Genomic DNA, 66021 nt, shown 5'->3' on the forward strand with positions numbered 1-66021 from the left:
CGGGTTCCAAAAGGACAGTTAAAATAACCTAAGCTGCCCTTAAAGTGCTTTTTACATCATAGGTAGAACACAACTACCTACATACATCGACAATGTATAATGTTTCAAATATTTAATTAAAAACCATATGTTTTGGTGGACGTCTAAATTTTCTCCCTAGTTTCAAGTGTCAAATAAAGCCTGATTTATATATATTGAAAACATATCTATTAGATGATTCGAGTCTTGAATTATTAAAAATTTTGTATTTATACTAAAGATGCTATCTGATACTGTCCACAATTTAGAAATAGTGATCACAGGAAAGGTAAGCTACTTTATAGTATAACATGAATTCGAAACAAGTGCTCTCCAGCACTGAAATTCTAGGCTTCATCTCGTGGCAAATTTTAAGATCACTTTTACTAATGGCCAATATAAAACTTCATTTGAACACAAAATTAAAAAAAAATAATTCATGAGTGGTTAAATAAGAAGCAACTAAATCTTCAAAAATATATTTTTCATAGCATTATAAATACTGTGTCTAAATTGGATTATAATCATGAAACTACATGACTCATTATTAATGTAATAATTAGCCCCCCGCTAATACAGCGGTATGTCTCCGGATTTACAATGCTACAATCAGGGTTTCGATTCCCCTGGGTAGGCTGAGCAGATAGCCCTTTGTGGCTTTGCTATAAGAAAAACACACAAACACATGTAATAATTAATTATCTAAACATGAACTTCAACAACTAATACAGTTTCAAATCTAAAAAAATTCTTAATAAAAACGCTAGTGGTGATAAAAATCAGTTATCTTATAACTTTAAAACGTGCTTGCAACATGATGATATTGATGTGCTCACTAAAATCTTTCATGATATTTTTAGGTTTCATTTTACAAATGTGCTCACTAAATTCTTTCATGGTGTTCTTAGGTCCAATACTATTGAGGTGCTCACTAAAATATTTGTTGTGTTTTTAGGTTACATGTTATTGATGTGTTAACAAAAATTTTCTTGACGTTTTTAGGTTACATCTTATTGATGTACTGACTAAAGTCTTTCTTGGTGTTTTAATATTACATCTTATTGATGTGCTCACTAAAATTATTTCTGATGTTTTTAGGTTTCCTCTTAATGATGTGTTCATTAAGTCTTTCTTGGTTTACATATAATTGATCAGCTCACTGAAAGCTTTCATGATATTTTTAAGTTTCTTCTCATTAATGTGCTCACTAAAGTCTTTCTGAATGTGTTCAAGTTACATCTTAATGATGTGCTAACTAAAACCGTTGTTGGTGTTATTAGGTTTCGTATTATTGATGGACTCACTAAAATTTTTATTGGTGTTTTTAGGTTACATGTTATTGATGTGATGAGTAAAATCTTCTTTTGGAATTTTTAGGTTACATCTCATTGAGTTGCTCACTAAAATTTTTCTTAGCGTTTGTAGGTGACATGACCTTATGGGTGTGCTCACTAAAATAATAAATGGAGTTTTTAGGTTACATTTTATTGATGTTCTCCCTAAAGTATTTTTAGTGTTTTTAGGATACATCTTATTAACGTGCTCACTAAAATCTTTCTTGGAATTTTTAGGTTACATCTTACTTAGGTGCTTACCAAAATCTTTCTTGGTGTATTTAGGTTACATCGTAATGATGTGTTCACTAAATTTGTTTTAGTTGTGTGTTCATTATTTTCTTCTTGGTGTTTTTAGTTTTTATGTTATTGATGTGCTCACTAAATTTGTTTTAGTTGTGTGTTCATTATTTTCTTCTTGGTGTTTTTAGTTTTTATGTTATTGATGTGCTCACTAAAATCTTTCTTGGTGTATTTTCGTTACGTCTTATTGATGAGCTTACTAAAATCTTTCATGATATTTTTAGGTTACATGTTATTGATGCTGTCACTAAAATCTTTCTTGGCGTTTTTAGATTACATGACCTTATTGATGTGGTCATTAAAATATTAATTGGAGTTTTATGTTACATCTTACTAATGTACTCGCTAAAGTCTTTCTTGGTGTTTTTAGATTACATCTAATTGGTGAGCTCACTAAAATCTTTCAGGGAGTTTTTGGGTTACATCTTATTGATATGCTCATTATTTCCTTCTTGGGTTTTTAGATTACATATAATTGATGAACTCACTAAAATCTTTGTGTTCTTACTTAGGTGCTTTCTGAAATCTTTTTTTTCGTGTTTTTAAGTTACATAAGTTAGTTTACATCATATTGATGTGCTCTCTAAATACGTTCTTGGTGTTTTTAGTTTACATTTAACTGATGTGCTCACTAAAATATTTCATGATATTTTTAGGTTTCATCTTATAAATGTGCTAACTAAAGTCTTTCTTGGTGTTCTTAGATCTAATACTATTGAGGTGCTCAATAAAATCTTTCTTGGTGTTTTAATATTACATCTTATTTATGTGCTCACTAAAATGTTTCTGGTGTTTTTAGGTTTCATCTTATTAATTTGTTCATTAATTCATTAAGTCTTTCTTGGTGTTTTTTAGGTAACATCTTACAGATAAGCTTACTAAATTCTATCTTGATGTTTCTAGATTAAATCTTATTAACGTGTACACCAACGTCTTTCTTAGTGTGTTTAGGTTACATCTTAATGATGTTCTAAGCAAAATCGTTCTTGGTGTTATTAGGTTTCGTATTATTCATGTTCTCACTAAAATCTTTCTTGATGTTATTAGGTTACATCTAACTGATGTTCTCACTAAAATTTTTCTTGGCATTTGAAGGTTTGACATTATCTATGTGATCACTAAAATTGGAGTTTTTAGGCTACATCTTATTGATATTCTCTATAAAATGTTTCTTGGTGTTTTTATGTTACATGGTCTTATAGACGTCCTCACTAAAATCTTTGTTGGTGTTTTCGGGTTACATATTATTGAGGTTCTCATTATTTCCTTCTTGGTGTTTTTAGTCAACATGTAATTGATGTGCTCACTAAAATCTTTCTTGGGGTGTTTAGGCTACATCATATTGATGTGTTCACTAAATTCGTTCTTGGTGTTTGTATTTTACATCTAATTGATGACCTTACTAAGAGCTCTTTTTGGTGTTTTTGTTTACATCTTACTGATGTGCTCATTAAAATCTTTCATGGTATTTTTAGGTTTCATCTTATTAATCGCTCACTAAAGTTTTTCTTGGTGTTATTAGGTCTCATATTATTGACATACTCACTAAAATCTTTATGATGTTTTTAGTTCACATGTTATTGATGTACTAACTAAAATTTTCTATATGTTTTTAGGTTACATTTTATTGATGTGCTCACTAAAGTCTTTCTTGGTGTTTTTACTTTATATCCAATTTGCTAATTGATGAACTCAATCTTTCAGGGTGTTTTTAGATTATATCTAATTGATGTGCTCACTAAAATCTTTCTTGGTGTATTTTGGTTACGTCTTATTGATGTTCTAACTAAATACATTCTTGGTGTTTTTAGTGTACATCCAATTGATGTGGTCACTGAAATCTTTTTTGGTGTTTTTACGTTAAGTAATCTTATCGATGTTCTCAATATGATATTTATTGTTTTGAAGTTACATGATATTATTGACGTACTCACTAATATCTTTGTTTGTGTTTTTGGGTTAAATCGTATTGGGTTTGCTCACTAAAACTTTTCTTGGTGTTTTTAGGTTAGATGATTTCATTGATGAGCTCAATAAAATCTTTCTTGGTGTTTTAAGGTTACATCTTATTGATGTTCTCCCTAAAATATTTCTTGGTATTTTTAGGTTTTATGATCATATTAATCTGTTTACTAAAATCTTTTTTTGTGTTTTATGTTACATGATCTTAATGACGTGCTCACTAAAATTTGTGTTGGTGTTTTCGAGTTACATCTTATTTCGGTTCTCATTATTTCCTTCTCGGTGTTTTTAGTTTACATGTAATTGATGTGCTTATTAAAATCTTTCTTGGTGTTCTTTGGTTACGTCATATTGATGTTCTCACTAAATACGCTGTTGGTATTTTTGTGTACATCTAATTGATGTTTTTGATGTTCTCAATATGATCTTTTTTGTTTTGAAGTTACATGATATTATTGACGTACTCACTACTATTTTTGTTGGTGTTTTTGGGTTAAGTACTATTGATATGTTCACTAAATTTTTTCTTGAAGAGTTTTAGGTAACATCTCAATGATGTTCTCACTAAAAACGTGGGGTTTGTAGGCTACATTATTTATTTTATGTGTTCACTATAATACAGTGGAGCGCCGTTAAGCCGCGGTATTTGGGGGGTCAACCTGCTTAACCGCGGCTTAAGTGGTCCGCGGCTTAAACCTTTGTGACTGAAAAGCCGAAGTCGCCAACAGCTCCGCCGAGGAGCCTTATCCGGCCATTGCGTGATCATTATATCGGATTATGGAATTAAAAATAATACTTTAGTTATTGATCACTTTTTCACGGATTTACCGCGGATTAACTTTAATGTATGGAGAGGTGTGATTCGGTAACAATGGCGGCCTCCATAAAGCTGACATAGAGAGCGGATAAGGTAGATTAACGGTCGATTTCTATTATAATATATTTTATTTATTTCCCAAATTAAACCAAATCCTTTTTAAATATCCTCTTGAAGTTATAAAGCCAGGATTAAATTCGTAAGCCGCGTTTTTACACGTTCTTAAATTAGCGGTGAGCCACGATAATCCTCGCTCACATCGCTCACAAGACTTGCTACAGCGGCTTAAGCGATTTCGCGGTTCACTGGTCCGCGGCTTAATGGCGCTCCACTGTATTATTTGGAGTTTTTAGGTTACATCTTATTGATGTTCTCCTTAGAATTTTTCTTGGTGTTCTTAGGTTACATCTTATTAAAGTGCTCACTAACATGTTTGTTGATATTTTTAGGTTACATGACCTTATTGATCGGTTTTCTAAAATCGTTCTTTGTGTTTTATGTAACATGATCTTAACATGTTAAGGATTGACGTGATCACTAAAATCTTTGTTGGTGTTTCTGGGTGACATACTATTGATGTGCTCATTATTTTCTTCTTGCTGATTTTAGTTTTTATATAATTGATGTGCTCACTAAAATCTTTCTTGGTATTTTTACGTTACGTGATGCTATTGATGTTCTAAATATAATTTTCCTTGTTTTGGAGCAACATGATATTATTGACGTACTCACTAATGTCTTTGTTGGTGTTTTTGGGTTAAATCTTATTGATATGCTCACTAAAACTTTTCTTCGTGCTTTTAGGTTAGATGATTTTATTAATGAACTCACTAAAATCTTTCTTGGTGTTTTAAGGTTACATCATATTGATGTTCTCCCTAATATCTTTCTTGGTATTTTTACGTTTTATGATCATATTGATCTGTTTACTAAAATCTTTCTTTGTGTTTTATGTTACATGATCTTAATGACGTGCTTTCTAAAATTTTTGTTGGTGTTTTCGGGTTACATCTTATTTAGTTTCTCATTATTTCCTTCTTGGTGTATTTAGTTTACATATAATTGATATGTGCTCACTGATATCATTCTTTGTGTATTTTGGTTATGTCATATTGATGTACTCACTTAATACGTTTTTGTTTTTTTTTTGTGTACATCTAATTGATGTACTTAATGAAATCTTTCTTGTTGTTTTTACGTTAAGTAATGTTATCGATGTTATCAATATGATCTTTCTTGTTTTGACGTTACATGATATTATTGACGTACTCACTAATATCTTTGTTTGTGTTTTTGGGTTAAATCTTATTGATATGCTCACCAAATTTTTCAAAATGGTAAATATACTCTTCAAAAAATGAAACAAACGCAAAAGGCAAAATTTGAGACATATTGTTAACAAGTTTATTTCGGGTAGTTCTGTATGGCATGTGTGAAACTTTGTACATTCACTGCTGAACATTCAAAGTCTGCAAAGTTCACGCTCACTAGTTGACGTTTAACGTCACTCAACGTCAATAACGAGTATGCCCCCCGTGAACATCAATAACTGCTTGGCATCTCCTGCCCATGGAAGCGATGAGATGACGAATCACATCCTGCGGAATGGCTGTCCACTCAGCCTGCAAAGCTGCTGCAAGCTAAGATAGAGTCTGCGGTGTGAAACTTTGTACATTCACTGCTGAACATCCAAAGTCTGCAAAGTCCACGCTCACTAGTTGACGTTTAACGTCACTCAACGTCAATAACGAATATGCCCCCCGTGAACATCAATAACTGCTTGGCATCTCCTGCCCATGGAAGCGATGAGATGACGAATCACATTCTGTGGAATGGCTGTCCACTCAGCCTGCAAAGCTGCTGCAAGCTGAGGTAGAGTCTGCGGTTGAGGTTGTCGCCGTCGCAGACGTTGGTCCAACTCGTCCAAAAGATGTTCGATGGGGATTAAATCTGGTTATTTGGAGGGCCAGAGAAGAACGTTGATGTTGTGGTGTCTCAAGAAGACAGTGGTGAGTCGGGCTGTGTGAGAACGGGCGTTGTCATGTTGAAAAACGTCGTTGACGTTCACCATGATGGGTTGCACATGGGGCCTAAGAATCTCGTCGACGGTTGCGTACGGTCTGATCGGAAATCCTACGCAGCCCTGGTATGGTTGAGGCAGTAGACGTCGCAGTGGTGGTCCTATCCCGAAGGTGACGTAACCGGATGTAGCGATCTTGTGCGGGCGTGATCACATGAGGTCTGCCAGATCGTGGACGGTCACAAGTTGATCCATGTTGTTGGTGACGATTCCATAGCCTTGTGATGGTGCTTGGGTGGACATTCATAGCTCTGGCAACATCTGATCGAGATTCGCCTGGTTCCAAGCGACCAATGGCGTTGTTGCGTTGTGCTTCAGTCGGTCTTGGCGTAACTGTATTGCGTGTCGGTGGCTTAACACTGAGCTATGGAAACCGAGAACCCGTCACTTTTATAGGGATTTTGCTCATGTTGCACTTGCAGAACATGCAGATCTCTCAAAAAAGTTATTGGACACGAATGCGTTTTGGCAAAAAATCCGATGTTTTTCTCCGTTTTCAATGTGCTCAACTTTTATTGTCATTTTGGTCTGACAATCAGTGCCTTAACACGTGTAACATCACATACTCTGAGTTTGTAACGTTATTACATATTTTCTCTTTAAAATAACAAAAATATCTCTTTTGCGTTTCGTTTTTTGAAGAGTATATTATTTGGAGTTTTTAAGTTACATCTTATTGATGTTCTCCCTAAATTTTTTATTGGTGTTTTTAGGTTACATCTTATTAAAGTGCTCACTAACATCTTTGTTGATATTTTTAGGTTACATGATCTTATTGATCGGTTTACTAAAATCTTTATTTGTGTTTTATGTAACATGATCTTAACATGTTAAGGATTAACGTGATCACTAAAATCTTTGTTGGTGTTTCTGGGTTACATATAATTGATGTTGTCATTATTTTCTTCTTGGAGTTTTTAGTTTTATGTAATTGATGTGTTACATAAAATCTTTCTTGGTGTTTTTACGTTAAGTGATGCTATTGAAGTTCTCAATATGATCGTTCTTGTTTTGAAGTTACATGATATTATTGACGTACCCACTAATATCTTTGTTGGTGTTTGGGGGTTAAATGTTATTGATATGCTCACTAAAATTTTTCTTGGTGTTATTAGGTTAGATGATTTTATTGATGTGTTCACGAAAATATTTCTTGGTGTTTTTTGGTTACATTTTATTGATGTGTTCACGAAAATATTTCTTGGTGTTTTTTGGTTACATTTTATTGATGTTCTCCCTAAAATCTTTCTTGGTATTTTTAGGTTTTATGATCATATTAATCTGTTTAATAAAATGTTTTTTTGTGTTTTATGTTACATGATCCTATTGACATGCTTTACTAAAATGTTAGTTGGTGTATTTTGGTTTTGTGATATTGAAGTTCTAACTAAATACGTTCTTGGTGTTTTTAGTGTACATCTAATGGATGGGCTCTCTAAAATGATTCTTGGTGTTTTTACGTTACGTGATGTTATTGAAGTTCTCAATATGATCGTTCTTGTTTTGAAGTTACATGATATTATTGACGTACTCACTAATATCTTTGTTGGAGTTTTAGGGTTAAATGCTATTGATATGCTCACTAAATTTTTCTTTGTTTTTTTAGGTTACATCTCATTGATGTTCTCACTAAAACCTTGGCGTTTGTAGTTTATATTACCTTATTTATGTGCTCACTAAAACATTAATTGGAGTTTTGAGGTTACATATTATTAATGTTCTCCCTGAAATCTTTCTTGGTGTTTTTAGGTTACCTCTTATTAAAGTGCTCACTAAAACCTTTTTTGATGTTTTTATGTTACTTCCTTTATTGATTGGTTTACTGAAATCATTTTTTGTGTTTTATGTCATATGATCATATTGACGTGCTCACTAAAATCTTTCCTGGTGGTTTTTGGATACATTTTATTTTTGTGATCACTAAAGTCTTTCTTGTTGTCTTTAGGTTACATGATCTTGTTGATCTGTTCCCTAAAATCTTTCTTTGTGTTTATGTTACATGATCTTATTGATCTGTTCCCTAAAATCTTTCTTTGTGTTTTATGTTACATGATTTTTTTGACTTGCTCACTAAAATCTTTGTGTTTATATGTTTTCTCTTATTGATATGCTCGTTATTTCCTTCTTGGTTTTTAGTTTACATGTAATTGAAGAGCTCACTAAAATCATTGTTGGTATTTTTAGGTTACTTTATCTTACTTAGATGCTTACTAAAATATTTCTTTGTGTTTTTAAGATACATGATCTTATTGATATGCTCAATAAGATTTTTCTTAGTGTTTTTAAGAATCATGGTCTTATAGATGTGCTCACTAAAATATTTATTAGTGTTATTAGGTTTCGTTTTATTGATGTACTCACTAAAATTTTACTGTGCATTTTTAGGTTTTATCTTACTTAAATGCTTACTAAAATCTTGATATTTTTAAGTTAATGACCTTATTGATGTGCTCACTAAAATGTACATTGTTGTTTTTAGTGTACATCTACTTGATGAGGTCACTAAGAGCTTTCTTGGTGTTTTTAGTTTACATCTTACTGATGTGCTCACTAAAATCTTTCATGGTATTTTTAGGTTTCATCCTATTAATGTGCTCACTAAAGTCTTTCTTGGTGTTCTTAGGTCTAGTATTATTGATGTTTTTACTAAAATCTTTCTTGGCGTTTTCAAATAGTATGACCTTATTGATGAGGTCACTAAAATATTAATTGGAGTTTTTAATTTACATCTAATTGATAAGCTCACTAAAATTTTTCTTGGTGCTTTTGGTTAAATCATTTTATTGATGTGCTCAATAAAATCTTTCATGGTGTTTTTAAGTTACATGTAATTGATTGTATACTAAAGTGTTTCTTGGTGCTTTTTGGTTAAATCTTATTGGTGGGCACATTGTGTCTTTCTTGGTGTTTTCAGGTTACATCATATTGATGTGGTCACTAAATTCGTTCTGGTTGTTTTTAGATTACATCTTACTAATGTGCTCATTATTTACTTCTCAGTGTTAATAGTTTACATGTAAATGATTTGCTCACTAAAATCTTTGTTGGGGTTTTTAGGTTACTACTTATTGATGTGCTCTCTAAAATATTAATTGGAGTTTTTAGGTTACATCGTAATCAAGTTCTTCCTAAAATCTTTCTTGTTATTTTTAGATTACATGTTATTGATGTGCTCACTAAAATCTTTCTTTATGTGTTTAGCGTATATCTTTTTTATATGGTCACTTAAAATATTTCTTGATAATTTTAGGTCACGTCTTACTGTTGTGCTCACTAAAGTCTTTCTTGATGTTTTAGGTTACATCTTAGTGAAGTCCTCATTAATGTCTTTCTTGATGTTCTTAGATTACGTATTATTGCTGTGCTTACTAAAATCTTTCTTGGTGTTTTTAGGGTAGATGATGTTATTCATGTGATCATTAAAATATTTTTTGTTTTGTTTTTAATTTGCATCATATTGATGTGCTGACTAAAATCTTTCTTGTTGATTTTAGATTATATGTTACTGATGTTCTAACTAAAATATTTCTTGGTGTTTTTTGGTTAAATGATCTCATTGATGTGCTCACTGCAATCTTTCCTTGTGTTTCTGGGTTATATCTTATTGATATGGTCACTTAAATCTTTCTGGTGTCTTTAGGTGAAAGGGCAAATATGTTTGGTGAGACGGGGATTCGAACTCGCGACCCTCGAATTACGAGTCGAGTGCCATAACCAGCTGGCCAGTAACTGATTGCATTACTTTTATTTCAAGAATACACTCACAAAAAACAACATATCTAGTATAGTAATGTCCAATGTAAGAAGACGACTAGTGCTCTAGGAAGCGTGATTGATGAACATGTGAAGAAATGAATCAGTTAACAAACTATGGCTAGCTTAAAACCACCAATTTCAACCTTATTGCTTAAAGCATGGTTGTAAACTAGTTGCTATTTCATTTGTTCAACGTTTCCAAGTATTGTTTACACATTCTCTTCAGCAATGGCGCTTAAAAAACAATCACATTTACAAAATTATATGCAAATCGAAAAAAATATATATAATGGTTAAAACATACATGTGAATAAGTTATAGAAGTTATTTCATATGAATAATTTTAAATAAACCATAAACTAACGAAGGGTACAAAGATAATATTGAAATATAAAGTAACGTTGTTGACAAAACATTCAATCGCACATTAGATTTGTTGATTTAATAAAAACACAGTTCAATACAATAAACACGTTTTGAAAATGAATGAAGAATTAGAAATTATTTATTTAAATCTAATACATCACACTTTATATGATAAAGTTAAATAAAATATAATAAAGGTGTATGTATATTGTTCACACGTTGTATATACATATTATTCCTATATTTATACATTGTAAACTTAAGGTACATATACTTTGTTGTATGATTCGGCTCATCTATTGTAAACTTAATGTGTATATACATTGATGCACGTTTATGTTCACATATATCAACACAATGAAGAAGAGAAAAAAAGAATAAAAACACGATGTTTTAAAATCTATCTAGTTATCTGTCTTGTTTATTCAACGAATCAGGTCTTGGAGATTAGCAGTAAAGTAGAGATTTTAGTTCCTATTTTATATTATCGAGTGTTGTAAGTACAAAACAACTAATAGATAACAAAGGTGAATATGGGATTTTTAACGATATTCGACAAAGGTTGATTTTTTATTATGTCTATTTTATAAAGATTAATACATAGTGAAATTTTAAAGGTAGCAGATACACTATTTAAAAGATAATAGTATATGACGTTATGAGTTAAGTAAATGTAATAAAGAATTAATAATACGCGGTGTCATGGTTTAAGTGTGTTTAAAACAAAACAAGCACTACGCTTCTGTGATATGCTTTAATCATAGTTAAATGTAACAAAAGAGCTGTGGTATCGTGCTAACACATCTAGTAAAGACGTAATAACGCATGGTGTAATGATTTATGTCGATTTAAGTAGCAAACAGAAATGATTTTAGTGTATTTATTACAAAGAAAAATATATGTTGAACTTACTTATATATAACAAATAAGTAATAACTTATGCTTTAAAGTGTTTTGTGATGAATAAGAGTGATTGAATTTATTCAATAAATTAGTAAACAAATCTCGTGTGCTCCCAGCGTACGTAACAAAATACACTTGATATAACCTTATAATTTAAGATATTTTTTAAAATTAGACGTATGTTATAGAATTTTAAATCTAGTTAACTTAGAAGTGAAAACTGTTATTTCTGTTCAGTTTAATACAAACACTCAGTCAGTTATGAAAATTAACAAGCTTTAAATGTGTTGTATATACGTGTTCAATACCTGTTTATGTTGTCAACAGGCAGCCATATATCACATTACTGATATGTACTTCACCGAACATCAAACGTATCATTTCATTTTATTGAATCAGAACATAATATTTTGTTAAAAATTCTCAAAGATACATAAAATATTTTGTTATTACAATAACAGTAAATCAAAGTGGTGTATTGTATTATATTGTAAATATTCTCAAGCTATGATAGTATCAAACTCAAAACTCCACTACTGGTATATTGAAAACATTTACAAACTATGATAGTAGGAAACTCAAAAATCTACCATTGGAATATTGAAAACGTTCACAAGCTATGATAGCATTTACGGTTAGGCATCATCTCAATACTCTGACTTCACATCTTCATTAGACTTCTCAATGTGAAAAACCGAATTTTCAACGTTTTCCACTTTCACATGCTTTTTACAGCATCTCTTGGCATAAATTGATGAAAAAGTAAACAAAAACGATATAGTATTCGATATCGAGTATCCTACCCACATGCCCAGGTAGCCGCCAAAGTAACTGAAGATTTCAATATTCTGAAACAGTTTAGAAAATATCTGAAACCGCAAATAGTGATACATAGTTCACGTTAATACATATATATTTGTATATGTGTTTATTTACGATATCAAACCATATAGTAAACACGTTATTTAACGTAAAAACTACGTTGAAACCAGCAACATAAATCTGAAACCCCATCCATAACTTACGAAGAAGACAAAATAAGTAACTAAATAACAAAAAACTTGTTAGAATTGTAGAGCATCGTGGATGTGATTTAATGGGGAAGATAACCACGTGAATAACCTTTGGTCATTTTAGAATAATGAGGGTGGAATATAAATAAATATCAGACTGTAAACACAGTATTCTGTTTATTCTATATATGGGCCAGGAACGTTGAAAGAAACTTATTTAAAATTTCAAATCTATGTAACTACATCACCTAATTTATTGTTAAGATTAAAATTCAGAATGATTAACAGTAATTTTAGGAATAAATATGTATGTTAAAAATTTTAATTATTAATAGTTAATATTAATAATTCGCTGAGTTAGGTATCTCTTTCTTATAAACATGAATGTAAGTACAGCTACATTTGTTTCTCCAATATGAGTATTATTAAAGCTGTATTTACTGTTTCAATACGACAATAAGTACAGGTATATTCAGTCCTTCTATATGACTGTAAATACAGGTATATTTACTGTTTCGATACGAAGGTAAGTACAGGTGTATTTACTGTTTCGATACTATAGTAAGTACAGGTATATTTACTGTTTCGATACGAAGGTAAGTACAGGTGTATTTACTGTTTCGATACTATAGTAAGTATAAGTATATTTACTGTTTCGATATGAAGGTAAGTACAGGTGTATTTACTGTTTCGATACTATAGTAAGTACAGGTATATTTACTGTTTCGATACTATAGTACGTACAGGTATATTTACTGTTTCGATACAAAGGTAAGTACAGGTATATTTACTGTTTCGATGCAACTCTAACTACTAATATATAAACTGTTTCTATAAGGACAGGTATATTTACTGTTTCTATATGACTGTAAATATATGTATATTTGCTGTTTTTATTCGACTCTAATTAGAATTTTGTTTGTTGTTCCTATATGACTGGAACTAAGAAAGATTAGAAGTGATGTCTGTTTAATCAGTATATTGGAGAAAAAAGTTAGTTTATTTACATAATTAATATTACTATTAGTTATTTTAGTTAAAACAATAATAAAAGTGCGTCCAGGAAATGAGAATTGTGTGAAAAAATATCTAATATTCTCCGTAATAAACCTCACAAATATTAGTTTAAATTATTAAAATAGATAATACATAAGGATACGTAATTAATGAAGATAAACATGAGAATAAAATTAAAGACATACATTTCTATTTAGTTTGGGAGAAAAACATAGTGTATTCCATCACTTCCCATAAATTAAGTAAATAATATATATTTTAAAGCACTAACGGTTATGTAATAGAAATCTGAAAACTGCGTAAAATGACAGAAAATCCTTACCTGAAAAGTCGGATAATACTTGAATACCAAACTCTCGGTCTTGCTGTGCTCAATAGAAACAAGTAGGACTTCGTTGCTGGAAATAGATGTTATCATAGTGTCAACTGTTAACATTCAGTTGTCAGTACTATACCTTATACTGAAATAATATCATATGTTACTGATTTCATTATTTGATCATTTTATTTGTTTATGTGAACTACCAATGTAATTGGAAGAAACGTACAGCAATAAAATATAATTTTACAATAGTACTTTTGTTATGAAAAATTTTGTAAACTCTGACCCATTTAAACTTACTGATAATAAGTTGTATATTTACCTGTGTTCAGTTTAAAGAATGGTGACCGAATAAAAAATCTGAGATTAGAATATTACCTGATCTGTGTGTCACAGAGCAGTTTCAGGTTACATTTCAACCGTCAGATGGCAATACTGTTTATATGTTACTATTTAAAGTTATTTTTATGCTGCCTTACTATAAATTTCGTAATGGTTCTCTCTAGTGCCTATAGAGGGCAATAATATCATTATTATATCACCGAAGGATGTACAATAATAACGGTATATTGGCAAACAGTGGTTGATATAATGGTACTGATCAAAAATACAGATTGTTTGTAATTAATAAGATTATTTTTAATTAATTATTGATGTGGTTATGGTTGGAGTATTTCGTCGACAATGAATAGTTGATGAGTCACTTCACCTTAATATAACATCTTCATTATGTGTGTTAACATCATTCACACAGAAATACTCCATTAACGCAACATTGGTGTGGTAACTGGTAACGGTATACTTGGGTTATTTTATTATAGGATCTGTACCTGAGAAGGGTAATAAAGACACCTTAAAAAAGGAGAGCATTTCAAATTTTGAATATAATATTGATTTTGATCTTAGAAACAAAAGTACGTAATGAGATAAATGAATCAATTATTACTTTCTATAAATAAGGGTATGTAACTAGCATCTAAAGCTAGTGACTATCAGAAAGTAAGCAAGGGTAGCACTGCCTTGTACACCACCAGGAAGCGCTATACCCGTCGACTTGGAAGCGCGACAGAAGAGTGAAGAATATGTTGTTTCCAAAGACGATGACGTCATAGTACTACAAGATGTTATTAAAGGGCAAGTTGCTTGGCTACCATGAAATTCAACCATGACGTACGAGACTATGATACATACATGATGTATCAACCTGTCTTAACATGACTATAATTAATACAGTCAGTATAAAACATTAATTTCATACATTTCTTTACAATTTATATGACAATCTTCCTGAAAATGGATACTTAAGACCAATTCACTAGTTAATTAAATTTCCTGATACTTTGTATGACATTTATTTAGATATACAATCATGACAACTCACAGTTTGACTCTTTAATTACAAAGCAAGTGCTTGTTTCAAATATTTTTAGTAACATAATTACATTAAAAACATATCTGAACACAGCATTTATTTTAACAATTATTAGCTTTTCTCACAGTAAATATATTAGACACTGATCTATGTAAAAAGCTACATTTATTAAGGACGATGTTCACAGAAGAAGCAAGTAATTTATATTACATTTTCATGAAATAATTCTATCCCATGTAATCTTTTTATAAATATACATAATGAATTAACAACAGGTGTTGTTTGTTCACAAATTCTGTAGTAAATCATTCAGCTACATAACAGATGCAATCAATAACTATTATAGAATAACAAAATAACTATATTTTTAAAATCTAATTTCTTTGTTTCTTTGACATAGTGATAATTGTTTTCCGTCATACTCATTATAATAATAAATAATGGTTTACTAATTATCTACTGTTTTATATCCTAAGCAAAATAAATACTGTTAAGAATAATAAAATCGTGAAAAAAAACATCAACTCCAGCAGCAAAGACGAACCAGTAAAACACAAAGTATGATAGTTAGATTATATACTATTGTACAACGTGAAGAAGCACCTGAATCATCACATGCCTATCTAGTGGGAATGATTGTTACATAACTATATCAACTAACGAGAACAATTTGAATATCCATATTCGACAGCTCAAGAACTTTTGGAAAGGAAAATATATCCAAACAGGAAAGATGTATCTTTTTCTTTAACAAATTGGGAGAAATTTAAATAGTGTATCTCAAAATTAGTTTAGCTGCACGGAGGAAAGCTAATATATATATATGTGCACACTAAACAAGTATACTCTATTTTATTAATATTAATTAGAAACAGTGTAAAATAAACGACTTTAGTCAAACTTGTAACATGTTAGATCATCATGGATATGAATGGTTATATTTGAGATCTGTATTGACAAGAGTGAATAGATGTATTGTTCAATTTATATTTAACCAAATTATATTAACTAGGTTCTGCCAATAAAACTTTCTGTAAAAAAGGACGACTTTATCTGAGATTTAAGAACATACAAAATCCTGTACAATAACTGCAAAAACAATTAAAACGTTTTTGAGAAATTATTTCAGGTGTTGTTTCTTAGGTTAACGATATTGTCTTTCACTTTTTTATACATCCAACATGTTTACACTGACTTACAGCCCAATATGATAATGCATGCCCATATACCTGTTCGAGCAGATTATTAGTCGTATAGAATAAGTCACCATAAAAGAAACCTTAGGTGTATTGTCCAAAATAATTGAAAATTTCTTGAATTCATAAATTGTACAAAACATATCCTGCACTTCAAATTTGTAACTAAATTGACCATCCTTTGTAATGCTGAACATTGGATATTGACCTTCATACACCACTTAAAACTGACGAGTTGCTTTAAATACATGTCATTAAGTATCATACACAATGAAACATTAGGTTTATCATTTCAGTTTCAACGTTACAACCAAAACAAACTGAAGAACAGGTGTTGTATCCCACTAAACTTTACATAACAATACAGAAAGCTAAATGTACGTTCACGAAATTCACAATATTTGAAGGTACATTAGAAAATTATTTTCTAATTCTAAGATACCACATTCTGTTTTTGATATCTAGATCTCGCATATTTATAAATGTTAGAGATATCTCACACTCCATTACACTTAAAATGCAGATACAGCTAACATAGGATAGAAAAAATACGCATCATTTATAAACACTGTTAACATGTAATCATCAGTTGCTCAACACAATTCTACAGTACATTTAGGCACACCCGGTTAGTGACGTTAAACACATAACCTTGAGCTAGCACAAAAATAAATCTGTTCCTTGTGTCTTATATACTAAAGATTTGTATTCCCTTATCAAAATGGCTTATTTTATTTACGTTTATTAATAGGAGGTCCTCGACAAATAATTTTAGGAGTTGTATTTTCATTACAAGGATCTGTATATTTAAAGTGTTGGTAAACGTGAAGGACCATGTCCATGTTCTGATATTCCAGTACTTAAATTTCTACCCGTCTCCTTTATATCGATATTATTACAGTCCATACATTCTACAATATAAATTACTTTTTTCTTAATAGTAATCGGTTTAATTATATTTGTAAATATTATATTCATCTCTTTTCCTGATAAAAATAGAGAGTTACGTATAGCTAGAAGTGTATAGATCCTTATCCAAGTATAATTAGTTTTTGCATTAGCTAATAACATTTTTATAATCTCTGTTTTGTTTTCTTTTAGGTTTGTAATGAGCTGATGGTCAGTTCAAATTATGAGTTTCTTTTATAAATACCTTCGTTTTAAAAGCATTACTAACTCTCCTAACCATGATACTGAGAAAAGATATCCATACTCACTCTCCTGGGTAAATTTAACATTATGGTGTAAAAAAACACTAGAAACTGTTTAACCATTTGCCCAGAAACTAAACTAGCAACTGTATCGCCAATGTATCTGAAAAACAACAACATAATCATGGATTAACTGTGCTCTCAACTTTATAATCCAGCACGCTTATAAGGATATTAGCTAGAACAGGTGCTAATGAACTGCTCATACTTATTTCCTCTATTTGATCATAAAATTTATCATTAATCTGAAAAAACACTTTGTGTTGTTGTAAAATTTAACATTTCTTTAAGACCCTCTGAAAAAAAGTTGTATTATTGGAGTTTCATATTGTATAAAACGAGGAGACAGCCCGGTATGGCCACATGGTTAAAGCGCTTAACTCTTAATTTAAGGGTCGCGGGTTTGAATTCCCATCACACCAAACATGCTCACCCTTTCAACCATCGGGTCGTTATAATATCATGATCAATCCCACTATTCGATGGTAAAAGAGTAGCCCAAGAGTTGGTGGTGGGTGATGATTACTAGCTGCCTTCCCTCTAGTCTCACATTGTTAAATTAGGGATGACTAGCGCAGATATTCCTCGTGTAGGTTTGTGCGAAATTCAAAACAAACAAAACCAGGAAGAGCACGATCAATATATACATTGATTAGTGCTTATATATATATTAAAACAAAATTAGAACTAACTAAAAAACTACAAGGATTGAATATATCTGATAACTTGGTAAAATGCTGTGTATTTTTGTATTACATTCTTTCTGTAAAGCATAAGTTCTAAATGCCCAGCCATTAATTCTATATTTATAATGGTTTAGTAAAGAAAGGTGAATATTTTGATCATTAGAACTGACTCAATATAAGCTTAACATAATACAATTATCTAATAAAACTGTCTAATGAAAACATACAACAACTAAATAGCATTGCAAGAACCGTTTTCGTGTCTGTGTGAACAATATTGTAATTATTATCGTTGTTAATATGTGTCCAGTTGTATCTTTCCTCAGAGATTTGAGAAAAAAATGGTATGTGTTGTTATTGTACAATAGTGATTAAATGCATCCATTATGTCAGCAAATACTTGACTACAGAGTTTATTAACCAGATAACAAGATTAAATATAGTAAACATTCATTATACATGTTTTGAAGTTAAATTGAACATTGAACATTGGGTCAGAGTGTAATGTCTCAATGGAGTTAATGAACCACAGATGGAAATCAAAAGAACGTTTATATGGTACATAATGTTCTACGGTAGAATAGAAACATCTTTGTCAAATTAGCATAATTAACTGTAGATCAAACTCTGCATATAGCCCTTAATAACATTGCCTGCTTATATAAAATACATTTAAAACAGATAGATAGATATATGCAACTTCATTCTACGGACAGTAAGATTGTCGTTGAAATAACGATTTTGATAAAATTAAGTCCAAACATCAATAACACATGTGGTAGTATGGTAATACTCTAAACCTCTTATAAGACGGCTTGGCATGGCCAGGTGTTTCAGGCACTCTACTCGTAGCCGAGGGTCGCGGGTTCGAATTCCCGTCTCACCAAACATGCTCGCCCTTTTAGCAGTGGGGGCGTTATAATTTTACGGTCAATCCCACTATTCGTTGGCAAAAGAATAGTCCAAGAGTTGGCGGTGGATGGTGATGACTAGCTGCCTTCCCTCTAGTCTTATACTGCTAAATTAGGAACGGTTAGTGCAGATAGCCCTCGTGTAGCTTTGCGCGAAATTCAAAACAAACCAATCTTATGAGATAAAACTTTAAAGCATCATGTGTAAAATGAAACATTTTGTGAAGTTATTTGAACATCAAGTAAAATTAGTGAAACGTTAAATCATTGCATCATATTAAATATAACCGTTCTTTAATGAACATCTTACTGAACCAGGACAATGTCTCACCTCCATGAAAACTGACTCAACCTTTAAAACAAACTAACTTTTGATAATTCATTTCTATTCATAAATACAGATCTTTCTTTGCAAAAAAAAGCTTTTACTTTGATAAAGCATAAGATGCATACTTGATGAAAAATTATAATTATAAAACTATAAAAATTATAAAAACTATTACTATAAAAGTATAAAAATTATAACCTTAAAAGTATAAAAACTATTACTATAAAACTATAAAAATTATAACTATAAGAATGTGGTAATAAAATGAAATCGACCATCAAACTTTCTCTAACTTTTATAAATATTCAAGAAAGATTTTGAACTGTGTTTCTACTGTGGGTAATTTCTGTAAGATTTTCTTTACATGAATTGAATAGTGATAGGTTTTTGTTTTGTTATAGTCTCTCAAATTCAACAGAAAAATCTATTTCACAGTTGCTTTTTTGAAATATAACCATTTCTTTCTAATAAGATACCAGTTATGTGCAACAAATGCCGAATTTTTTACAACATTGTGTTATTTTTCATCCTGAAAACTACAAGTTATAATTACCAAATTGCCTACCTAATTATATTCTCACTTTGAAAGAAACAAACTCTTAAAATGTCTTGAAAAGTAATAAAAATAAGTAAAAATACAGATTATTTGGGTGAGACACTGTCCCAATCCGTGTGAAACTATTACGTATAATACGGTTATTCCATGAAAATTTAATGTAAATTCTTTGATAGATTGTTTAAGCAGTGTATCCATTAATGTAAATTACTTGTTCCGTTTGTATATGTCTTTAATAGATATTGTAGCTCTTTATATAGATCAAAGTGTAAAACCTTTACTGTGCGGAAATTAATTATTTGTTAAAAATAAATGCTGTGCCAATATTTGTTTTTAATATAGTTATGTTAGTGAATTTTTTAATCAACCACTTCATTTATAATTAGAGTTTGAACAGTGAGTTCGTGATGACGAGAAACCCACTTGAAGTAAAAATATTTCAATAGCGAGCTTGTCATAATTGTATATTTAAATAAACGCCACACAAATAGTCCGGAATTTATCAGTTAATTATATTTCCTACTATTTTATGATGACATGATAACTCTCTCTTGACATGAAGATAACCTAGAAAGGTCGAACGTTGTTCTCTGCTTTATTCTAGTAAAAGTGTTAATATCCATTTTCAGGAAGGTTGTCATATAAATTATAAAAAAAATGTATTTTAGTTTTATAATGCCGGTATTAATTATAGTTACGTTGAGACTCGTTGCTGTGTGACAAGGTATCATCATCTCTGACGTTACAGCAATATGAGGTCTTCATTTCTCCTTGTCTTGTCACTTTGATGGTTTTTTAATTTTTATTACGACCTCGATTACAACTTTGTAGTACATAAACAATACTTGATACTGATGAAACATACATAAAATTTATAACTTCAAATTCTGAAAGCCAAGATACAGTCAGTGTTCGAAACAAATCATATTCTCTGCTACTGGGCTAAGATATTTGTTTGACTAAACATTTTTGATATTTTTATATAATTAGTTTAAAAATAAGATCTTTAAATTTGTTCCAAAACTAAAGATGAGATGAATGAGTGATAACGTGTTGTTTTGTTGTTCTGATAATATTATCACAGTTCTATTAATATAACAAGTACAATACATTAGTGAAATAAATAAATAAAAACATGACTTAATATATTAAGCAAATTGATAATTTCTGACAATTTCAAAAACGTGATGATTTTAACATGATTTATACTAAACCTAAGCACGTAAGGCGAGAATACATTAGGCTTGTCATGAAAATGGAGACTGTTAGAGTAATAATCAATTTATAGATATATCAAACAGGATATACATAAGTGGGTACTTAAAACTGAAATCTTTATAATACAATATTTATTGTAGAAAACATCAGAACATACGAAATTAGTGACGAAATGTGTCAGTATATATAAGATTCCTGATAGAATGTGTCACAATATATGAAAGTACTGACAAAATATATCAGAACACTTTCACTTACTGACCACTTTAAAATCTATCATAAAATATACAAAGAAATATTCGTGTTAACTTCTGCAGAGTTGTGAGTTCTGATCAGATTACAATCCCTCTGTGGTCAGTCAGATTATACACATTTAGATGAATATTTTACTGTTTGAGTTATAGATATCTGATCTGATGATACCTTGTTCTCATAAAATACCAACATTTAATATGTAATGAAACTTATCTCCAAATACTTCTACAGAATATGTTTCTCGCGATTGAAAGGTACATCAGCAATCCAACAAGATGACACAAAACTATGGTTTAAAAAATTAGTTTTAACTGACTAGAACAGTTGGTGAAAATCTTACAAAATTTTACCTGATGAAATCTTTGTTAAGTGTCCAGTTTCTGGTTTTGTTTATTGTGGAAATCCACTCGTGTAGTATGGCTGTATACTGGAAAAAAAAAAAACGTTACTACATAAAATTTAGATGCATATAGTATAATATTGGAAGGTTTAACGAAGTATGTAAACAGAAACGATGAAATGATAAAAAGACAACACATGCTTAAACAATGTAAGAATGTGTAATGTTGTGTGAGTAACGAAGATATTTAATACACGGCTTTTATTGTAGACTATTGAAATTAGTAACTAATAAGCCTAATTATACCACAACCAATAAAGTGCAAAAAATTTGTCAAATGAAACAAAAGGCTCAATAATTGTAATTATAGAGTAGAAATTAAGAAAAAGCCTAACAATTGTAATAAAAATAAACTAGACTGCAAGCTGGATGAATCAACCAATAATTGTAATTATAAAAATCACTATGCAGACACATAATTTCACAAGTTTAAAAACTCTAAGAAAAAAATTAACGGTAGAATTTAAGCCGAGATGGTAAATTAAAATTAAACAGTCAAGAAATAATTATTGAATGTACAAAATCGAGTTCTGGTTTTCTAATGTTTGACAAGTTAACTAGTCGTTTCAGTTTTCACTGCTCATTTGTATCTAATTGTGAGATATCAATCAGTTGGTTTAAAAAATTGCAATGTGTGGTGAAAGAATGTTCTCTCGGTTTATTAATTTGTAATATAGTTTGAAAGATTGTTTATTCACATTAACAATTTGAAAGTTTTTGTTCCGATGGTTTATCAGCTTGCAGTCTATTGTAAGTGTTTACTCAGCAGGTTTATCAACTTGTACTGTGAGTGTTTGTTTAGCTGGTTTAGCAACTGAAAGAATATTCATTCAGATTATTAATTTGTAATGTAGATTGAGAGATTGTTTGGTCAGATTAACAATTTGTAACTATTTGATCAGATGGTTTATCAACTTGTGATTATACAAATGTTTGTCAGCTGGTTTATCATTTGTAATATACTGAAAGTGTTTGGTCAGCTAATGTACAAATTTGTAATTTAAGTGTTTGTTCAACTGATTTATTAACTTCCAATGTTCTGTAAGTGTTTGATCAGCTGATTTATCAATTCTTAATGTACTATAAGTGTTTGGTTAGCTGATTTATGAATTTGTAATGCATTGTGAGAGATTATTCATTTGGCTTAATGTGATTTGAGAGATTATTTATTTGGTTTATTAAATTCTAGTGTACTATAAGTGCTTAGTCAGCTGGTTCATCAACTTGTAATGAATTATAAGTGTTTACTTAGTTGGTATGTCATTTGTAATGTAATATAAGTGTATGGTCAACTGCTTTGTCAATTTATTATGTATTGTGAATGTATGGTTAGCTAGTTTATCAACTTGTATTGTAAATCTATGGTGTTTTGGTTTTATCAACTGGTAGTGTGTTGTAAGTGTATTGTCAGCTAGTTTATCAACTTGTAATGTATTCCAAGTGACCAGTCAGCTCGTTTATTAACTTGTAACGCATTGTAAGTGTTTGGTGAGTTGGTTTAGCAACTTGTAGTGTGTTATAACTGCTTGGTCAGCTTGTTTTTAAATTAGTTATTTATTGTACGTGACAAGTTAGCTCATTTATAAACATGTTGTGTGTTGTAAATGCATGGTCAATGGGTTTATCAGTTTGTAACGTATCATGAGTATTTGGTCAGCTGACTTATCAACTTCTAATGTATTGTAAGAGCTTGATCTAAATGTTTGTCAATTTGTAATATCTTATAAGTGACTAGTCAGATAGTTTATAAAGTATTGCAAGTATATTGTTAACAGGTTCATTAAATGTTAATGTATTGTAAATATATGGTCAGCTAATTTATCAATTTGTAATATATTGTAAGTGCATGGTGAGTTAGTTTCATGAACGTGTAATGTGTTATCAGCACTTGGTCAACTCACTTATTAATTTGTACTGTTCTGTAAGTGATTGTTCAGCTAGTTTATCAACTTATAATTCATTCTAAGGGAATATTCATTTGGCTTATTAGTTTGTAATATAGACTGAGATATTATTTAGTTGATTTAATAATTTGTTAAATAAGCAAGTATATGGTCAACTGTTCTATTAACTTGTAAAGTATTGTAAGATTTTTTTGGCTGGCTTATCAACTGGTAATTAACTGTAAGTATTTGGTTAGTTGGTTTATTTATGTATGCCAAGTTTTGAAAGAATATTTATTTAACTTATTAATGTTTTAATGTAATTTGGGATAATATATTGTCTGTTTATTAATTTTGTCAGCTGGCTTTTCTTTTGTATTGCACTGTAAGTGTTTGGTCAACTAATTTATCAATCAATTATGTGATGTAAGTACTTGGTCAGTTGATTTATCATGTTATAATGTTTCGTAAGTGTTTGCTACGCTGATTAATCAATTTGTAACATATTGCAAATGTTTGGTTATCTGATTTTTGAATTTATGATGTACTGTAAAAGTAAAAGTGGAAGATCAGCTGGTTTAACAAGCTGTAATTAGTGTAAGCGATCTGTCAGCTGGTTTATGTGGCTGTAAGGTACTGTAAGTGGTCAGCTAGCTGCTTCTGCTTTATGAATTTGTAATGCAATATAAATATAGAGTGAGAAATTTTTCAGTCATTTTAAAAAATTGTAATATACAGTAGGGGTTTGGTTAGGTGTTTTATAAATTTGTAATTTATTGTTAGATTTCATTTGTAATGAATTGTAATTATTTGATCGTCTGGTTTATCAACTTGTAATGCATTCAGAAATAATATTAATCTTGGCAATTAATTTGTAATGTAAGTTGAGAGATTATTTAGTCTGTTTATGAATTTTATGAATTTGTAATGTAATGTAAATGTTTGATGAACTGGTTTCTCAACCTGTAGTGTAATGTAGGTGATGGGTTAGCTGGTTTGTTAGTTCATAAGGTATTTTAAATGATCATTTAAGTGGTTTATGAATCTGTAATGTAATAAAAGTGCTGTATTAACTGGTTTAACAATTTTTAATGTACTGTAAATCTTTGGCCAGCTATTTTTCAACTTGTAATGTATTATACTGTGAGTGTTTGTGGATCTGGTTCATCCCTTTGTAATTTAGTATAAGTGACCGTTCAGCTGGGTATTCAGCTTGTAATGTATTGTAAGTGCTTTGTTAGTTTGTTTATTAATATGTAATGTAGTGCAAGTTACTAGTAATCTGGTTTATAAACTTATATTGCATTCTGAGAGTATATTCATATCAGTTATTAATTTGTAATGTAGTTTCAGACATTATTTAGTCAGTTTATCAATTTGTAACGTAATGTGGATGTTCTGTCATTTATTTTATCAACCTTTATCAATCCGTATTGTAGTGATATATATTGTTCAGTCTATGTAGAAATGTGTAGCGTCAGAGATTGTTTAGTACACTTATAGTTGTGTAATGTAGAATTTTAAATTGTTCAGCTGACTTATTTTCATATAATGTGATGATAGAGAATTTTTGGTCACCTTATTGACATATAGCGTAGTGTTTGGTCAACTGGTTTATAAATGTGTAATGTAAGTGATCATTCAGCTTGGATATGTATTTGTAATGTATTGTAAGGGGTTGTTCATCTGGTTTATCAACTTTTAATGTATTATAATAGCATGGATAGCAGGTTTGTGAAATTGTAAGGTATTGTAAGTGATCGTTCAGGCAGTTTGTGAATTTCTAATGTAATATATGTGTTGGATTAGCTTATTTATAATTTTTTAATTGCTGTAAGTGAACAGTTAGCTTGATTATTAGTTTATAATATATGTAAGGGACTAGTAATCTGCTTTCAGTGATGACGAGAAACCCACTTGTTGAGAAATTTATATGCAAAAACGGCTCGTTTGGGCTGAGAAAACACTTTACATAGAAGAGCGAACAACGTTTCGACCTTCTTCGGTCATCGTCAGGTTCACAAAGAAAGAGGTAACTGACCGGAAGCTGACCACATGTTTGAAAGGGGTTGTGTAACTGTGTGTCGAAATGTAGAGGGCGGTATTAGATGTTTGAATATATAATTTTATTTATTATATTAATATAGGTATAAAGGCGTTCCTTTATATTGGTTTATTTTGGGTTTAAGTTGTTGTATAAGTAAGGCTTCTTTAATTTTTCGTTTGTTTATGTTTGTTTCTTTATTTAGTATTTGAGTGTTTTCTATGGTTATGTTGTGTTTATTTGACTTGCAGTGTTCGAAAACGTGTGAAGGTGACTTTTTATGTTCTTTGAATCTGGTTTCCATTTTTCTACTTGTTTCTCCAATATAGAAGTCGTGGCAGTTATCACATTGTATTTTATAAATAATGTTGGTGTGGTGTTTGTCAGTGTAGTTTTTACATAGTATAGACCTCAGTTTTGTGCCGGGTTTTTGAATAAATTTGGTATTAATTGGAATGTCATATTTTGTGACTAATTTTTGCCAAATGTTGGTTATTTGTTTGCTGATGTCGGGAATATATGGTATACAGCAGTATATGGTTTCGTGGTTTTTTGATTCGTGAGCTGTATTTACTTTAGTTGGTTGATTTTGCTTTCTGTCTAGGTGTGTGCGTATAATGTTTTCTACGGTTTGTGGAGGAAACTTATTGATGTTGTGAAGATCACCCATACTGGACTATACATTCCTTGGGACTCAGCACATGAAACAAAACAAAAACTCAACATACTAAGAAACCAAATAAACACAGCCATAAAACTATGCTCACCAGATAAAATTAACGATGAATTAGACAAAACAATACTTCACCAACATCAATAAGTTTCCTCCACAAACCGTCAGCTGTTTTATCAATGTGTAATGTATTTAAGAGATTGGTGAACTGGTATATCAACTTGTAGTGTGTTGTAAGTCATTGGTTACTTTTATTATCAATTTTCAATGTATTATAAGTGATAAGCTGGACTATCCATTTCTAATGTATTTTAAGTGTATGATCAGCTGCTTTATGAATTTGTAATGTTTTTTTAGTGATTGGAAAATAGTTTATCAAATTGTAATTTATTATAAGTGTTTGTTCAGCAGGTTTATGAACTTCAAATGTATTCTATATGTTTAGTTTATTGGTTTATCATTTGTGATGTGCCACAAGTGTTTGGTCAACTAACCAATCAACCTCTAATGTGGTATAAGTGATGGGTTATCTGGTTTGTCAATTTATGTGATAAATTTAAGTGATCTGTGGTTTGTTTATTAATTTTTCATTACAAATTACAGTACATTTTCTGTAATTGTTTTGTCAGCTGGTTTATGAATTTGAAGTGTTTTGTAAGCATTTATCAGTTGATTTATGACCTTTTAATGTACTGTATTTTATCAGTTGGTTTATCAACTTGCAATGCATTCTAAGTGATTCACCAGTTGGGTTGTCAATTTGTAATGTAGAGTAAATGTTTGTAAGCATGTTTATCACTTTGTAATGTATAATAAATGTATCGTTAACTAACTTGTTTATAAATTTATATTTTATAAATGATCATTTAGCTGGTTTATTAATCTACAATGTAATATAAGTGTTATATCAGAGATGACAAGAAAACCCACTTGTAGAGAAAATATATATGAAAAAAGGGTCCTCTACATAAAAATTTTCTCAACCCAAAACAGCCGTTTTTATATATATAAGTGTTGTAACAAATGGTTTATCATTTTTAATGTGTCATAAAAATTTTCTCAACCCAAAACAGCCGTTTTTATATATATAAGTGTTGTAAGAAATGGTTTATCATTTTTAATGTGTTATAAGAGACTGATCAGAGGATTTATGAATTTTAATGAATTGTAACTACATGGTGAGCTGATTTATGAATTTGTAATGTATTGTAACTACATGGTGGTGTCATTTATATATTTCAAATTATTGTAAGTCTACTGTTTTTCAACTTTTAAAACGTTATATCATTCAGCTGGAATATTAATTTGTAATGTAATATGAATGATTGGTCAGCTGGTTCATGAATTTGTAATGTAAAATAAGTGTTGCATTAGCTGGTTTATCAATTTGTAATTTATTATAACTGTTTGGTCAGCTGAATTATCAACATACAATGGATTATAAGAATATGGTGAGTTGGTTTATCAAGATGTATTATGCTATAAGTGCTTAGTCAGTCTGGTTTATCATTTTAAATCTATTTTAACTGTCTGGTCAGCTTTTTTATCAACTTATAGAGCATTCAGAAATAATATTCATTTGGCGTATTAGTTTGTAATATAGATTGAGAGATTGCTTAGTCGATTTTTCAATTTGTAATGCACTGTAAGTAACTGGTCAGCTCATTTTAGAACTTGTAACTTATAGAAAATGTTTAATAAGTTTGTTTATCATTTGTAAATTACTATAAGTTCTGGCCCAATTGGTTTATTGACTTCTAATCTAGTATATGTGATGGGTTAGCTGGTTTGTCAATCAATATGGTATTGTAAGTGATTTTGTGGTTAGTGTATGAATTTGTAATGCACATTAAGTGATTCAAAGTTGTTTTATGAATTTGTAAGGCATGTAAATGTTTCATCAGCAGGTTTATAAATTTAAAATGTAATGAAAGCGATTGTTTTGTTGGTTTTCTAACTGTTGCATATTGTAAGTGATTGGTTAGATGGTCTACAAATTTGTATTGTAGTGCTAAAGATTGTTCAGTACATTTGTCCAAGTGTAATGTACTGTCACATATCACTCAGAAAACTTTTCCTCTTGTTATGTAATGATAGAAATTGTGCAACATCTTATCGACATATAACGTAGTTTGTGGATAGCTTGATCATAAACTTTTATTGTAACATGTGTGAATAATCAGCTGATTTACGAGTATGTTATGTATCATAAGTAATCATTCTGCTGGATTATCAATTTGTAAGTGTTTAGTTGGTGGGCTTATTTACTTGTAATGTAATGTTAGTGCTCTTTCAGCTTGTTTTACAATTTTTAATGTGTTGTAAGTGACTAGTCAGTTGGTATATAAATATAATGAAGCTTATTGTTGAGGTGGTTTATTACCTTGTAATGTAGAGTTAGAAAAGTTTCAGCCAACTTACCCTCATGTAATTTAGTGCTAGAAATTGTTCAGCCATCTTATGGACATAGTAAATAGAGTTTGGTGATCTGACTCTGTAATGTGTTGTAAATTATTGGTCAGCTGGGTTATCAATTTGTAATGTATGTGATTGTCCAGCTTGGATGTGTATTTGTAATGTATTATAAATGGCTGTCCATCTAGTTTATTAACTTGTAATCTATTGTAAATGTTTGTCCATCTAGTTTTTCGACTTTTAATGTATTGTAATTGTTTGGCTAGCAGGTTTATCAACCTGAATATAAAAGAAGTATTTTATACATATTTAATACATTATAAGTGTATGGACTGCTGGTATATTAGTTTGTAATGTGTTTTAAGGGCTTGATCAATTTGTTTATCAGTTTGTAATGTACTATAAGTGATCAGTCAGCTGGATTATCACTTTGTAATTTATTGTAAGTTCATGGCTATCAACTTTATGAATTTATAATTCATTAAAATTATTTTATCAGATGGTATAGAAAGCTTAAATACTGTGAAAGTGATTGGTTAGCTGGTTTATGAATATGTAACATATTGTAAGTAATTGGTGAGAAGGTTTATCAGTTTATAATGTAGCATTAAAAATGTTCAGTCCACTTATCTACATGTAATTTAGTTCTAGAAGTTGTACAGTCCACTTATCCACATGTAATGTAGTTTAAGGGTTGTTTAGTTGACTTATTCATACATAATGTAACATAGTGTTAGAGATTGTTCAGTTTACTTCTCCATGTGTATTTTAATGTTACAGATTGTTTTGTCTACTTATTCATGCATAATTTAGTGTTAGAAACTGGTCAGCTGGTTTATCTATTTTCAAGGTATTGTAAGTGTTTATTCAGCAGATTTATCAACTTGTAACATATTGTAAGTTCATGATCTCCTGGTTTATAAATTTTAATGTATTGTAAGTGATTTGTCACTTGAGTTATAACATTGTAGTGTGTTGTATGTGATTGACCAGCTGGGTTTTCAACTTGTAAGGTATTGTAGGTCGCTTTCAACTGGTTTATCAGTTTGTAGTTTAAGATAAGTATTTGGCTAGCTCGTTTATCAATTTGTAATTTACTGTAAGTGACCACTCAGCTAGTTTATAAATCTTAAGTGTGATGAAAGTGTTTGGTTAGCTGGTTATTCAACTTGTAATGTATAATAAGTGATTGATCAAACTCTTTATCAGTTTGTAATGTAGTGTTACACGTCTTTTGTCCACTTATCCGTGTGTATAGTAATGTAGTAATGTCAAAGATTGTTTAGTCCAGTTATCCGTGTGTATAGTAATGTAGTAATGTCAAAGATTGTTTAGTCCACTGGATCGTGTGTAGTATATTAGAATATTATAAACTTACTCATGTCTAATGTGGAGTCAAAAGTTGTTCAGCTATTTTATCAACCATATATATTGCAGTCTTTGGTCAGTTGATTTATCAATTTATAAGGTATTCTAAGTAACTGCTCAGCTGGTTTATCAATCTGTAATGTAATATAAATATTGTATTAGTTACTTTATCAATTTGTAATGTACTGTAATTGATTGATCCAGTGGGTTATTACATTGAAATATAATGAAAGTGATTGGTTAGCTGGTTCATACAGCCTTAATGTATTGTAAGTGACTGGTCAACTGGTTTACTAGTTTGAAATGTAGTGTTAGAGGTTGTTTAGTACCATTATCCATGTTGTAGTGTAGTGTTACAGCTGTTCAATCCATTTATTCACATGTAATGTAGTTTTAGAGATTGTCAAATCCACTTATTCAAATGTAATGTAGTGTTAAAGATTGTTCAGTCCACTTATCCGTTTATAAAACAACAACAATAGAAACCGTTTAATCGATTTGTCAACTCTTGATGACGAGAAACCCACTTGAAATAAAAATGTATTGCAGAATGATTGGTATGGGTATTAACACTTTTACTGATAAGAAGACAACAAACCTGACGATCACCTAGGAAGGTCGAAACATTGATGTCTCCTTATCAGTAAAAGTGTCAATACCAATACTAGCCGTTCTGAGATACATTTCGATTTGTCAACTGTGAGATCGCCATTATAATTTCTGATTACGACAGTTTTAATATCAGTACTACAGATTATAAATTTTTACACTTCAGATTGGTCTGTTATTATATGACAATTCTACTTTATTATATTTTTATTATACACATTCTTTTACAGAATTAAGTAACGAATATCTTATCTTTCTTTGAAACTTACGGTGAGTCTAAAGTAGTGAGTTGAGTCTGTTTCATGAGGTTTATCGTTCATTGTTGTTAGATAATTAATTTTAGTAAGTTGTTTCAAGTGAATATCCTCTACTTAGATGATTATTAAGTTGTACAAATTACTTTATAAAAACAGATTTTAGTCAAATCCTTTTTCTATACACTTTCATTGTGTTATTTTTACATCACCTGATTTTCTTCACTAGGCAGAGGCCAAATTCTACTTTCTTCGTCAATAGAGTAAGTAATTTTCCTGAGTAAATAAATGTTAGTTAATTAGAAATTCTTATAATACACAAAACGACTTGTCAACAAATTCTGAATATTTTTAACTAAAGAAAACTTTGAATAGTTAAAAAATACATATTAAATAATTTGTATACATAGTTATTACGCAGATTGAGAGAGTATATAAATATCTTAAATAACAAATTGAGGGTGCTGCTGTTCACTTACTTCTGTTTGGGACACAAATTAATATCAATATTGTTGTAAGGAAGATGAACAAATTGAACTACCTTCCATTAGGTTTGAAGTGTTGTATCATGTGGCATTATGGGAATGAATTGTTATTTTTTTGTTATATTTAATAGTTTTTAAATAAATAGTTTATTTTAGGAAGGATAAGCCCAACAATGTGCTAACCTTCTACATCTAATAAATAATATATTGCAACCGCTAGGGGTTCTACATCTAATAAATAATATATTGCAACCGCTAGGGGTTCAACTTTTTAAGAACTTCTATAAAAAAGGTCCATTCTTCCCATCGTTTCCATGATTACTTGGTATACTGGCTTTAGTTATCCTAAATGTAATTGAAGAGACCAAGATACCTATTATTGAAGTGTAAAGTTAGGTCTTAATAATTAATTACCTTACCTACATGGCTGACGACAGAAACCTTCACAATAATGACGTAAGTTCATATTCTTTACAGTTTTAGCTCCACACCGATTTTCGGAATCTCCTTGAGAACAATAAAGATTAAAACATTCTTGGTAATGAGAAACCCACATGAAATAAAAATGTATCTCAGAACGGCTGGTATGGTATTAACACTTTTACTGATAAGGAGAGAACACGTTTCAACCTTACTAGGTCATCTTCAGAACCCATACCCATACCAGTTGTTCTGAGATATATAGGGATTAAACAGTTGTTATTGATTAATTAATATAAGATGTCACTTACTGGGGAAACTTAGATATACATAAAGTAAAACGTAATAAATAAAGGTAAAAAATAACAATAAACATTTAAAAAACTATCAATGGAAAGTTGAATCTGACAACAATTATATTTTGTGATATTGTTTTAAAAGTAGAGATTTTTATGTTGTGATATTGTTTTGAAACTAGAGATTTTTATGTTTGATATTTTTTGAAACTAGAGATTTTTATGTTGTGATATTGTTTTGAAACTAGAGATTTTATGTTGTGATATTGTTTTGAAACTAGAGATTTTTATGTTGTGATATTGTTTTGAAACTAGAGATTTTTATGTTGTGACATTGTTTTGAAACTAGATATTTTTATGTTGTGATATTGTTTTGAAACTAGAGATTTTTATGTTGTGATATTGTTTTGAAACTAGAGATTTGTATGTTGTGATATTGTTTTGAAACTAGAGATTTTTATGCTGTGATATTGTTTTGAAACTAAAGATTTTTATGCTGTGATATTGTTTTGAAACTAGAGATTTTTATGCTGTGATATTGTTTTGAAACTAGAGATTTTTGAATAAAAACATAACCCAGATATGACGAATGTTACACTTTAGAAAGTGGATATTACAGTTGAAGTGGCAGATATATATATGTCCATCTTGTTTGATTTATGTTGTTCACTAAAACATTACTCTATAGTGAAAGTATACACCAAACAACAGTACCAAAATCAAAACTGTACAATATCATTACTCCATCGTTTAAACAGCCTGTAATATTCAACTTTAAAAACTCAGACCCACACTCACATAAAGTAAACCTCTGGAACAGTGTTCAGTACAACTTGTCATTTAGTCTGTTATATTACAGGATTTTGCACTCTCACATATGGCGTACTTATGATATTGTCCAATAAAAGATGTTAATTAGCCATGATAAATTGATAAACATTAACTTTCTTTTACATATCAATTACTTTGTGCATTTTTTCACTGTATATATGTATATATAAATATAGTAAATTAATGCACTTACGACAAAAGAAATTTACCAAAGGTTATATAAGTACATACAATGAGCCATTGTAACCGACAATATATCATTCTTTATTGAGATAATTTCGCTTGACAGTTGACTTTGTACAAGTTTGTGTCTGTATGCTAACAATAAATATATTAAAGACAATAATACCTTTTAAAACATCATTTAATAATAATATAATGTAGTTTTAAAACATCATTTAATAATAATATAATGTAGTTTTAAAACATCATTTAATAATAATATAATGTAGTTTTAAAACATCATTTAATAATAATATAATGTAGTTTTAAAACATCATTTCTCACCTTCTCGTACATTTCTTCCCATTTTGAGTTTTGATTCCAGAGTAAATGGAGACACCATATAGTCTATGACACCACACTCAGCTAACGTTGCATTCTCAAGACATTCCATTTTACATAACTATAAACGTCGAGGGTAAAACTAGTAAATACTTGTGATGATAAATAATAACAGAATTATCTAAAACTACACCTGACTTTATGATAAATAATAGCAGAATTAACTAAAACTACACCTGACTTTATTATTTTATCATATATAAGATTTTAATTTACCTTTATTGCTTGGGTAAGTAAGTTATACACTTTGTTAATCGTTCAATACTTTTAAAAACACTATAACTGTTCGGTCACGTGATATATCTGTTACAAAAATACCAGGTTTTGTGAGAGGTTATATGCCGCTGTGTTTGTGACATATTGTTGTCTGACTCTGTAACACGTAAATAACAGATTATACAATGTTTACATAATGCTTTAGTGACACATTATTGTATACCCCTATAATGCCCCCCTGCTAGTACAGCGGTATGTCTCCGGATTTACAACGCTAAAAATCAGGGGTTCGATTCCCCTCGGTGGGCTGAGCAGATAGCCCTTTGTGGTTTTGCTATACGAAAAAACACACACACACATACCCTTATAATGTCTAAATAACAAATTACACAATGTTTTCATAAAGCCTAGATGACACATTGTTCTGTCTCCACAAAGCCTAAATACAAAATTAACGGAGTTTCCATAATTCGTAAGATACACATTATAAGACATTCTATGTCTCCATAATACCTGAATAACAGTTTAATTGATATATTCGTGATGTCTAAATAAACATTGTTATGCTTCTGTATAATGCATAAACAAAAAATATTCAATATCTCGTTAATTCCTGTGTGATATATTATTCTATATATCTGTGTGATATATGTCTTTTTTATGTTTTTATAAAAATTGTTTAATGTTTTCGTGATGGAAGTCTAAATCGAATATAGTTGAAAGTATTCATATCGCCTGTGTGACACAATTTTTTAAAATTTCCATACATTATAAGTGACACATTTTATTTTTGTATAATGCTTAAACAATGGTTAAATGCCACTTTATTCCATATCTTTGTAATGCCTAAATAATACATTATTTAATATCTCCTTAATGTTTATTAAAAAAATATTCAATATCTCCATAATGAGTAAATAACATATTCTTCTCTATCTTTATTACTCCTGAATAAACAGTATTCTATTTTTTCATAATATCTAAGTGAAAAATAAGTCTGTGTCTTTATAATTTCTAAATAACAGATTATTCAATGTTTCCATAATGTCTAAGTGAAACATTATTCAATGTCTCCTTAATGTCTAAAAGACACATTGTTCACTATCATTATTGTAGATGTGAAACTTAACCAAGTTCAATTTTCGAATGCTACTAAACTAAACATTTGTAAACAAAAGTATTCTCACATTTTCTTCCAAAAGTCCTGGTCTTGCTGGTGTTGTACCAATCTTATCATAGTCTGTACAGTTCGTTTGGTACGGTGGTTCTAGCATCAGTGACGTTTTCTGTTGTAATCACGATAACATTGATAAATAAAGTTTTGAGAGAAACAAATCAGTGTATTTCTAATTGTCAATTAATTTACTGGACATTCACAAATATTGTTTGAAAACTTGTACAGATTTACTTGTAAAAATTAACAACAGTTTCAGAAATTAAGATAAAAAATAACCTAACTTTGACACTTTAAAATGACATTTACATTAATGATTTAGAACAAAGTAAATCAATGAGTTATACCGAAGTAAACATATACTGATAGAAACGCCCTGGCTTCATAAACTTTACATTTGGAATGTTGAAAACATTTGGTGCGACGTCAGGTGCGTGGAACGTCATTAGTGCCTCCTGGCTCATACCGAATTCCTCTTTTGGTAAGTATATCAATAAGAGAAGTCCTGAAAACAAAAAAATATATTTCAAAGAATTATTTTCAAATTAAGAAAAGTAACATAAAAGTATTATGTTTTTTTACAATAAAATGTTAGTGTTTGAAACAAAAAGATTATAAACACCTGAAATCATTGTCTTTTATTTCCTTTCGTAAAATAATCCTTATCTATTAGCCTCTTATATCAAGTCAAACTTACTGTTCTCGGTTCTTAGCACATAAATACACAGTGGGCTATCTGGATTTGATCATCGCGGGGAATCGAAAACTTACCTCTAACCTCCTAAAGGAACAGTCTTACTTTAAAAATGATGTCTCAATAAGGAAATTGGTTGAAACGTTGATGTTTAAACGTGTATAAGTTTTGTTTCACTGCTGTTAAGCACAGATTTACACAATAGCCATTTACTAAACTAAAAAAAAATTACCATAAAAATCCCTTACAGTTCTAGTGAGCTACGAGGGAGTGAAGGATAAATAGATAACCATCCATCATAATAATTTGGAATTAGTGAAATCTGAGTGAGACTTAGAAGTTTATTGGTGAACTCGTAACAACACAACACTAATACAAAAATATGGAATATGTACTAAAGTGTCATTTTAGTATTACATATAAAATCACGTATGACATAACATTTTATTTTCAATATAATAAATACTTTAAAATAACTTTAAATTTATAATAAATTTATAAATAATTGTTTCATGAAGAAGGAACTTTTCATGTCCAAAGTACTTTTTCCTTTTGTATATAATGTTTAAGAACTGTATCCACATCAATTACTTGTAAAGTATTTAAAGTCAGTGAAATTAGCTGTTCACAGCATTTTTAAATCTGATGTTTGTAGCGTACTTACCAAAACCAATGCCCCGATGTTCAAATAAATACGACGTAATAATTAGAGAAAAACTTTAATATTAACACACAGTTTTATCTATCCTAATATTTAATTGTATAGTTTTGATTGTACATATATTTTCTTTATTAGAGCATTCTTAAGGACATTTACTGTTGGATTCAGTTGTTGGTGCATATTGAGGATTTTTAAAGTATTTCTTGAATGCTTTCCGGACTTGTCTCCCAGACCATGCTGCATTAAAAGTGTAACAGTTGCCGTGTAAACCATCAAAATATTCGGTGACGTATTGAAGTCTATCGCAGAAAAAAGTAAACAAGTTAAGAATATGATATCAAAAACACAAATTAACTTCACCCAAAACAATAAAAAAAAACAGCCAATCCATTTAACTGGAGTATAACAGAAAACACAAAGTGTCGGCTGTGTTTGACTGCAAACTTTATACTTACAAATATCCTGGTAAGTTTTGGTTTGATTGTTATGGGTTTTGAAGGTCACAATTTTCATAAATTTAACAGTGCAAATTTTAGTCTCTTTTAGAATTTTTATTGTATTAATCAATGAAATGTTACATATTTTGCTTTTTTTCATAAAACAAGAGAGACAAAATTTCTCTTCATTAAATACATATCATTTAAGGAAACGAACAAATAATAATAGAAAAAGGTATAAAATGTATATGGTTCAAATTCAGAGGTAGTTTATATTACGCAACTCAATGCATCAAAATGAACGAATATATGAAGTTTTTCATAACTTTAAATGATATACACACTAATGTTTTTATATCGTAAAAATGCTAATTTTTGCTGAAAAATATAGACTTTTAAGCACTTCAGTTTTTAATGTATACATTTACAAACAACATCAATTAATGTGTAATCAAACGTTCACTTCCTAATGAATGTTGTGCTTTATTTGTTAATGAGTACTTTCATTTAAAGTATAATATTAAATAAAAAAAGTATCACACACACACAGAGAATTTCACACTTTGGGTGTTGAAGGATCAGACAATTTGAAAAATAACTGCTATTTGTGAATTTTTGTTTGTAATATCATTCAATAAATGGCGGTAACTTTCATAAACTTAATCTATCACTATTAAGATCTTGTGTTACTTCAATACAACAAATGGCATCACTTTAGTTGCTATTTCGGTCACAAAGATTAACCTGAAGATGACCTAAGAAGGTCGAAACGTTGTTCTCTGTTTTACCAGTGAAAGTGTTAACAGCCATACCAGTTGTCCTGGGATATATTGTCACGCCATTTCTCCGTTATCTAAGAACTTGTATTACAATGAAATCACTTTAAGGATCGTTGATATAGTACAGTCCTTTTTGTCACAATGAAATAACTTCAAGATCTACTGGTGCAATGTAGTCCTTATTGTCACAATGAAATCACTTTAAGGTCCACTGGTATAATGCAATCCTTTTGTTACAATGATATCACTTTAACGACTTCTGGTATAGTACGGTCCTTACTGTTGAAATTAAATCACTTTAAGATCCTCTGGTATAATGTAGTCCTTACTGTTTAAATTCATAGTTGTTGGAAAACATCTTAATTATTAAATAACATTTAATTATTATTTTAAAAGGATATTTTATATTAAATACCAATAGATTTCAATAAACATTCAATTACGAGTAGAATTTTTTAAAAGAACAGTTTCGCTACTACTAAAGTATAGTAACTTTGTTATGTTCAGCTGTACATAAAACTATGTTCACTACATATTGTTTCAAAGTCAACATTAATATTGTTGGTAATTATTAAATATCATACAGTATTACATACTCTTCACGGGGGTCAGAAATGGGTACTAAGGTACTGAGTGGAAATCCACCGTTCCGGAGGTCACTCAAGTTGAGATTCTGTTAAAAAAAACTAGTTTTGTGAAACAGATCAAATACATTGTATGTTCCTAAGACATATAGAAGTGTCAAATCATCCAGTGAAAACGTGATGTTGCCAGTTTAAATACTATAATTTCTAGAAAACACCTGAATTGTCAGAACGTTATTTGTCGGTTTCAAGCTAAACATGAAATATTATTGATAGGAAAAACCTGTGTTTTAGTACTCAGTAAATTTTATAATTTAGATCCATGTGTGATAAACAATGCCTGTCTCAATACTGAAACAGTTTTCAAAAGTGATATTTTTTAATTTCCGAGTGATCTACAATTATGGACAGTCTTCACTTACTTTATTTTATTAAATATATATTAATAATTTATTTGACACTTTCTACACAAAGCAAATACAAAAGACAATCAGATTTATAGAACACATAAATACCAAAAGGACGTAATACATTTTTACGACAAGGGCAACTCACTGAGAATTCTCAACTAGACCCAACCTATATTATTTATAATTCCTAATTATTTTTATTATTTTAATCTTTATATTAATTCAAGTTTAATTAACAGTACATGTATAAATTACTCAATTTGATTTTATTCATAATTTTACATCAAATGTTTATTTAAATATTTTATTTTTTTTTAAAAAGATCAACTTTTGAAAACAAATTTACAAACTTTATTCGTGTAATATATAACATAAAACTTTCCATTTCTTTCTCTGTGTGTCCGAAATTATTTGAACGATTATCAAACATCTCAAATAATAAAAACATCTATTTTCTCATTAGTCAATCTAACACTCATTAATAACAATAGCCTCACTTTGTTATAGAATGAATCTTACTTCCTATTATAAGGAAACATTTAGTATCACAGTACACGTAAACAAAGAAAGTATGTTAAACTAAGATAATCTGACAACTACGTAATAGATATGGAACCAGAAGTTTATCACAATTAATTTATGGATATAACGTTTAATACGTGACAAACCTAAACTGTTTAATACACTTCAATTCAAAACGACAACAAAACTTCTTACGATATGCCTGTTTTACCGGTATATTATCACTTCGAAGAAGTTCCCAAATTCTTTCATCTGTCTGTCGGTATCTGTAAGGAAACCAAAGTTTGTACCTGTTTCACAAGTTATCATACAGTATAAAATTATAGAATGCATGTTTATATAATATACCTATAGTGATATAGAGTAAAGGTATTGATATCCCAGAATAATTTTGTTATTATCACAAAATTTGCTTTTATTAAACCAACCTATATTCACGAGATAGAATCTTTGTTATTCAATAACAGAAATAAATATGTTGCTGAGAATACATTAATAAGATTAATGGTAATTTTCTCATGAATATACAACTAATTAAAAAATTAAACCTAGAATATATTACCTTTAGCAAACCCATCAATGTAAAATTGACTATAAACAGTTAATGTTTAAGAAGTTTCCCTTTTAAACTTTTAATTTAGTCAACATGATAAGTACTTGTCTGAATTACATATTATTGAAACATTTTCATGAACTGAGTTACATGAAACACAACGTCAAATTAACACCTTGTTAATGGCCAAACCACAGCTTGCGAGCCACATGCGGCTCATTAACATATAACGTGCGACTCCTTTTTGCATCACAATTAATATAAAAGGTAAATAAAATTTTTTTCAAGTTTTATAATTATATACCGGGTATAAACTGAAATTCCACTGGATTAAAACGTAAATTTAATGTTTGGTGAGCAAATATATTTAAGAATTTAAATCCTAATTTTAATGCTAGATTTAAGTCAGGGATTAAAGAAATTCTTGATCAGCCAGAATTACAAAGGAATTGCGCTGAAAACTAAATAATCGCACTAGCCGATGCTAACAATGCCAGTTTTAGTGGGTGTGGCTTGCGATCGTGTGATTGTGGCGTGTGTGGCTGTGTTGTAGGCTGTGAATTTAGAGGAATGTTAATGTGATACTGGGCGCTATAGAGTTTGGTTGCGTTGCGCGTGTTGGAACTTATTGTTTATTTTCACTTTAATTTTTAGAAGTGTCTCTGAAAGTTTTGTGAAGGTAGATGGCAGCATCAAATTATAAGAAGCGAAACTGAAGATGAAAACAGAAATTTTAAGCCAGAGTGGAAGGAAGATTTTGCATTTACTGTTAAAGGAGGTAAACCTTTGTGCCTCATCTGCAATGTGTTACTCAGTCTTTACAAAGCCAGTAACTTGAAACGTCACTATGAAACAAATTACAAAAACATTTTGTCTGATTATCCATCTAAATCAGAATTACGGAAAAACAATGTAACTGTGTTAAAATCATCATTAAATAATCAGCAGACACTGTTGACAACGTTCAGTAATGAATTTGATTCAACGAATGAAACTAATTTTGTTATATCATGGAATAATTCTCGTACTAAGAAAAATATAGCTGAAGTTGTTACACTGTTAGATCCAAATAACACAAAATTCAGCGACTAATAGCACAAACACCAGCTTCACGCCACAGGACAATGCTGATGTTGTAGGCAAAATGCAAAATGATTTAAATAATTTCCTTGCTTTCAGCTTAACCCTTGACGAATCTATAGACATGCATGACAACCCACACCTGACGATATTTGTTCGTTGTGTTTCCTCTGATGTAACTGTGAAAGAAGAGATGTTAGACTTAATAGCACTAAAACAAACAACTCGTGGTGTTGACATTAAAAATGTTTGTGACAGAGCCTTAACAAATGTTGATATTAAACTGGATAAACTCGTCAGTGTTGTAACAGATGCAGCACCTGCAATTCTGGGGAAAATATAGGATAAATTACACTTATGAAAAGTGATTCCAGAGTTTTATTGCATCATTCATTGTGAACACCTTGCAGCCAGATTCTTCAAGCATGAAGATGTTATGAAATTTGTTCGTGATATTGTCAAATATCATACGCCTAAATGGGAAGACCCACCGACAGCTCAGAATTTTATTGAAAAACTGGAGCTTGAAGATAAACCAAGTGATGTTTTTTTCTACAGCATTGTGAGGCGGCTATCAACCAGCAATGTCTTAAATAGGTTTGTAGATCTGTTGGAGTCTATTATTACTTTTCTTAAAGAAAAGAAAAGATTCTATCCTCAACTGTGAAATTATGAATGGATGCAAGATCTAATATTCCTTACTGATATAATAAATCATCTACAAATTCTTAACTTAGCACACCAGGGGAAGGATAAGATTATTTCTGATCTTACTTAGACAATTTTCAGCTTTCAGAATAAAAATAAGACTTTTAAAATGATATATTGTCAAGAAACTTCAGTTACTTTCCCAATCTCAAAAGGAGGGTAAATACATTCTTTGATTTTGAAATAAAAAACCAGAAATTGGAAGAATTTAAATATAAATTATAAGGACTGCTTGATAATACTCTACACAGGTTTGAGAACTTGCAGAATCTGAAGCCCTGCTTCTCCTTTCTTGTACCTCCATTCATGTTTGATGTGATCAATGATGGTTATCCAATTCTCGAACTAGTTACAGAATCATCTGCTGTGGAAATGGAACTAATAGAACTACTGGAGGACCTGGGTCTAAATATGATCCATAAATCCCATTCTACAATTGAGTTCTGGAAGCAAATTCCAGAAATAAAATATCCTGACCTGAAGGAAGTCCGTGTACGACTCATCTCAATTTTCAACAAAACATACTGCTGTGGTTCACTGTACTCTGTAATGAAGTTTGTGAAGTTGAATATCGTGCAATCCTTACAAATCAACAACTGATGTGGGACGTTCTGGTTTTAAATAAAGTTTGAAATGAAAAATTTGTATCTTTGAAGATGCTTCGAGTCTGTTTTCACTTTGGCATTACATGAATGTTTTCTCTTCCGATCGGCAAAATGTACTTTGAAAATTTTATTATAAGATTAGCTGTATGTAGCTTGTGGAAAACAAGCTCAAAGTAACTAAAGTGTTTTTTGAATGCGGGTAAAAATATCTATAATATTATAAAGTTTCCCCTGACAAGGAATTATCACTTATATGGATAGTGATAATATTCTAAAACTTGATTTAACTTCCTGTACTCAACACAGAGCAACATGTCATTAAATATCATGAAGCTATTCATCCATTTGCAGTAATAATAGTTATAATACTAGTGGTTACTATACTAGTAACTACAATACTAGCACTTATAGTGCCGGTGACTAAACTACAGGTAGTTACAGTAATAGTGACTACAATAATAGTAGTTGTACTAGTGGTTACTATATTAGTAACTACAATACTAGCACTTATAGTACCGGTGACTAAACTACAGGTAGTTACAGTAATAGTGACTACAATAATAGTAGTTGTACTAGTGGTTACTATATTAGTAACTACAATACTAGCACTTATAGTACCGGTGACTAAACTACAGGTAGTTACAGTAATAGTGGTTACAATACTAGTAGTTATTATATAAGTGAATACAATAGTAGTACTTACAGTACCGGTGACTACACTACAGGTAGTTACAGTAATAGTGGCTACAATACTAGTAGTTGTACTAGTGGTTACAATACTAGTAGTTATTATATTAGTGAATACAATAGTAGTACTTACAGTACTAGCACCTATAATAAGAGTAGTTACAGTACTAGTGAGTAAAATACCATTTGTAACTTAGTAGTAGCTACAATACTAGTAATTACAGTACCAATGACTTCACTACTAGTAATTACTATACTAGTGACGACAATACTAATAGTTACTATATCAGTGGCCTCAATACTAGTAGTTACAATACCAGTAGTTACTATATTAGGGGCTACAATACCAGTAGATACTATATTAGTGGTTATAATACTAGTAGTTACTTTATTAGTTGCTACAATACTAGTAGTTACAGTATTAGAAACAACACAACTAGTAGTAAATATATTATTGGCTACAATACTAGTTCTTACAGTACCAGGGACTACAATCCTAGTAGTTATATTAATGGCAATAATTCTAGTACTCACAGTACTAGTGACTACATTGTTAGTAGTTACTATATTAGTGGCTTCAATACTAGTACCTACAGTATCCGTGACTACAATACTAGAAGTTATTATATTAGTGGATACAATACAAGTACTTACAGTACCAGTGGCTAAAATACTAGTAGTTTCTATACTAGTGGCTACAATACTAGTACTTTCAGAAAAAGTGACTGCAATACTAGTAGTAACCATATTACTGGATGCAGTTATTGTGGTTACTACATTAGTTGCTACAATGCTAGTACTTACAGTCTCAATGGCTTCAATACTAGAAGTTACTATATTAGTGGCTACAGAACTAGTACATACAGTACCCTTGACTACAATACTAGTAGTTAAAGTACTAGTGACTACAATACTAGTAAGTACAGTACCAGGGAGTACGATACTACAGGGTGTTCAGAAAGTCACTGTGTACTTATATATTTATTAACAGACATGTTTAAATATAGAATACAAGAGGTAAATATGAATGACAATTATAAACAATGTTGAAAGTGACCCCCGTTGGCATCAATACAGACTTGGATCCTTCTTATTTTGTTTCTAAACACCGCTATCAGTTTCTGGCTTGAAATAGACTGAATGAATGCTGTTATCGCTGCTTTCAAAACTGCACAGTGACTTTTCAAACACCCTGTAGTAGTTACTATATTAGTACTTACAGTTCCTCAGACTTCAATACTAGTAGTTAGTATATTAGTAGCTACGATAGTACTACTTAAGTTAGAAAGACTACAATACTAGTAGTTACTATATTAGTAACTGCAATACTAGTACTTACAGTACTAGTGGCTGAAATTCTAGTAGCTACTCTACTAGTGGATGCAATATTAGTACTAGTAGTTACAGTACTAGTGCCTACAATACTATTAGTTACTATATTAATAGCGACAATGCTAGTAGTTTCTAAATTAGTGGATTCAACACTATTTGTTACTGTATAAGCAGCTACGATGCTGGTACTTACAGAACCAGTGACTTTAATAATAGTATTTACTATATTAGTAGCTACAATACTAGTACTTAAAGTCACCAGGACTTCAATAGTAGTAGCTAGTAATTAGTAGCTAAAATACTAGTAATTTCAGTACCAGTGACTAAAATACTAATTATTAGTATAATAGTGGCTACAATACTAGTATTTAATTAGCAGCAGCTTTAATACTACTAGTTACTGAATTAGTGACTATAATACTAATACTTATGGACATAATGTCTTTAATACTAGTAGTTAACTTATTAGTGGCTACAAAAGTAGTTCTTATAGTACCTGTGACTACAATACTAGTGAATATAATACTAGTAGGTACTATATTAAAGGATAGAATACTAGTATTAAAGAGTACCAGGGACTACAAACTACTAGTGTTGTAAGTACTGGTGACTACAGTACTATTTGTAACTTAATGGTGGCTACAGTACCAAAACTTACAGTATAGGTGAATTTAACATTAGTAGTTATTATACTAGTGGCTACAGTACCAAAACTTACAGTATAGGTGAATTTAACATTGGTAGTTATTATACTAGTGGCTACAGTACCAAAACTTACAGTATAGGTGAATTTAATATTAGTAGTTATTATACTAGTGGCTACAGTACCAAAACTTACAGTATAGGTGAATTTAACATTAGTAGTTATTATACTAGTGGCTACAGTACCAAAACTTACAGTATAGGTGAATTTAACATTGGTAGTTATTATACTAGTGGCTACAGTACCAAAACTTACAGTATAGGTGAATTTAATATTAGTAGTTATTATACTAGTAGCTATAGTACCAAAACTTACAGTATAGGTGAATTTAACATTAGTAGTTATTATACTAGTGGCTACAGTACCAAAACTTACAGTATAGGTGAATTTAATATTAGTAGTTATTATACTAGTGGCTACAGTACCAAAACTTACAGTATAGGTGAATTTAACATTAGTAGTTATTATACTAGTGGCTACAGTACCAAAACTTACAGTATAGGTGAATTTAATATTAGTAGTTATTATACTTGTGGCTACAGTACTAGCAGTTGCTATATTAGTATACAAACTTACTAGTATTGGTGAATTTAACATTAGTGTAGTTAGTTACTGTATTAGTGGTTAGAATATCAAAATTAAAGAATACTAGTGACTTCAAATCAAATACTTACTGGGTTGAGTTCTCGTACTTACAGTATGTATGACTATAATACTGCTAATTACTATACTAGTAGCTACAACACTAGTAGGTACTATATAAGTGGCTAAAATACTAGTACTTACAGTGACAGTAACTCCAATGTTAGTATTTTCTGTATCATTGTCAACAATACTAATACTTACAGGACTCGTGACTATAATATTAGTAGTTACTATATCATTGGCAACAATACTAGTACTTACAGTACCAGTGGCTAAATTTCTAGTAGTTCCTATACTACTGGTTACAATACTAGTAGTTACAGTAATAGTGATTACAAATTAGGAGTTACTACCTTAGTGGCTACAATGTTACAACTTACAGTCCCAATGACTTCAATAATAGTAGCTTTGATATTAATTACTAGAGTACTCGTGACTACAATTCTAGTAGTTACTATATTAGTGGATACAATACTAGAACTTCCAGTCCAAGTGACTACAATACTTGTAGTTATTACATAGGTGGCTAAATTACTAGTACTTACAGTCCCACTTACTTCATTAGTAGTAGTTACAATATTATTGGCTACAATACTAGTGGTTACAGTCACAATGAGTTCAATACTAGTACTTACTATACTAGTGGCTAGAGTACCAGCTCTTAGAGTAACAGTGACTACAGTACTAGTAGTTTCTATATTATTGGGTACAACATTAGTACTTACAGACAAAATGACTTATATACTAGTGATAACTATATTAGTGGCTACAATACTAGTACTTAAAGTTTCCTTAACTAAAACACTAATGGTTACATTACTAGTGACAACAATACTAGTAGTTTTTATATTACCTGCTACAATACTAGTACTTACAGTACTAGTGAATACAATACTATTAGTCACTATATTAGTGTCTATAATAGTGGTACTTATATTACCAGTGACTACAATACTAGTAGTTATTATATTAGTAGCTGCAGTACTAGCACTTAAAGTACCAATGACTACAATACCAGTAGAAACCGTATTAGTGGCTATAATACTAGTAGTTACAATATTAGTGGCTACAATATTACTACTCACATTACTAGTGGCTACAATACTAGTGCTTACAGTGAGTACAACACTAGTAGTTACTACATTAGTTGATATAATAGTAGTACTTAGAGTAGCAGTTATTACAATACTAGTAATTACTATGTTACTGACTTCAATAGCATTACTAGTAACTACCGTATTAGTGGCTTCAATAGTAGTACTTAAAATCACAATGACTTCGATACTAGTACTCTCAGCATTTGTTACTACAATACTAATAGTTACAGCACTTGTGATTACAATACTAGTAGTAACTACAATAATTGTATTTACACTACTCGTAACTATAATACTACTAGTTACTATATTAGTGGATACAATACTAGTACTTACAGAACCAGTGACTACAATACTTGTAGCTACCGTAGTAGTTATTACAATACAAGGTTCTGGCAAATCTGTGAGACAAGATTTATTGTTTAAAATATTTGCCTATTTCAACACAAGTTGCTTCAGTTGTTCTGAATCTACACACTTGTGATGTGATTATTGTCCTTGTTTAATCAGTATCTTTCATTATCAAGGTTGTGTTAACTAATGGCATATTGATTATTTGAAATTGAACTCAAAGCCACAGAATGACTCATTTCTTGACAAGCACAATGAAAGAAACTAAAATATCAAAGAAATAACTTGTGAAACCAAAAATATATTTAATCGTATACGGTGTGAAAATTGCAATCACCGATATGTGGGACATACACTTAACTCTGACTGTAAATCTTCTATAAACACCGAACAATATCTTCCTGTTGCTCAACACTTTAAACATCCCGGTTATTCCTATAATGATGTTACTATCATTGGCATTAAAACAGGATTCAAAACAAGCAGATAGAGAAGACAGCAATTCAAGACAGCTTCTTGGATTGCTGATCTAATCGCTGTTTAACCTTTCGGAATTAATTTAGATACTGGAATCAGTGATTTCCGTTTATTAGTTTCGTCTCTGACAGAAAAACTATTGTTTTATTTTGTTATGAGATACGAATCTCTTGAAACTTATTATTTGTTTAAGATGCTTTTTTATTCCTGTTTTTACAAAATGATTAGTAAAACATACTTTATTCAATCAGTCTCCAGGTGTTACCTTTTCTACTTAAACATTTAAGTATAGTTTTAAATATACACATACTTAGTCATTTCTAAAATACAATATTCCTAACACCTATTACCATACACTCTCGCTATCGGTTACATTGTACCGGAAATGAGACGCTTACAATAATATATAGAGAAATAAAGATTTCCTGTAAAACTGGATGTCATTTATGATGTCACTGAACACTCTCTATATTTATCACTCGTTAAATTACATCACTACTTCCTGCTTACCCCAAAAGAAGAAAGTTAAACCTTTCGAAATCAGTCAGGTTATGGACTTTCTATTTTATTTTTATCTTCAAATGTATTCATACATGACATAGAATGAATCTTAATAGTATATCATCAAGCGTATCTTCGCATTACATGGAGGGAAACAAGAGACTATAACATACTATATTACATACATTACATGTAGTGAAACATGACATTATAGCTTCAAATGTATTTATACGTTACGTATAGTGAAAAATAAGAGTATATTTTCAAAAGTAATTATATGTATATACACACGTTACATGTAGTGAAGCATTACAATATGTTTTCAAGGGTGTTTACTTATACGTTACATATAATGAAACATGACAGTATATCTTGACTGATAATTTATACATTACATATAGTGAAACATGAAAGTATATTTTCACCAGCTCTTTGCTTCTGTTAAGTTTTAAGGTTGATCACAATGTACAATTGTATTATATATTTGAATCTCCTGGGCATCCTGCGATGGTATATCATTAACTAGTCCTCATACTGTTCATTTATATTTGTTAAGATAAATAATTTTATCTCATATTCTTACATGCGTATTGTATACAATTAATACTGACAAAATATCTTTATTTGTATACATTATATGAACTTCCTAAATAAAGTGGCCATCTAATTAAAAGTTACGTTATTAATGTTAATATTTATGAAATAAATCTAGCGATATAGAAACTACATACGTCTCTGAAGAACACAAAGTGACTGCAGGGAAGTTCACATCAGTAGGAATTTCTGAAGATATGTCCATGATTGTCTGATACTCCAGGAATATTTGCAGGAACTGGAAGCTTTGAAATAAAAATCCAATGAGGCAGCCAATCAAAATTAACTTCTTCAGTAATTCTTGGTCACATAGTCTCTTCACTGTGTATGACATTTGAGATGTTGGTTGTTCTGTTTCTGACAAAGTTTGATTCCTAAATATTAAATAAAAACAATTAAATCCACACATAAATTAGGATTTCATTTTTTCCTATTTTTGGATTACAAGCAGATTGTAATTTTATTTTTTTTCACTAAACTTAAAAACTAAACTTAAAAATTGTTACCGATTATTACAGATAGAAGTAACCGTCAGGTTATTACATTAAAACCAGACTATAAATACGTATATTTAGTCAACTTAAAGTACGTGATTATTTTTAGACTCATTAAACTGTTAACTATTACAATTCAATAATTTTCATAAGATGCATCTCAAACTATAAAGAATATAAATAAACTGTTTAAACATTGAAAAGTACCACGAATGAAGAAGAAAGTTGAAATTTACATTTCATATTTTCTTTGGGACATTTAACTTGATCTGAGACTACGACGTGTAAAAAATATAGTTTAGTTTGTTACATATAAACAACTGTATTATTGCAAACCAATTGTTTTAATTGCACAAAAACTACATTTTTAGAAGCTAATTACTAGCTATTACATTATTATAAAATAGGCATCGTTATTACATAAAAAGTTACATCACTATAATTTATTTGACAGTATTACATAAAAGTAGCTACATTACTTTAAGATAATCTACTTTTTCACATAAAATAGCTATGTTTTAAAAAGGGTAATACACATTTTGATATAAAAGTAGTCACATTATTTTAAGCCAGTTAACGTTATTACATAAAACAATTACATTACTATAAGCTAATCGATGTTATTAAATAAAAACACTTTTGTTATAAGTGTTAACGAAAGTATCTTAAATAATATCTCCAAAATATTTCTCCCTAGCTACAAAATTATATCTAAACCTAAGAACATGCACTGTAGTGGTACAGCAGCCTTTTTCTAAGAGAATAACTATAACTTAACGTTCTAAAGTTCATTGATCATAACACGTTCATCCATACCAACACATTATATATCAAAGCAGAACTCTATCTTTACTTTATGTTATCTCTTCCATTTGTCATCCTAAACAGCTGCGGATAGTACTTTGTAATTATTCTTACAAGGGATGAATAATCAGAGTCGGCTGAAGGGCTTACAATCATGTGAAAAAGTTAGGACACCCTATGAAAACCTGTGTATTTTTGTAGCATTTTTGGATATATAGATATTTAATCTCACTTTTAACAATACTGAGAGATTATAGGAATATAATTAAACAATTAAAACTGAAGAAAATGCACATTCTAACTGAGGAAAAAGTTAGGACACCCCCTCATTTATTCCCACTTAAAATAACTCAACTCACACACAGGTGTATCACACCAGGTGCACATGATTAGAAGATCGTTACTCCGCATATTGAATGAGCATTGCCCTATTTAACCTTCAGACATTTAGTTTGGTGTGCTCCGACTGTTGAAGTGACAGTAAGCACCATGGGGAGAGCAAAAGAGCTGTCTGAGGCTTTCAGAAAGAAAATTGTAGCAGCTTATGAGTCTGATAAGGGATTTAAAAAGATCCCAAAATATTTTGAAATCAGCCATTCCACTGTCCGGAAAATAGTCAACAAGTGGAGGGCTTTCAAAACAACTGCCAACATGTCCAGGTCTGGTCGTCCAAGCAAGTTAACCCCGAGAGCAGACCGCAAGATGCTAAAATGTCGTCACGGGACTTACAGCAGACTCTGGCTACTGTTGATGTGATCGTGCATGCCTCTACAATCAGAAAGAGACTGCACAAGTTTAACTTGCATGGGAGGTGTACAAGGAGGAAACCTTTGCTCTCTAAGAGAAACATCAAGGCCAGATTGAAGTTTGCCAGAGAGAATGTAGACAAAGACCAGGACTTCTGGAATAATGTTCTTTGAACAGATGAGTCCAAAATTAAATTATTTGGACACCAGAACACAGGACATGTTTGGCGTAAACCAAATACAGTATTCCAGGAAAATAATCTCATACCGACTGTGAAGCATGGAGGTGGAAGTGTCATGGCTTGGGGCTGCTTTGCTGCAGCAGGACCTGGACAGCACACAATCATACAATCCACCATGAATTCTACTGTGTATCAGAGGGTGCTGGAGGTACATGTGAGTCCATCTGTAAGAAAATTAAAGCTGAAGCGGAACTGGACCCTGCAACACGACAACGACCCAAAACATACCAGTAAATCCATCAAGGACTGGCTGAAAACTAAGAAATGAAGAATTATGGAATGACCGAGTGAAAGCCCAGATCTTAATCCCATTGAGATGTTGTGGGATGACTCGAAACGGGCTGTGCATGCAAGAAACCCCTCATACATCTCACAGCTGAAAGAATTCTGCATTGAGGAGTAGGGCAAACTTTCTTCAAACCGATGTTAGAGACTGGTAGATGGCTACAAGAAGCGTCTCACTGCAGTTATTTCAGCCAAAAGGGGTAATACTAGCTATTTTGAAAACAATTTTAAGTTTTTATCAAAAACAAGCGCGGATACATCACTGTTTTCGAAAGACACACATATAAGAACAATAATATATTTGTAATTTAATGGAAGTGATTCAGAAGCAATTCGCTAGTTCAATCAACAGTCAACGTTGAAAATATAATCTTTCATGACATACTTGTTTTAACCCTTTACTGCGCATGACACAAAGTTTTGGTCTTACATTCAAAATTGTATTATCCTTCTAAATTCTAAATGGTTTAATTCTTTTTAGGGTTATGATTGATGATGTTTACGCATGAGATGTTGATAAATCTTTAAAGTAACATGATTATTCTGTATTAGAACAGTTTGATGTGTCCATATGGATAATTTAGAAAAAAGATGTTTATTGGTATTTTGATATCGAGATAAAGGGTAGAATCTCAGCATAGCCAGGTGATTTGGGCGTTTAACTTCTAAACTGACGTACTCGGGTTCGAATACCCGTCACGTCAAACATATTCATCCTTTCAGTAGTGAAGGCGTTATAATGTTACTAGTAATTGCATTATTCATCGGTAAGAGAGTAGCCAAAGAGTTGATGGTGGGTGGTGTTGACTAGGTGCCTTTCCTCTGGTGATTCACTGCTAAATTAGCGTAATTTTGTATGAAATTAAAATCACTCAGTTGTGTGTTGTTCAGCTAAAATTCGGTGATAGTTTACCAATTTTTCCACTTTCTGTAACTCATACTTTGATAATCCACGCTATCACGTATTTTCACTGAATGTGTTCTACTGTACCTCTACTTCACAAAACTGTCCATTGAGTAACACACGAGATATAAAATTTCCACTTTTGTTTCAAGTTTTTTCTTTTTATTTTCTTTGCACTGAAAGCACCGAAAATTTATTTGGTAGAGAAACAAACTTAATTCTTATAGATTTTTTTCAAACAGGATGCATTGAAAAATATTTATAACTTATAATTAGATGTCAAATTTGATCAAAATATAAGCTACGTTGGTAAAGTTATTCAACAAACACTTTTCAGTTTTGAACAAATGTTTGTGCATGCCTATGCAAAAAATTTACATGAGCTATTGGTTTAAAACATTTCCTAGAGTGTCATCTAAGAGTGAGTGAAAGATTATGTCATCCTCATATAGAAGTAGTTTACACATTAATATATATATATATAAATATAGTATGGAACAAAGAGTTCAAATTACTGCTTCATAGCTTAGTATAAGCATCTTCACACCTGGGGTGGTAGTAGGGAAATTTGTAGGTGTGAATGAAATAAACGTAGATCAATTAATCAACTGTATGGAGTGTGCCTTCATTCACATAAACATATTACCACTAATAATTGTCGAAACGTTGTATAAAACCACCAGAACAAAAATCCAAAACTCAACTCAAAAACAAAATTGGCATTAATACACCAAACAACAACACATCATTAAACATTACCAAGTTTACCATTTATACCTGACATCAATTGAGAAATAGTCAATAATTGGAGAAAATTTACAATTAAACATAAAATTCTTGTTAATTTCAAATTCACTTAAAACTTGGCTCTAAACAAACTACCGACGTTATTTATAAAATAACTGTCAAGAAATCTACATTGGAAAATTCGGTAGAAAATTGGAGACAGATTCACCAAACATAATAAAAACCCTCCAATGTTTATTACCATTGCAACATAAAATTATAGAATGTGTATAGGAAACACTGCAACTTTAAACAAAGGCCCAAACATCAACAAATGTAGGAAAGGAAGCTACCTTAAAAAAATAGTCCTAGACTAATCCAATACTCAACGGTGCCAAAATACCTGTAATAAGTTGTAAAGACGTTTCCGGTCATGTGATTTCATTGTCCCATATTGTATATACATATACATTCATGTACATGTAAATTAATTATACATTGTATATAAGAAAATAAGGATTGCAAAATCTTACCAATAAAATTTTCTTCATTACTCGGTCAAGTCGTTTCTAAACTTTTAAATTTTGAATATAACTCACTTAAACCTCTTAACATGCACAATAAAAATATACATACGCGCCAGGAGCGGTATGTATATATCATTATTACGAAATAGGGTGCAGAGTTAATTAATGGATTAACGAGCTTGACTATGAAAGAAAGGCACGCCAAATACAACCGAAAGATGCACTTGATTGATGTTGAAGAGATGTTTGAATCGACGCTATTATAGCAGAGAAAATAACTTGAAAATTCTTATTTGAACTTCATTAAAGACTGGACACGAGATCCATATCACAGACTAGCGCCAGTACAGTAGAAAGAAAGATTCGAAGAATTTTCATGTTAACTTGAAGAAAACTTCGAAATAAAGGGTTTGCCGGAACTTGATGCAGAATTAATGTCTTCAAAACGAGAATAAAACGCAGGCAGCTGAGTTATCGTCTTATATTATGACCAATCATTGAATTCTTTTTGCTTTTGGTTCTGAGGATCACAATGAGTTGTCAAAATCGTCCAATTAAGTAACTGGTATACTTATGGGTGGACGTGGTAAACATAGAAATTCATAAGAATAATAAAGGAAATTTGTATAAAAACCCTTGTTCTTTCCCAAAAAGTCAGTTTGTAACAAAGTTTTTATAAAGCTACAGAAGAATGCTGTTGAAGTCTGAGCCAGTTACTTGATTTAAGCCTATGCTGGTAACTTTTTAATAGTTTACTGGATTTAATAAGTGATTTAAAAGTATTATAGGCAGAAAGCATTACATTAGAAATTGAGGTAGGTTTTGAATATTAGGCTAAAAACGATTTTTTTTATTCTAACTGTACATTTCTTCGAGTTAGTGACATGTGTTTGATATCAATATATGATGCAATTTAGTGCTATTTTCATTGCAATACCGGTATATACTTTACAATTCCAATATAGTATCAGATATTGAAAGAAGATGGTTCAATTAGCATATAAGTTAACAAAAATAAGTTGAAAATAGCACTATTGATAATGTGTGTGTGTGTGTGTATATATATATATATATATATATTTATGGTAAGTAATTCTTAAAACGATAAATATATTTGATGTGCATTGTCATACCTTGTTACCATAAGTTACAACGACAAACATTTGAAATTCCACTTCAAAAACATCTAGAAGCTTCTTGTTTTAAGTATTTATAATTAATAGATTAATAAATTACTTGTTTAATTCTAAAGATGATCAATGTGATTTATAGTTGAAACTAATCATATCAGTTTTACCAGTCATATCAATTGTTCATGAACACTCGGCCAATTTTGGTGGAATTGTTAAAAGTACTGAAGAGCTTAAAAAATGCAAAGCAAGAGTTTTTGTTCTCAAGAAAATATGTAAATAACACATCAACTTTGAAAGGTCATTAAAAAGAATTGGTCACGTTTTAAAAGCTTATGATTTATTTTTATTAAAATTGAATAGCCCAAGTCACATTCATCCATCAAGGTTTAATTTTATGACTTATCTTAAAATATGTTAAAACTTATACACACTTGTCCTCAGTTACTCTTGTTTTATTCTGAAATAATTAAAGTGTTTATTTTTTCCTAAATCTTGAACAAATGTAACTAGGACTGTAATTCAATCACGAGAGCCGCAGTTAAAGATTAAAGCCAGAGATCGGTTTCACCCTTCATAACAAGCCCAGCCGCTGTGTATGGAGCATCACGTTCTCGTCAGCGAGTCGTTACTGTGACATTTATAGTTGACCTTATTATTAACATGATAGTTTTTGTTATTTCAAAAGTATTTTAGAGAACAAGTAAAAGTCAATTGATAAAGGAACTGTATCATCACACATAAGTAACATCATTAGAAAACCATAGGACTTCATCAAGACCGAACTACAAGAAACAAGAGTTTTTCTTGGTGTGACTGCCCATGCAATTAAGTGAAGAATTTTGCCATCTATCTGTTAGGCTGTAGTGGATTCACGTGTTCCAAAGAAGCGTTTGAAATCATCGGTGGCTAATATGTAATAAAAGCAAATAGGACTAGGTAATATCAGACAAAGTATCAAACATGAAGAAAACATTCACTAAAAAAGATGTTGGACGAAATAATGCTGATGATCTTGATGATAACATTTTATGGGAAGAACTTCAGGAATTAAAATCAAGCGTATTAATTAAACATTAAAATCATGCGTATTATTGCAATTCAATTGCTGTTTCAAAAGTGTATTTGAAAGGTTTTTAAGGCCAACAAAGAGATTTCTGCTTTTAAATGCACGAGATGCAACTGTCTTAAGATCAGTTTAATCTGCAGTATGACATGACCATCAGGTATTAAGTGAAATGGATGAACAGCTACATAAAGAGATATATTTTAGAATCAGAGAATGGAACCAGTTGCAAGGATTAGTTACCGTCTTAGAGCCTTATCTGAGAGCAAAACTTGAGGAGAGGAAGTTGTCAGGATAAACTCAGTTCGGTATTTTGTGTTGTCAGTGATGACGAGAAAACCCACTTGTAGAAGAAAATATATACGTAAAAACGGCTCGTTTGGGTTCAGAAAATTTTTTATGTAGAGGAGCGAACAACGTTTTGACCTTGTTCGGTCATCGTTCACAAAAAGTGTTCAGTTATGAAAGAATCATTATTCGCCCTCATTGGGCAAAGCTTAGTGAAAAATATTGTCTTTCAATATTTTGCACAGATAAATTGTATCCTCTGATTTCCATCTTCTAGTTAGTAACGTCATACACTTTGATGCAGAAATTAATGGGGAACGAAAACTATAGCTATTCCAAAATGAAAGATAGAGTATCATCACGACTTAGAAAAAACATAGTGCACTTTTTCTCTTGTACGCCATTTGGCTAGTCCACCAACATATTTTATCATTATGACTTCACTTGTGAGTTGGATAAAATGATTTATGACTAGATTTGATACTTTTAAGAAATGATATATAACTTGACATGAAGTGCAAAATATAGCTTTTTACCAACTCTGTTATTAGATAACGCAACTCCGTTATTTCGATCCTGTCATTGGTGTTACACAGAAGTACCCCCATTATTACAAGTTAATAGAAGTTAGTACACACTAACAGAAATCCCGCAAATTAAAAATAGAATATGAAACTTCATTTTTAAGCATCAATTTTCGAAATATTTTAAAGACTAATAACTTTAAAATAGGTTTTAGAACAATAAACAAACTTTCAGAAAGTAGTGGCTGCAAACCCTTGTATTAGACCTACAAATCTTTCACTGTTTCGTTTTCAAAGCACTGCAATAGAACGACTCTACTACCAGTTTGTTATTAACAAAAGGATGAAAAAACACTGAGTGTAGCGACCAAATACAGATGAACTATTCTGTTTCTAGTTTATTTGGAACATTTCATTTTATTTTAATAAGTGATTTTTTTTCGTTTCACATCCTTTTCACACAGGTTATTTTTTCAGTCCATGATTTATTTAGTACAGGGTAGGGTTAGTTTCAACACTGCTGTTACCTACGTTTTTCCTATTAGTTTTACACATCATTGGATATTTAGTAGAACTAGTTTGTACCAGATTTTTTTTTCCAAATTGTATATTTGTGGGTAGTTACATCTATGATATTATACTAGTTTTTCCCAAAAAAATTTGTATTATGATTGATGACCACAACTGTTTGTAAAACCTGAAACTTACAAAGAAAATATAAAAACAATAATATAATATAAAAAACGGTTTGAATTTCACCTAGAGCTACACGGGGACTATTTTCGATGTATGTCCGAATTTACTAAAGAAAGACTAGAGGGAAGGTTGCTAACCGAGACTTGAGTTTCTCTTTTAGCAGGTAGTAGTGAGATTGACCACTACGATAAAACATTACCATGGCTTAGAGGGCGAGCATGTTTGGTGAGACAAGCGATTCGAACCCGTAACCTGCAGATTTCGAATAGAGCCCCATAACCTTCTTGCAGGAGGTCAATATAGAAATGTATTTTTTAACAGTGTAAAGTTTACCGATATCATTTTCAAAAGATTGGAGAATATTCAAGCCCCCTGGTGGCTCAGTAAAAAGGTTATAGCCTTGTGACCTAAATAGGATTTCAATGCTCAAGGTGGCTGTAGCACATACATCCCATTCACAGAAAATTAACAAACTGTTAAATCACTTTTATACACAAGTTATTGCGTCTGTACGTTGACGTTATTCTGAGAAGCATCCTAACACTGCTTACAAGTTTAAATAATTATATATTCATATTTTCTTCGTAAGAGTATTTTTGAGTAACGAACTTTTAAAGTTAATAGTTTTTTCTAATCGATAATGCTGCTATTTGGAATTAAAGCTGTCAGAGTGACGTAACTGTTCTGTTCGTGTGTTAGCCAAGGGAAACTTACCTTCTTGTATAAAGTGTGTGATTACTACCGAAGTAAGCTGGTGTTGTCTTGTTCGTTTAACCTTCTACAAAACGCTGACGTTTCACTGTAAACAACACTATTTATAGGTTCAACAAAAATCGACAGTTTAGTACGCAGTAATAAGAATTACTCTGCGCAGCTTTCCACCTTCTTCATTTTGATAATGGTTTTCTAAGGTTGTAGGTACGTAACGAGTTTCATATCATTCCAATCAAGCCATGTAAATAACTGGCAACAGCTGGTAGTAACAAATGCCTTATATTTGCTGTTCTATCCAAAAGTTAATTAATGTATTATTGAAACTCAAGAATTTTGTTTTTATACCATTTCAGTGATATAATTCTACAAAAAAGTTAATAAAGTTATGAAATAATATATATTGGTTATTTGTTTCATTTAATTTTTCTTTCGATTTATGATTAAAGAGTTATTTGGTTGATTCTACATTAAATTTCACTTTATGAACAGCACTCTCAAAGACTTATCCATCCTGGTCAAATTCACTCTATTATATAACTAAACATATATACACCCCAATATGATTTTTCGACCTCGATTAGCTTCTGTTTATCAACGTTAATAAACATATAACATTTTGTAAGCCTACAAGTAGCACAGCTTAACACTGTTTCTTTTGTAATTAAATCGAATCCTAAATAATGACTTACATTTCTTGTCATTAAATTAGTACTGCAAGGACAATACAATAATTAAGATTTATTGTGCAAGGTTTTTCAGTACTAAATTATTACATTTTCTTTTGTAAAAGACTATTATTTCACTCATAGAGTAGATGACTGCAGGCTTAAATAACCTTAAAAGGAAAAATATCATGATTAATTAAAACTTGTAATTTTAATACTGTGACTTTAAACAATAATTCACATCGTCAATAAAGCGTTTATTGTGTAATAATATTTCTACTCATTTGTGACAAAATAATTTACACGAGATTTCTACATGTCCAAAGCATTATTTTAAATACTGTGTGTAGCCTGATCATCATGTCTAGATTAACTTATGTTAAATTCATTATATGTACTAAATATACTGTAAATATACTAAGTATACTGTATCCCTGTATTTTCTAAATAACTATTGTTCGTTGGTAAATGTACACAAAACATGTGAAAGTGTAATTAAGTGTTCAATTGAACACGTAATGATTCGCAAATCACCCTACACCTAAATATAATAAATGAACGAACTGATTTTTAACATTTAAAATACCACAACATTCAAATTGGCTACTGTCAAGAAACATTCATACTTTTACCATTAGTACTTTCTATCATAAAAATGAATAATCTGTATCTGATGTCAAACTAGAACACAGTTACTTGGACAACACATGACGAAATGTAAAGCTTTCTTCTACAGCGGGACTGGTACATTACTAGTCATTTAGAAAAAAAAAATCTCCACAATACCTAAAACGAGTTGACACCCATATTCATAACAGAAATTTTAGTTATAAACCACGTTATTATTTTTCGATTATTTTAGAACCTACATACATTTTCACGTGTATTACTAATTGTAACTTACCGTAACATCGATTATCTTTCATTGACTGTGAACAAGTCCTACAGTGAAAAATATATATGTAAAAACGGCTCGTTTGGGTTGAGAACATTTTTTTACGTAGAGTAGCGAACAACGTTTCGACCTTCTTCGGTCATCGTCAGGTTCACAAAGAAAGAGGTAACTGACCAAAAGCTGACCACATGTTTGAAAGGGGTTGTGTAACTGAGTGTTGGAATGTAGAGGGCTGGCTTAAATGTTTGAATATATAATTTTATATTATTTATTTTATTATTATTATTTATTATATTATTTTTAATATAGGTATAAAGGTGTTATTGGTTTATTTTGGGCTTGAGTTGTTGTATAAGTAAGGCTTCTTTAATTTTGCGTTTGTTTGTATTTGTATACTCAACCCAAACGAGCCGTTTTTACCAATATATTTTGCCCTACAAGTGAGTTTTCTTGACATCACTGAAGTTCTACAGTGTTTTGTATGTTTATTGATGTTAATAAAGTGAACGTGAAAATAAAATGCTCAAGATGGACAATTCTTGCACTGTGTTTTATGTTTATTGATGTTAATTAAGTGAGCTCGAAAATAGATTGATTGAGATGGACACTAGAGTGTTCAGTATGTTTATTGATGTTAAAAAGTGAGCTCAAAGATATGTTAATCAAGATGGGCAAGTCTTACAGTATTTTGTATGTTTATTTATATTAATAAAGTGAACTTTAAAATAGATTGATTGAGATGGACACTAGAGTGTTCAGTATGTTTGTTTATGTTAAAAAAGTGAGCTCAAAGATATGTTAATCAAGATGGGAAAGTCCTACAGTATTTTGTATGTTTATTTATATTAATAAAGTGAACTTTAAAATAGATTATTGAGTATGGACAATTTGTACTGTGCGGTTCATATTTTTTAATTTTAATAAAGTGAACTTCAAGATAAGTTGACCAAGATGAAAAATTCATATAGTGTGTTGTATGTTTGTTGATGCCAATAAAGTGAATTTTAAGATACGTTGACCAAGATGTACAAATCCTACATTGTGTAGTATATTTGTTAAGGTCAATAGGATGAAGTAGAAAATAGATTGACCAAGATGGAAAAGACGTACAGTGAGTTGTATGTTTATTGATGTTAATAAAGTGAACTCTAAGATACGATGACGAAGATGGACAAGTCCAATAGTTTGTTGTATGTCTATTGATGTTGATAAAGTGAACTACAAAACTGGTTGACCAAGATGTACAAGTCCAATAGTTTGTTGTATTTTTATTGATGTTGATAAAGTGAACTACAAAACTGGTTGACCAAGATGTACAAGTCCAATAGTTTGTTGTATTTTTATTGATATTCATAAAGGGAACTTGAAATAGTTTGACCAACATGGACCAAGGTGGATAAAACCGAAAGTGTGTTGTACGTTTTTATTTAATAAAGTGAATTTAAGACAGGTTGACCAAGATAGACAAGTCCATTTCTGTGTTTTATGTTTTTTGATGTTAATAAAGTGAACTTGGAAATAGATTGACAAAGATTTACATGGCCTATAGTGTGTGGTATATTTATGGATGTCAATAAAGTGAACGTAAAAATAGGTTTACCAAGGTGAACAAGTCCTACAGTGTGTTGTGTGTCCTGTGATGTCAATAAAGTGAATTTGAAGATATGTTGATCAAGATGGAGAATTCGTACAGTGTGTTATGTTTATTGATATTAATAAAGTGAACTTGGAAATAGATTATTCAGGATGGACAAGTCCTACAGTGTGATATATTTTTAGTTGATGTTAATAAAGTGAACTTTAAATCAAGTTGACCAAGACTGAAAAGTCCTACAGTGTGTTATATGTTTATTGATGTTAGTAAAGTGAAATTAAAGACAGCTTAACCAAGATGGACAATTCATTTTGTGTGCTATTTGTTTATTGATGTAATAAAGGGAATTTAAAAATATCTTGACCAGAATATTCAAGTCCTGCATTGTGTAGTATGTTTTTTGATGTTAATAAAGTAAACTAAAAATAGATTGATTAAGATGGAAAAGTCTTACAGTGTGTTCTATGCTTATTGGTGTTAATAAGGTGAACTTGAAAATAGGTTTATCGAGATGAACAAATTCTACAGTGTGGTTTATGTTTATTGATGTTAATAAAGTGGATTTGAAGATACATTGACCAAGATGGACAAATCTTACAGTATGTTGTCTGGTTATTGATGTTAATAAATTGAACTGAAAGTAGTTTGACGAAGATGAAAAAGTCGTTACGTGTGTTGTATGTTTAGAGATGTTTATACTTTAGAGTATTTTTAATATTTCCGACTCCAGAACCATAAATTACAAACTCTTTATTAAAGAAAAACCTTTCCCTTTGTTGTTTAAGATACTTTTCAATGCTGTTTTTATAAATTTATCAGTATAATATATCTTATTCAATGAGTTTCCAGATGTTACCTTCATTTTGCTTTAATATTTAAATATAGTTTCGAACATATATGTATTTCTAAATTAAAATATCGTTAACATCTTTTTACATGTACTCTCACCATTACTTAAATTGTACTGTAAATGACGCCCTGGCAGTAAGTAATACGTAGAGAAAGAAATATTTGCTGTAAAACCAGATGACATTCATGATGTCACTGAACACGGTTCATACATATCACTCTTTCGACTACTTCACCACTTGCTGCTTGCCCCTGAAAAAGAAAGTTAAACCTTTCGAAATCGTTCGAATTGTAGGATTTCTATTTTATTTTTATTAAGACTTCTTGAACCTTCGTGTATTTCTAATATCATGAATCTTAACTATATGTATGTAGTTTATCAATGTAAGTGATATACATATATATTGAAATAGATATTACCAAAATGTTCGGTTTTAGTTATAATTATATTAACTTTTATATCTTAAATATCAATACTCTATAAATGTGAATTGTATCATATGTGTTGAAATAGATATTACCAAAATGTTCGGTTTTAGTTATAATTATATTAACTTTTATATGTTAAATATCAATACTCTATAAATATGAATTGTATCATATGTGTTGAAATAGATATTACCAAAATGTTCGATTTTAGTTATAATTATATTAACTTTTATATGTTAAATATAAATAATCTATAAATATGAATTGTATCATATATGTTGAAATAGATATTAACAAAATTTACAATTTTTTAATGTACCACCTTTATTCTAAACATGCTATCCATACAAATGTTACCTAGTTTCTTTATGTCTTGAAATGGATGCTAACAAAATGTTTAGGTTTATTTGGTTACCATGTTAACTGTCTAAATAATAATAATATATACAACTTAACTTTAAGTCGCCTGTTAATTTAAGTGGTATTCACGATAAAGTAGTTATTATAAGATTTACGGTTGGTCACCTTGTATAATGTAACAAACAGAAGATTACAAATAACCACAGGTACTGGATCTTTCTTTAATCCTCAGATACTGGATCTTACATTAACCATAGGTAGTGGATCTTATTTTAGCCACAGGTACTGCATCTTACTTTAACCTTAGATACAGCATCTTACTTGGAAACTGTAAATCTAACACACAATTTAAGTTATATTTAATAATGGGAAAATATTCACGTTGTTGAAATAACTGAAATAGTGCAGTGATGAACAACTAATCTATAAGAGATCCAACAGTTATGAAGTAAACAGATGTTCCAATAGTACTGTGACTTTTAACAGATTGTAACAGTTACAAAATAGAAGTCATTGCAAACTATGTCAGCGGCTTTCTTGTTAAGGCTATTGTAAACCTACTCTCAAACTAAATTTTGAATAAAAACCAAACAGTTTTGCCGATGAATAAACGTTTATTAGTCCTCTTTTCTGGTCTAACGTTATAATGAGTAAAGAGAAAGTTCAAACTGGTACAAAGTTTCAATTACACATAAATAATTTCTTTTAATCATTATCACTGGTATCTTTACGTACCAGGTATATTATACAATAAGTTCTTACATAAAATAAAGCATTAAACATCATTTCTAGTATAAGTGCTCAATTTCCGTGCAGCGTGTAGATTGGTTGCTCAATATAAAGTTCGTACTGAGTTACCTGGATCATTCTAGTACCAATGGAGACCGACAAAAGTAAACGTTTTGACTGTAGATGTCATGACACTTTTAAAGAGTCTATACTGACAACCAACTATTTAGAATGTGAATTAACGTGTACATACACATGTAAGATTGATCTAAATTCCCCTAAGAACTGTACTTATGACCTGTGCATGCACTGTAATATCCAGCTATCTACACTTTCTAAGATTAGTATATATATATAATATATATATGTGTGTGTATGTGCGTATTTTAATATTGAGCAGCTGATACTTAGCTTATGAAACTATACGAAATCGAAGTTGTGTAAGAATATAATTTGCTACATTCTCCATTCAGGTTTGGTTATGAGCAAACCATGAAGAAACTTGTCATTCGAAATAAAGTCAGGTGAAAATTAACAAAAATTCTAGTGACGTCAGAAACACATTTATTTCCTGTAGTTAAGTTATTTTGGAAACAGCTGTAAAAATATTAACAAGTTAACTTCAATTCAAACTATTGCAATAAATTTTATTTTCAAGAATTATGTTTTGTATTTTATTAATTGCATTAATAATAATTTATTAATTATGTGCTTGGTTTTAATTTAAAATGTAATATTGGATCAGAACATTTTATTCGTTAACGGCGATTAACATAGGACGGACTTCTACCACCGCATCACCAATAACTTTTAATATTCTGACCAAGGAATGACCAATAATTATCAGGTGGTAGGAATGTAGAAATAAAACCGAAAACATTGTTATTTTATAACATATTCTAAACTCATGCAAACGTTCAGTCTAGTGTCGTAAGCTTATTTATAGACCAATAATGTCTTGATATACAATAAAGAGCTAACGTCTCACGAAGCTTCACTCAGAGAACTGACTTCAACACACTAACTTATATATTATGTCGCTTCACTCAGAAAACTGACTTCAACACACCAACTGATATCTTATGTCGCTTCATTCAGATAACTGAGTTCAACACACCAACTGATATCTTATGTCGCTTCGCTCAGATAACTGAGTTCCACACACCAACTGATATCTTATGTCGCTTCGCTCAGATAACTGAGTTCAACACACCAACTGATATCTTATGTCGCTTTGCTCAGATAACTGAGGTTAACACACCAACTAATATCTTATGTCGCTTCATTCAGAAAACTGACTTCAACACACCAACTGATATCTTATGTCGCTTCGCTCAGAAAACTGACTTTAACACACCAACTGATATCTTGTGTCGCTTCGCTTAGAGATCTGAGTTTAAGAGACCTCCACAGTTCTCTTCATATTTGTGGCAAGCCATCAACTCACCCTTTCACCTTAGTTCTTTGGTTTCCACATAACCATAGTTACTCTAAAATACCTTGAATATCATGTTTTTTATCTTACTCTACTCGGCATAAACTCCTGTTTCTTACAATTATTATTACGAAGCACCTTAATGGATCACAATGACACCATTATTGGTTAACCCTATACATTTGATTAAGGACACAACTACTGAATCTCTTACGAAGGTTATTAGTTCATGTTTCCACTCTTACGATTATTTTAACATGAGTAGGTCAGATATACAAATATAACCAAACCTGTAATAGACAAGGATTACAAGTAGCTCAAATCTGTAAAAATAACTAAAACACTATACTATTACAACAACATGATTCAGTAGTAACTATTTATATCTAACCTTAGTCATGCATCACAACAACACCATTCATAATTAACTGTTTATATCTAACCTTAGTCATGCATCACAACAACACCATTCATAATTAACTGTTTATATCTTATTTTAGTCATGCATCACAGCAACACCATTTATAATTAACTGTTTATATCCCACTTTAGTCATGCATTACAACAACACCATTCATAATTAACTATTTATATCTTACTTTAGTCATGCATCACAACAACACCATTCATAATTAACTGTTTATATCTTACTTTAGTCATGCATCACAACAACACCATTCATAATTAACTGTTTATATCTTACTTTAGTCATGCATCACAACAACACCATTGCTAAGTAACTGTTTATATCTGACTTAAGACTCTGCATAACAACAACACGATTCAGCAGTATATGGTATACTGACATGGTGTACTGACATGGTATACTGTATCGACATAACACGATTGATCTCCATGTATTTATATTTGACTGTAGTCATTACATCAGAACAACATAATTCATTAGTAGTTGTTTATATCTGACTTTAGTCTCTTCATTATATCAATGACATTTATCTGGACTTATGTCGTTGTTATGGTTCGGTAGGTTAAGCTAGATACTACGAAGTACTTATGAATTCTGACCTTAGAGATATATTAGATGTGTCTAAGATTTATTTGTTTTGTTTTTTGCTAAGAATTTTTAAAATAGTCATTTATTACTGTTTTCTGGAAACAACAACATCGTTCTACCAAAATTTCTGTTGTAAAGATTTCTTTAGAAGGTTGAAACAGACTTTTTGTGTGATTTACGTACATCCGATAACAATGTATACAGACAAATGTTTGGAAGACATATTCG

At 30.5% G+C, this 66021-nt stretch overlaps 1 protein-coding gene across 2 annotated transcripts; it reads right to left on the reverse strand.

Moving 5' to 3' along the window:
* Window positions 1–10845: 10845 nt before the first annotated feature.
* Window positions 10846–57889, reverse strand: LOC143224341 (degenerin del-1-like). Of its 2 annotated transcripts, none has more exons than XM_076452732.1 (13): window positions 57823–57889; window positions 48814–49050; window positions 39555–39609; window positions 38424–38500; window positions 36768–36910; window positions 35652–35761; window positions 35270–35368; window positions 33810–33927; window positions 32175–32262; window positions 31483–31546; window positions 21975–22051; window positions 13892–13967; window positions 10846–12387 (listed from the first exon to the last, which is right to left on the reverse strand). In XM_076452732.1, the coding sequence occupies exons 2-13, from the start codon at window positions 49008–49010 to the stop codon at window positions 12187–12189; spliced, it is 1305 nt and encodes a 434-aa protein (XP_076308847.1). In that variant the 5' UTR covers window positions 49011–49050; window positions 57823–57889; the 3' UTR covers window positions 10846–12186. The 2 variants fall into 2 exon arrangements, with proteins under 2 accessions (XP_076308847.1, XP_076308846.1); XM_076452731.1 differs by having other exon boundaries at window positions 35604–35761.
* Between the last annotated feature and the right edge of the window lie 8132 nt (window positions 57890–66021).

Source organism: Tachypleus tridentatus, chromosome 8 (assembly GCF_004210375.1).
Source record: "Tachypleus tridentatus isolate NWPU-2018 chromosome 8, ASM421037v1, whole genome shotgun sequence".
Classification (NCBI taxonomy): domain Eukaryota; kingdom Metazoa; phylum Arthropoda; class Merostomata; order Xiphosura; family Limulidae; genus Tachypleus; species Tachypleus tridentatus.

Excerpts from the sequence above, each read along its gene's own strand:
- LOC143224341 (XM_076452731.1), bottom strand. The coding sequence starts at position 49,010 with ATGTCATACACAGTGAAGAGACTATGTGACCAAGAATTACTGAAGAAG. Across the intron at positions 33,928-35,269 it reads CAGGACTTTTGGAAGAAAAT|TTATGTAAAATGGAATGTCT; the intron begins GTGAGAATACTT and ends CGACGTTTATAG. Across the intron at positions 32,263-33,809 it reads GGGAAGAAATGTACGAGAAG|GAGATTCCGAAAATCGGTGT; the intron begins GTGAGAAATGAT and ends ATTGTTCTCAAG.